General features: G+C 48.1%; 1 long non-coding RNA gene across 6 annotated transcripts; it reads left to right on the forward strand.

The window, feature by feature from the left end:
• Positions 1–4,891: 4,891 nt before the first annotated feature.
• On the forward strand, positions 4,892–44,476 carry LOC117233551. 6 transcript variants are annotated; one of them, XR_004493347.1, is made up of 6 exons: positions 4,892–6,311; positions 8,101–9,668; positions 9,739–9,876; positions 19,950–20,068; positions 39,540–40,918; positions 43,771–44,476. It is a non-coding gene; the product is annotated as an uncharacterized LOC117233551 (long non-coding RNA). The 6 variants fall into 6 exon arrangements; XR_004493343.1 differs by having other exon boundaries at positions 7,715–9,876; XR_004493342.1 differs by having other exon boundaries at positions 8,101–9,876.
• Positions 44,477–65,191: the final 20,715 nt, after the last annotated feature.

Genomic DNA, 65,191 nt, shown 5'->3' on the forward strand with positions numbered 1-65,191 from the left:
TACCGGACCAATGTATTTTACTGCCCCGAGGCTTAGCGCTATCGAAGCACGCAGTCACCCGCCATCACTCCGCGCACGAGTATGTAGTGACGGTAATAGTCACTATATCATTGGCTCTTGGTAATACCCTGGCTGCTGGCGGTGCTGCTGATGCTTCCCTTCGCTTCTCCCCCCCTCTCGTGGTACCATACTCCCCTACCACTTTTCGTTCCCCTTCGATCGCCATCCTCGCCTCCTCACCCTTCTACGCTACTCGCACGTAATGTTCGAAATGAAAATGAATGTATTTCGGATAGCGATAAATACCGCAGCGATTCGGTTGCGTCGCGCGCGATTCTCGCCCACCTTTGCACCACTTTCCTCCAAACGATGCTTTGCCTCCAACGTATCGTACACGTCGACTACCTACGAATACCTGGCTAGCCCCTGTCGAATCTTCCCTTTCAAGTACCAACTATTTTTTTCATTTTCTGCTTCGTCACGTTCAGTAAGAAATAGTAACAAGTAACAAATCGGAGCAACTTTCTTTGCCCAGTCATCTTCGCATAGACAGTTGGTATACGATATTGATCCGTTTAACTTGGATCGTTTCGATAATGAAAACGAAGCGAAAGGTAAAAAACGCGGTAGGGGCGAAATAGTCGACGAGGTAAGAAGTTGCGGGAAGAAAATGAGCGATGCTGCGTTGTCAAGGATTGGCGTCGACGTCGATGTCGGTCCGGCGAATTTCGGTCTCGACCTCGTCTTCAGTCGCGGCTTTGGATTCTGGATGGGGGAGATTGATCCAAGGTAGCATTACTTCTGGTTAGCCTCCGAGCGACACGCTGTTAGTCTTCATTCCTCTCTCTCTCTCTCTCTCTTTCTCGTAACCAGCCACAAACTCCGGCTCCTCGCTTGATTGCGTCTAGTTAGAGCCATGCCAGACCCATCAGTCGTCTGCCGTGCTCGTTCTACCACGATTATTTGTCTTTCCATTTTAAGAGTCTGGAAAGGTGTGAGTCACGATCGTGAACAGGGGATTACCGTGTTCTTAATCGGCCAAGTTTAAGAGTCGATGCAAGAAGGTGTACGCCCAGTGAAAATAAGAATGAAGAGGTGTAAATGCGGAAAGAAAGCTCTGTATAGCTGACTCGCGGTTCGGGCTATCGCGACTCTTATTACAATTCATGAAGGTTAAAAGTGCGTTAATAGAAGAAAGAAAAAGAAACGAGGTTCGCTTTCGATGTCTTTCATCTTCTTAATAAAAGTGAGAGGTGTGAGCGAATTCGCCGATCTTCGTACCGTAACAGCAGATTATCCTGTTCTTGACCAGCCAGGTTTAACTAGTCGACGGTGAAAAGATGTTGACTTCCGAAAAATAAGGCGAATCTCCTTAGGACAACGATCATTCGTATGATTTCGCGATGCCGTTAAACGGTAGGCTCGGGACAGGGGAAGCTCGCGAAGGAAAGCGGGACGACTGGGTTTTCTCCGTGTCGGAAAGTGAATACGCTTGTACGGTGTAAACGCAGGCTTGAACGTACATACGTATACGTCTGGTCTGGGTGTACGGCACGTGAAATCCGATCGTAATTTTAGCCGCACCGCGCCTGCCGTACCTGCTAATCCATTCATACGCTCTCCGAATCCTCTCCTCTCTTTCCCTCTCCCATTCTCATTCTCATTCTCGCATTCGCTATCTAGCGCTCCTGCCTCTACTCTTTCCCTCGCCATTGGTGCGGCGATGTACACACCAGGTCGGATATATCGGCCGGTATTTCAGCCGCCATGCGGAGGTAATGGATTCAGAAACGCGGCGGACACCGCGCGCCCCGTGTTAATAACAATCCATACTTATTGCCCGCATATTTTACCGATCCCCCCGCACCCTGCCGCTTGCTACCGACTATATTACAACATATGGAGAGCATAAACTTTTATGGCTACCCTTCTACCGCCGCCCTTCCTCCTCCACCAACACCTCCTCTTCTCCACCTCCTCCTCCGCTACCTCCTCCTCCACCTCCTTTTCCACCGACCACCTTTCGCGCTACCCATCTAACGACCGGCTGCCTGTTTCTATTCCCCTCCCCCACCAGCCGTCTCTGCCCCACACCATACCCCTCTTCTAACCATCACCCTCTGATTCACTCTCCCTTTTCTGTTCGCTTTTGCCACATCTCCCTCTCTTGCCACGGTCTACTCAGTTTTTCTACGTTCTAATTTCTTCTTCGTTTCGTATTCAGAAATGTACAAAGGAGGAGAGAGGCAGAGCGGAAGGGATAGGTTAACCCTCGTACGGTAAGCAAAATGTGGAGATTTTTCTGTGAAGTTTGATGCGAAAATGTCCAAAGAATGGAAATCAAGAGCGGTGTCGTAGTATTTTCACTAGGAAATAAAAATATTATTGGAAGAAATATAGAAACTGTAACTGGCTCGGTCACTAGGGTTAAACGTTACGCTCGTGGATGTCCAACGTGTAAACGATTGACTATAGGGACTAGCACTTACTGCACCTATGGTGAGTAGTGATATCAGGATTTGGTAATTGATAACATTCCGTCGTTATCGTTTCGCGAACCAAGAGACAGTCGGGTTAAATGTTCTTTTAAATGATGGCGGATATATTGTGCGAATCGAGCAGTACGTGTCCATTATGTCTGACAAAAATAACACGAATCTACTCCGCAGCTATTACTTCGTCCGGACACGTATCTCTTGCGTCTGACCATATACGTACTTATATCACTTAACGCGCTCCATCATCCATCATCGCGTGTTTCTTCTAATCTGTTCTCTTTTACCGAGTCAAAAATTAAATATAAATGTCTATAATCATGAAATTAAATGTTAATAAAGACGAATGAATCGCAAATGAATAGATCTATTTTAGTCTGTTAACCACGGTTGGCCAATCAATTCGTTAATTGGATCCTCGCTTACTTGGATATAATAATTTCTTTACTTGCGAATCTCTTATTTTTTAACCAGGCTTTTCGTTCCTGCTTGTATTTTCAATAATCGAAATTGATCTAACTACAATCCAAGAATATATATTTGAACTTTATCTTTGAAACGCGATAAGGTGTTTTATTACAAACGGACGTTCGCCACTGTAGGATAACCGGTACACCACTGGATTCAAGCGTATCCAACATCAACGAGAACTACCGGGAGACCGCAGCGGTCGTTCCGAGGCGTAATAGTTTCGTTTGACTCGGTTCTCGTCGATCGACAAAAGACGAGGTTAACGTCGTCAACGCAGCGCGATATTTCAAGCATAAAGCAACGAACAGCGTCTAACTGGCGTACCAACGATCGCGATAACAAATGGAATGCACTCATTGGTCAGCGATTTATAATCCCTCGCATAGAGTACAGAAGCGCGCACGTGGTCGCGCGCGAACGTGCCAGCTAGCCGACCGACCAGGCGTCGGCCAACTATCGTGCAACGAACGAACAAACGAACGAACGAGCGAGCCTGTCCTCTCGTTCTCGCCAGCGCATTGTCTGCCCCAACCTATCGGGATGTAGAGACGCTTCCGCCAACATCGACATTACATTCCACATTAACCAAATTATGATTTAAGGTCTCGTATTGTCGGCGTGCCGATTGTTCACATCCAAATAGTCCTTGCACAGAGGCACAGTTATAAATTATAATATGCGAGCAATTGCGTTGATCCGCATCATAGTAGCGAACATGCGAGTTGTTCATAGGCCGCGACGTTCGAAAGACTGCCGAGCACGGTAGGAAACGTGGATAAAATATCGTACAGTTATCACTGCGCGCAGGGAGAATAGAATAGAAGAACCCTTTACGATCGCAACGATCTTCTGTCTAACTCGAGCTTTTCGGGATTCATGTTAGAAAATTGTCGAGGTCAATGCATAATTATTCTAATTTACTATCTTACTGTAATTCTTTCAAGTAATTTTAGCAATCTTTCGCTTTGCATAAATACAGAATCTTGATCGTTTATTTACCGTTAATCAGATAGCATTTCGAATTAATTGTCACGTTTCGTATGAGAGCGGCAGGTGTCCCAATACTTACGAATGGCAGTGTACGTGTATGAGCGCGTGTATGATATTAGGCGCGTCGATGTCGACGGTGATATCCTTTTTGCGTTGCAACGATAGTAAGGGAATTGTAATACGGAGCGGATCGTGTTGCCACAGCATCGGACGTTGTCATAGACGAGCTCGAGCGTATAGCCAGAGATGATAATTATAAGTTAGAAACTTGCCAGGATCGGTGTTTCGTTGGTCAGAAAAGGGCTGATGGGGTCGACTGCGATAGTCAAGGTGGCGGACCGAATGCTGCGAGCGGTGGTTGCGGCTCGGTGAGCGGACACTATCGCGTTACTACGTTGCATTAATCCCCGAGCTAGTATCGACAGAGGACGGTCTACAATGGGTTAGGTTAGCGTTCCGCTTTCTTTCGGAGAGAGAATATTTCCGGTGCGTTCGATGTCGCAAAATGTCATACAAAGACAGGAGTTAACATGTATGACGTTTCACAAAAGTACTTGAACACCTACCATTGCCATAAAAATGTCTAACCTTCATTTTATTATATCTTTCTTATAATCTTTATCTTATAATCTTTATTAATACTGACGATGATAAACAGAGTTAAGTACCATTATTGTACATTAATATGAACGCAGAATGTTTACATAAAACGCAAGGACATATATGTATACGACAAACACATCGACTAATTTACAATGTTTTTCGACATTTTGACATTTAATTAACATTGTAATGAGACGCGACTGTCGCGACTACTTTACTTTTGTTATGTTCTATATCTTTACATATTTACATTGTTACGTATATAAATTTCATAGAAACGTATAAACATAAGCAATTTACTAACAATATTTTTCTCCGACTATGCAGATCCCCGATTTGGTGGTTCGCTTCGACTTTTGGAATAGTAGCTGATTACCGACTATCGACGAGCGTGTGTCGCCCGTATGCAACGTATTGCGAACCGAAAAGCTGACGGCGGATCCTCCAAAGGCTGGTTCGTTTCGCTTTGTTGCGGTAAAGGCTTGACAAATAGGGAATCTAGGCTTGGAGGCTATCGAGTGCCGTAATTACTCGACGCAACGCGTACTCGCCTATGCGTAGAGATGATAAGAAAGGTGATACGAAGCAACAAAAACGAGGAAACGATTTCTCGTCTTTGCGATTCTTTGGACGAAGCGTAAATTCAATTCGAGAAGGAACACGTATAAAAACAGCGTTAACGAGTTCGACGAAACGTACCGCGTTGTTCTTGTCTCGCTTGACCGCCTCTGTGCGTATACGGAACTTTTGAAATGGCGAAACGAGCGGACCTCGCCGCGCGGCGCATAGAGTTTCATCTCGGGAGATTACACGAATCGTGATCAAAGTAAACCGATGAAGAAACGAAGCTTGCTAACGACGAGAGGATCAGGGCGAGGAAAAGTGAAGCGAACGGATAGGGGAAGAAAATAGAAGAATGAGAGAGAAACGGCCGAGATGGGTGGCAATGGGAGAAGGAGAAAGGAGACGAGAGGAAGGGTGAAACGATCCGCGGCGGCGGCGGCGGCGGCGGCGGCGGCGACGGCAGCAGCAGTATTCCGGTTTTTTGATATCGGCTGGTTTTCGCGGTGGTAGCAGTATCGAGCTAACAATTAATTATTGGCGGCGCTTCAGAGGGCTGCCGGCAGCCGTAGTTAAACATTACGCGTTCCATATCTTACTGTGCTATCTAATCCCCACGGGGGCTCGAGCGCTACTGCAGTAATCTCGTTTAATTGCCGGCTGTAGACGCGAGAGTCCCGTTCAATTAGTTTTTCAAATAAACATTAGTTTCCTTAACACGCGGTGCCATAACGTGGCGGAGGATGAGGGCAAGGACGAGGACGAGAACGAGAACGAGAACGAGGGCGAGGATGAGGCTCTGCGGAGAGAGCAGAGAAACAGCCCGATAGCGGAAAGAAGATAGGAACGGTCAAATCGGTGGAGAAAGAGAGAACTGGTTGGTGAAAGGGACAGAAGAGAAGGAGAAGGAGGAGGTGGCAGCGATGGTAGTGGCAGTAGGGAACAAAGCGAGAAAGTAAGAGGGGCAAATCGAAGGTGGGAAAAGAGAAAGAGGCAAGCGCGGGGGGCTTTGGGAGGAAGAGGAGGATAGCGTGGTACACTCGGAAGGCAGGTCGGTAGAGGTGACGGGTCTATGGAACAGAAGGGTGACGGTGGAGGAGGCGGTGGTAGCGGACGTAGTGGAGGTTGGCGGAGACGGTTAGAGGGAGGAGAAATACCAGTGGAAGAGAAGGGTGGTGTCGCGGCCGCGGGGTAAGTAATTAACGACACATTTATACGATATCGCCCACGGGTGCGGCGTAGCGCGGTGTAGCGCGGCGTGGCGCGGCACGGTGCAGCGCGGAACGGTGAAGAGACACACAAACGTGGTGGTGAGAAGGACGAAGCGGGGAGCAGAAGCGAACCAAGCTAGAATCTCGTTCGTAGGAAATGCTTCGCTAATAGGAAGCTATGCGTTCGTCGATAGATATCTAACGTAGACCGACCAACCGATCGATTGACCGACCGACCGACCGATCCCCTCAACATCTGACCGTCTGGCCTTACGACTATCCTGATTCGTAAATGCGACTATCGTTTCGACGATCACGACCATTCAAACGATGGAAGATGCGGTTTTAGCGCTTGCGATCGAATTTAACGATCGCCTTTGTTCGTCAAACTCCTCGTATCCTTCTGATGCAACGATCGATCGTTCGATTCTATTTTTGTCGAATATCTTCGTCGATTATTGCTTTGCATTATTGTTATTGGTATCTGTCGTTAGCACAGCCCTAGCTGTATCCGACGTGGCCGATACGGGAACCGGCTAGAAATCGAGAAAGATCGACAAATCATGGAACAAAGCGGAATACGAGTTGGCAAACAAGCGAAAGGGGATCGACGCGACTTTTGCCTTTGCGCGAAACGTACTCGTTGCTCGCGCGGCTGGTTATGGTGATGCGGATTATTCACTAATATGATTTACGACGTATTACCCCGACGTGCTAGCGCGCGCGACTCACAATGCGCACATAATGTGAGGCATAATTTATTAATTTTACTAATGGCTCCTGCCCATTATTATTGATTTCGGACCGCGCCTCGTTCGGACGGGCGCTGATTTATCCCGGTCGTTATCGGCCCCATGTTAAATCGTCCGCGAACCAGGAGCCGCGAGAATACAATTCGACGACTCGTGTACTTTTCCTTTCCCATTGCGCGCCTGTTCTATAGCTGTCGATATAGCTATCGATGCGAGTGGATATCGGTAGTGCAAGCCGTCCAGTCTCCTCTCGTATTCGTTCGCAGGCTCGCGGCCTGTAAGAGAAAAAAGGAAAACTCTTTCATTTCGTATGTTTCGAGTCCAGCATGCCACAGATAGAAATCGTAAAGATAAAAATTGCTCGATCAAATCGTTGTACGAAATACTTGCTACTCGAGTGTCTCGACTTTACCCAATCCAATTCCAAACCTTTGCTACTGTGAACATTATTTAGCTGTTAGGCCATTCTGAAAATTTATCCCATTCGTGCTCGGCATACCTTAAACGTCGAAGATAAAAATGCAAAGAGATAAAGAGCTTTCTGAAAATTCCATCAATTTGGTGTATTTAATAGTTATTCTTCCTTTTTTTTTTCTCTTTTCGATTATTGCTTAATCGGTTAATTTTGCAGATTCGAAAGTTTGCGAGGGATTGTCCGAAAGGAAGATACGGGTAAAGGGTGATCGACGAAGGAAAATACACGAGGGAAGTGCATCGAGAACGATCCAGACACCACGTTGCGCGAATGGCCGCGCCGACACGATATTAAAACATTAAAATAACGTACGACCGTGCAAAAACGAAAGGCTACGGTTGACGCGATCCTTTCATCGCAATTCCGACCGTCCGGTACTCTATTCAAACACGATCATTCGTTTCGTTATTACGCGGCATTTTTCACCGATGGACAAGCGCGTATGGCTTACGCATCGCGCATTCGTCATTCGTCCCGACGATCCCGCGAATTTATCAATTTATCAATTTTTAAATGTTACACGTTTCCCGTTAATGGACTAGGACACTGCTGACATGACGAAGCGTAACAGATCGAGACGCGAGGAGCAAGACATCGAGGAAGGAGCGAGAAGAAAAGGGGACCGGATCAACACCGTATCTTCTCGACGTTCCGCAGCTACTGCTGCCATCTGGAACCACGAATGTTCGAACAAGTTGCGGACACGGCAGATCGCAGCGCGTGGACCTCGTCGAAGAGAAACAAAATGAAGGAAAAGGAGAAAGTTTCCTTCTTGGTACAGGGGGAGAGGATGAAGTCGATATCAGTTGTTTCTCCATCGTCTTCTCTCGGCCACCGCGTTTGGACGTATGCGTCAGTCTTCTCTTTTGGAAACGTTACTGGCCGAGACAAAGACGTAAACAAAAAATTAAATACAGTAGAATCTCAGTTATCCGATCCAGTCGAGAGACAAGAGCGTCCAGATGAGGGGATTTTCGGATGATAGAACAGTTACTTTTCCGATGTTTATCTTTGTGTATTTATTTCAAAAAAGAACGTAACTAATCGTAATAGCGATACAAATAACGTAAGCAGATACGATTCGATCGAAGATTTATGGATCTCAAGACCTTTTAGCCTGGTAAATCAGAAATATTGTTTAGCGGATTCAATTCGGCAAAGTTACATTCATTTTGTGCCTCCTCCCGTCTTAACTTTACTTCTAACGCCTCAAATGCTCTTAGTGTCATGGTCAATCGAGTAAATCCGTCACATTGAAACCATTCTATCGCGTCGCAGCGCTATCACAACCATCGAATCCCGGTATCGAATCAGTGCAGGAAGAGTTTCTTCTACATCTGTCGTAATATTATCGTCCACTTTTTCCCGTATGGTTTCATCGATGTAATTCACTGGTTTACTTCATGCTCTTTTCCGTGTCACACATTTAACGCCCAACCAAGCATATGTCACCATGTAACAGCAATGCGTTAAATTTAATTGCTCGTGAAGTTGTCGTATCACCTTTTCGCTAGTAGCGTCGTTGATCGTTAACAAAAATTCTCGTGGAAGATTGAACATTTTATACGCGAAACGTGTTCGCATAATGGAACGTTGGGATGACACAATGTTTGAATGATAGAGAATTCGAATAACAGAATTCGGATAATCGATGTTCCAGCGTACTCTGTAAAAGCTATTTCAAATAATTTGTTGCCGAAAAGGACGAAAAGATGTTTAAGAGAAGACCGGTAAAGTTATAGATTTTAAAAGCCTGATTTTAGTTAAATTCTTCTTAATTTTCGTACAACCTTATAGTATCGCGCGACAGTAATAAACGAGAGGAGCATTCCCTTCGTCGTTGTGTCGTCTCATGGGAATTCTTCCTAGCTGTGCAGCGTACTTTGACCAGGAACACGCATCGTGACTAAAACGTAGTTAAAATAAGCTGATTAAGAAAAAAACAACCACGATGTCACGCTTTCGTAGAAAAGGACAGGTCGTTTTTACGGTTGTCGTATCTTTCAGTTTCACGAACTCCAGTTGGAGCTGCGATACGGTCTAACGAGCTGTTCGAAAGCAAACAGTAGGCGATCTACCGAGATAGCGTGTTGTATAGATCAGATACACGGTAACGAAGGAATTATATTACTCTTAGCCGATGAACCTTTGATGATTCCGTTTGAAGTCGACGTTTCCAGGCACCGGAAGCAAAGCAGCAAGAGTGGAGGCAGAAGCAAAAGCAGAAGCGGGAGAAGCTGAAGCGTTAGCAAGCACGAGATACGGCGCACAACGCGTTAGGAGCACTGTCACCCTCGACTTGGCCGGCAGAGAGAAGGGTGAGCTTTCACAGAGAGATTACACGAACCCCTCGAGTACGGAACTGCAGGTACGTTAACCGCAAGCCGGACGGTCATTATTAGCAGGTACCTTGTGCACGGACCTCTAGTAAGCCGTACATCGTTGAATAATTAGAGTGCCACACGACTACTGCCAACCATCGCGTCTAAACACGTTCGTAACGCGCTATCTTCTTTCATCTTCATCCAACGATGTACGCACAGCGCGATTCTTCTACTCCTAATTTCAGGGTATCGTACAAATATTTATAAACCTCGCAAGAAGTATCTATATTTACTTGAAGAAAACGACTAACGTTTGCACGATCGAGCCTCCACTTTTTATCGAGTTGTCAATTACGCGTTATCCAGGTACGTATTTAGTATTCAACGTCTGAGAAAGGAAATCTTATTTTCATAAACTTGTTCGTCACAAGTTAACGATCCTATTTAACGTTTTCGTCTAATCGCTGACCAGTTTTACCGACCTCGCACCATCGGTTTCTTCCGGTATATCCCTTCCCTTTCGACTAGATAGCCTCGATCGTTCCTCGCCGACGACACTCAATCGATGGTATCAATTCGAAGCAACGATGAAAATAACGAGTCAATGACAGGAGTGGATAAAGCGGACAGAAACTGAATCATATCGTTGTCGGCGAACGCGATTACGTTATCTCAGCCGGAAGGCACGTTACTCCGATAGTTTGCTCATCTCTTTATTTCGTGATGGCGGCCCTCTTATTAATAGACGGCCGGGTATATCGAAACGCGGTATTCGAAAATCGGTTACGACTCGATATATAAATGGTCGCGCGCTCGGTTTTCTCTTTGATGTTACGAGGCGACAAAAAATGGCTGTTTCCTTGTGTCGGAGCGGTTCGCTTGCTTCCCTCTCTCTCGATGACCGATTCCTCTGCGGGGAAAAAATTCGATTAGACTGCCAATAACTAACGGCGTATGCCCTGTTACCAAGTTTGACGATTAATTATCGCGAACAACGCGTGTTTGATGTCGAAGGAAACGTTAACGTAGCCCGATTGATCGGTTAATTGAAAGGGACGGTAAGAAGGTGGCGAGGGGGTGTACGGGCTGGGAACGAGGGGGAACGACAGCCCGCGGGGCCCTCCGTTCGAGGGTAAAACGAGAATGGATGCTAGCAGAGCGGAGGCACGCTGCCGGGGAAGAACATGCTACGAACCAAAGCAGAGAGTAGTGGCTCTGTTTCGTGCCGTTCTCTTCTTTGCTCCCTTTCGTTCGCCTCGACGGACTCCGACAGCTCTTTCATCTACGGATGATTACCTACTACGCTGCGTCGCTCTAAACAGACCGGCGCTTCCTTTCCGTTTCCGATCCTTCCACCGCTACTCCCACCCCTTTTCCTCCAGCCCCGTCTCCACCCCTAACCTCGAGCCTTGAAATTAGCTAGACAAATGAAAAGCAATTAATGCTTGTATACGCTAAACGCGTCGAAACGAGACTAGAGCGATGTCGCGTTGCATCGAACGGACGTTCGATCTCTGTTTGAAAGGTATTTTGTTCGAAATTTTGACGTTTATATCGTTTGTATTGACAATTGTTATAATTTACTGTATGGATGTAACTCTTACGAATAGTTTTAGCAAATCTTTACTGTGCGCATTGAATCGCGCAATACGCGTGACATTCTGATTCTGATTGATCGTTTCCTTAACACGTTCGAGACCGATGACATTTGGAACAAATCTCCTCTGAACGATAGGAAACTTTTTTGCATTTGTAATGAAAAATACGTGAAAGTAATCAGTGCAGGAATAAAAAAAAGCACGTTTCAGAAAAATTTTATTTAAAAATACGTGATGACATACGCGGTATGTCATCGGACATTTGTAATAATTTTGATGTCGGATGACCAAGTGACATACCATGTATGTCATCCGAATAAAATAGCGTTTTAGTTAAAATTTCAGGAAAGATAAACACGTAAAAGGTAATAATATTTATTTCAAGAATGAGAAGGTTATATAAATGAAATATGAAGATATATTTATGTATATAGTTAAATGCAAAAATTGTTTCAAGTAATGTAAATAAATTATCCTTATGATAATTCCTGAAACAAGACATAAACCTGGATTATCTTTACAGCCACTGCAAAAATAATTAATACTCTCGACTTTTCTGATCGTTATCTGAGAATTGACTGAAAATACCGATGACATACACGATGGTGCTGTCGTCGGTCATTGCGGTGAGATACTGCATAACACGCATGCTATGTCATCGATCTCGAACGTGTTAATGATTGAAATTAATTATCATGTTTCGCGTGGAACTAGTACGTGTCCTAATATTTATCAACGGAGGTGTACACGTAGATTATTTTATGATCTCGCGTGTATAGTTGTAGCGAATTTCGCGTGTATTTAGATTTTGGCCCAAAGCAAGGAAACCAGGGCAACAGAAAAGAAAATGATTGCATGTCAACGTAACGAAAGATCGAGGATTCGCGTAACCAGCAAAGAGTGCTTTTGCTTGCCACCTGGGCCTCCCTTTAACCGTTTTGAACGTTTACGTCACGACATTTCTCGTTTCTCGTTTCTCGACCTAGTCACAATTATGCACCGGCGGAAATAACATTTACTTAGCAAAGTCGCGCTCGAGTATTGTGGACCTGACACATATCACTTGGTCGCGTGACTCGCTCCGTTCTTGGCTGCGTCGTCCCGCGACGGCGGCAGCTTAAACTCAACTCGAACTTTCCGTCGCGTAGCTGAGACGGCTGCAACGTGTTGCGCGACGTATCGAGCTTCTCGGCTAGGAACCGTCGTCGTTCTCGGAGCAGCGCGCCTAAAACACGTAGGAGACGCCGAAATTTCTCCCTCCTAAGCTTTTTTCGTTCTTGTTCGAAAATTAACCCGCGTTAGACTCTGACAAGGTTCGTGTAATCACTTGGAAATCTTAGCTACGAACTCCTGTAGATACTTTCTCATAAAGCTTGCTACGTATAGTACGGGCTATTTGGGTCAGCGAGGAAATATTATACAGGCTATTTTGAAAATAATATTTCACTATATGTACTTGGTGTTTTCCATGAAAATCGTCATGATGAATCTCTCGAGATTCGCGATAAGTTGCAGTATGTATCCACAACGAAAGAGATACGTAATCTCGAGTTTGCAAACGAGATAATAATCCCACAATTTTTAAAAAGTCCTTAATGATCTTTTTTGTACCATCTTGTTTTTTTATAAATGTCCTGATACTCACGAACGTAGATGATATACTGAAATTGATGGCCGCTTCTGTTTATCCTGTCAGCTTATTAGAACCATATTAAGCGTAAGTTTACACAGTTGCCACCAGGCTACTGTATGTAACATGATAAATAGAGCGGACCCTACCTTATCATCCTGAATAACTCGTTCCTTGCCACACAATCGAACTGTATCGTCATCGAGCGACCTTTTACCCCGCGACCGTACAAGAAACCAAAAGAATCGAAGAAATCAGAGAAACGAAAGAAGTGGAAGGAACCGAAGAAAGCGACGAAAACGACAGCTAAACGACTGGAAGGAGCGCGGGTGAATCGAACGAGCAGGACCTCGCAACGTTTCGCTGTAATTTACGATCGTCCGAGAGTATGGAATCCTCCGGGCACCGCGCGGAACACGGCCTCCTTACATAAAAATCGGGAAACCGCTCGCGGCCGAGACCGACCACAAATCATCGTCTGTCATCCGGTGAAACGAACGTTCCCGTGGAACGGCGATGTGTTCTTCTCCGTCGGGACATGTGCCGAGCACACGAAACGAGTCTACATCATGCTGTCTGGCCAATGGACCGAAAGATGCCCTTCTAACCTTCTAACCGAAGCTTTTGCAGGTATTTGCCGATCCACCGTGTCTCGATTCGGCAAGTCAGTGCTTCCAATGATCGAAATCAAACGAAATTTGGTTCTGGTCATTTATTTATTCGTTTATATATTTATTTATTTCGCGAGATAAATCCTTTGACACGTAACAGATAGCACGTAGTAGCAAGAGATATATCGTCATACGCAAATGAGTTTCTCGTCTATCCTGAAGAAGTGAACAGAAACTTCGTACTAACTAAAGCTTAACGCACTATCAAAATCACGATTGTACCGCGAGGAACATATACGTCATCCGATAGATATCGCGAAAGTGCAAAAATCGAAACAATTGAGAACATATTTTCGTTAACTTTAAACGCGACGACTTATATGTAAGAACCGATGTCGTCCGTACGCATCAATCGCGAAAGCTGACGTTTCGTTGTTCAGATCAACTATCTCTGTCCGCGAAACGCACGAAATTTCATCTCGATCAGGTGTCTTGCGGAAGTATAGCCCGAGAATTTAGACAGAGATCGGGTATTTGGTAGGCTAGAAGAGATCACGATGGAACGGGAGCCACGGGATTCACGAATCCTACGGTCGGCGCAAGTTTCCTCCTCAAATTAACCGGCTTGAGAGACGCTACGTAAACCGAGATTATTATAATCTCTCCGAGACTCGACTGCGGTAACATTAAACGAAGAGACGTGCCCTTTGTTTCGTAGTGTATATACCTATGTAGGTTTGCTGCTTGGTACGCGGGCCAAGAAGCGAACGAGGGAAAGAGTCGTTCAGGAAGATGGAAACGGAGCGTGAGTTCACCACCGACTTTCCGATGCATCTCCTCCATTAACGAAGCCTGAATGTGGATTAACTCGAAGGTTTGCGATGCTGCCGCATAGAAAGAGTACAAAAAAAAAAAAAAGAAGGGAAGATCGGCTGCCAAGAAGCGGCGAGAATTTACTTGGACACGAACAGAGAAGCACGCAAAAGTGGAATTTTCTATAAGCATCAGACCTGATCGTCTAGACGTATGTGTACACTACTTTTAATTAGACGCAACGTTTGTATCCAGACGAAAGCTCATTTTTATCAAATATTGGAATTACAATCGCCATGTTTTATTATTTTAGCGACGATTAACGAACTTTGGCTGAATAATAAATGTCACGCGTGGTATGTGCGATTATGATTTGCTTATTCAATTATAGATGGCTTCGCGTCATATCGGACGATGTAGGTGGATCATCAGGTGACGTGATAATAACGTATCGCCTGCGCGACTTCAAAGTCCAAACGCAAATTCACCGTGAACGGATTAAATGTAATTGCTTTCCGAATCGGTAATAGTGAAACGGCTTGCTGGTCTATCGCGTCTCATCAAACTTTTCGCGCCGTAAACGCGCGTAAATACACTGTCAGCTGTAAGTATTAGATCGCCTACTCGTCACATTTATTGGAAAACTCTACGAATGTTACTTTGTTCGGGATTTTACGTTGCGAGGCAAATGAAACGACGAACTCATAGCTAGGAATAACTAGGAAATAAAAGCGATCAATTTGCGTTAAATATCGTGGAAAGTATCGTTATACTTAAGACTAACGATGTGTATAAATACAAGGCTCGATCTCGATATTGATTTGTCACGTTTCTCTTTCATTTTTTAATCGTACTTTGTGTTTCGCGGTATATGTATATGGAATATATAAAACACTTAGGTAGAAGACAATTCGTCGTATCTCATAAACGATGATAGATAGAACATACGTTTATACGAACCTTTTTCACTGTTTTTAGGTGTACAATCAGCTGCCGAAGTGGGTCATACGTGTTCTGCTACACCCTGTATATATACACAACATTGAAACATGCGCTTTAAATGAGACCGTCCACTCTATTCACCACTGACCGGTACATGACGTTGCTGTTACACGACGGTGCCTGCCATATAATATAAATCGACCTTAAGTCAAATCGAAAGAGGCGCTGCGTGGCCCGTCGTTACAATCGGTAGTTAGAAAGGAAAAATCGCGGAAGGTCGACAGCCAGTGCGTTTGTTTCCGTAAAATGCACCGTTCGCGAGTACACCTCGCCTTGCCCCGTCTTGCTTAATCCCGGGGTATTTATTCGCATGATAATAATAGTAACGCCGTTGGAACGTTTTCAAGAATTATTGCTGTCCTTGCCGCCGACGATAAATGAGTCCGGAGGATTAGCTAAACAGTGGCTCAAAAATGTTATTATATAGCTGCATGAATATTCATCAACTCACGTGAGTACGCCGAGTTGCTTTTAAAAGGTTTTGCCTGTGGTTCTTCCGTTATTCCACGACCATGTCGGTTCGACGACGATACCGTAGATCGCGGTGGCCACGGGATTTCGCCTTCTCCCTGTCTCTAAACATTCCATCTCGGACGTGTCCCGTACATCGATCGCGCATCGAGGGATATTTTCACGGATAAATCCGCAGGAACGCGAAGATTGCTTAAGGCCGGTTTTGCTGGTTGGAAAACAGCGTCGCGTTAATTGGTAGACGAAATTTGGAACTGTCGTCGCGTCAGGAAGAATGGCCAATAAGGAAGAGCACGTAGAAGGCGTGGCCAATGTTCTTAGATCCGTCGTTACGGATTGATGCTTTACTACGGCCGCGTAATCCAGCGTTCCACTATATAGTCAGATAACTAGAAACGGGGAAAATAGTAAGGGGGGAACGATTGATCAAAGAGATTGAGCTTTTGTGCGTTGAGATCCCAAGGATTCGCTAATATTCCATGCTGACGTTTTGATAGATTTGTACGAACAATATGCGAATTTTACTAGACTGAAAGTATCTATGGAATCAACGGATATATGTGTATATAGGATCTTCATAACACTCGTGCTCGTGTACACAACCCCTCCACAAGTCAACTTGTGAAAAATCAAGCGCTTCCGGATAACGGTAGAACATCGATTAATTAAAAGGCACACTCGTTAACCGGTATTATACCTGCACGTGCGATTGATATTTTTGCCAGAACGTTTGGTAATCGCGTTGACGCGGCAACCAAATTTAATTTGCTCTCCGTTCGATGTACTCGTTGCTCGTCAGCGTGCGAATCGATTCGAACCAACGAATAACGAGCGGTCGGAATTTCGGGGACGCGACGCTAGGCTAATTAACGTCTAGATTGGCTACACGTCCAACCTTCTAGCTAGGTAACATCGCGTTCGGCCTTCCCACCACTTTTCGAACTTTCCATGTTTTCCAATTTTTTGTTCTCCCATTTTTCCTCTTTCCATTTTTCACGCAGTTTGCCATTCGTAGGCAACTAACGGGTGGAGATAGCCGCTAACTGATACGTGGGATTTGCAGAAAGATCTTCAGAGTGTGCTTGCTTGGAGATATGGTAAGAACGCAACGTGACGAAAAATGCAAAGGACGAGGGGGGAACCTTTGGACGAGGCTGAGGCGGCGAAGGTGGCAAAGGCGGTCCAAGCAGTTCGATAACGCGATAAGGCGAGGTTAAACCCATGTTTGGCGGGCAGGTTATAGGTTAAACGGTGAGCTAGGGGGTGCAACAGGTCGCGTGAACTTGGGTGAATTTTCTGTTCCAGGGCGCGCTGTCTGGCCCTCCTGCATTCCCCTCCCCCTGTTATTCCCTCTGACCCCTTCGCTCCTCTGTTCCCTCCCGCCATGGTCACAGCCACCCCTAACGTCGTTGTTCTCTTTCTCTCTTCCTCCTCTCACCCCCACATCCGTAGTATGCACCCCACGCCACCCCCTGTCTGTCTCTCTGTCTTTCTCCTCTTCCCTTCTATCTAGCCGTTACGCCGTCATTAGTCAACGTCGACGCCTATACCACGTGGAGTCCCGCAGAATGCACCAGCTGCTTGATATCCCTCTGTATCCGTAGCTACAAATTCGAGTTACGGATTTCCCGTCTTCGAGCCACGGTCGTGTTCTTTGCGCGCGCGGATTACCCCGCCACTTCTGCACTCTGCAGAGTTGGAACGACAGACGAAAGGTCTACGGGACCGATTGATCGCGATACATTAGATTCATCTTAATCTCGCGTGCAACGTATCATTGGCTGTTACGAGAATTAGAAACAGAGACGGGAACAACGTCATCGATCTAGACAGGGTCAAGATGAAGAAAGATCGATGTATATCGAGATGTCATCTACACTCTTCGTCTAGTCCTCTTGCAGTGGTAATCCTGTGTCGTAACGTAAGACGAAACGCAAAGCGTTTCCGCATTTTTGACCGTCTTCTACGATATATTAACATTAGCACATACGGTCACACATGCTACTTGTCGCCTGGTCGGTAGAATGATCGGTATATTCTACCTGTCTCTGTATCTTACCTGTCTCTGTCTCGCTGATCTTATTTTCAGCTTTGTATTATATCGACGAATAGGAGCTGTGGATACTCGGAGAATGCGTAAAATCAGTGACCTGGCTGCGCTTAAGTGGAAATCGGAGAGGGAAGGATGGCGCGAGCGAGCGCGGAATTTAACCAAACATTGCTCGCTCGAAGAACAAAGCTTGATTTATTGTAATGAGTTTGCAGGAGTTAAGAGGTACGCGCGTCTCCCCTGGCCGTTCGTCGTTCCCCGGCCGCTTAACTAGATATTGAGACCGGTGCGGTTTGACGGGGATCCTCGGATCAACCCCCGTCATAAACCCTTCTTAGCACCGGCCACCCTTGCGGCCCCCTCTGAAATATGCATGAAGTTTCTGCATACTGATTGCGTTATTTGTATCATCTACGAGAAGACAATAGGACAGGGTGCTCGTGTTCGCGACGAATACTTAAATCCTCTCTATCGACTTCGTTTCTTCCACTATAGCTTCGACGCTTGCGTCGCGTCGAGTTTCACGTCACTTTCACGTACAAGTCGCCGTTCGGCTATGTCTACTTTACTCTCTAAATTCCAGAAGAACGTTAATCCTTGAAAAGTGGATGGTTTTACTCTTCCCCCCCCCCCGTGTAAGATGGATCTTAGATTCAAGCGAACTCTTAGCGAAATTTCGTTCCTTACGTAGAGTCGAGTCAGAAATTTGATGTTTCGAAGAAGACAAGGCGTTTGATTTCGAACGAATGTTCACGGCTGAAGTAATCGGTACGCGACTAGGCCCGAACGAACCCGATACGAGTCGCGCGAGGATTAAAAATATCGAAGAGCAAAGGACAATATCGACGATCGGACGTTTTGTTGCTCGCACGAGCGAGCAAAGTTCGTTTCCAAGCTGGATTTCCTACCGAAAACGTTCGATTCATTGAGAACTGACGGGGGAGCCATAATTCCCGTCTCGGTTTGACGTTAATGCTTCCCCTACTTCGTAACCGGCAGATAGGCGAGGGGGTTAAGCTCGCTGCGACATATTTATGGAGAGGACGAGATGTTATCGGGCACGAGGACCCTGGGTTTGTCCGATCGCGCTGCGAAATCCGCCCTTCCTACAATCTACTTCGCAATTATCGCGCACGACGTTAATATTTGGCCCACACCCATCGCCTCCGCTCTACCTTCGATTTCGTGAAAGCCACGCGAGTTCCATTCCCCTTGCAGACGTACGGGCGCATCGGGAATTAGTGCTACGCGATCCTTCTTATCCAACTTGTCTCTTAATCGTACAAATGACGATTTTCTTTAAATAAGAAGAACGAAATAAAGGAGAGATATGTGATATGGGAAGAGAAAGGATACCGATGCAATGACGTTAACGTTATGGCTGCACAATGAGGCAAACATTCAATCTAGGAGTCCGATTGCTGATAAAATTAATTATGCTTTCTTCAAATCTTCGCTAAAAGAAAGAAATTCGAAAATGAATTTTTCATTGGAAATAATATCGAAACTTGTAGATTGACAAATAATATTTAATTGCGAAGATAAGTATAAATTTTCGGCTACTAAGAACCTTCTCAATGTACTGGCGTTTCTCGTTCATTGGGAATTAAAATGCCGAACACTGTTTCCTATGTCTTCAAAAGTTGCTCTTTTATCAGTGTCTCTTACATTACAATATTTTCTCCTTAATGACAATTTAAAGCACACGAGTACGAGAAACCTATCGTTCAGTGAAAGAAAAGCAGATTCACAGTAACCCTTCTTCGCAAAGCATGAAGTACCGTTAACTTACTTGTATCGTACTCGAGGAAGTCCTAACGCGTGTCCTAATTCTACCAAACTCCGTACCAGTAACCATAGCCAAATATAATTCTGACTTTTTACTGTTGCAGGTCTAGATGGTGAGTTTGGCCGACGGTGCGGGTTTGGTAACAACGGTGGCGACGACGACGAGGAAGACGACAGCGACGACTACGACGACGACGATGTCGGTGGGGTGTAGTAGGTCGAGGTGCGTGTAAATTAAAGGCGTCATAGATTTTCGCGGTAGCCCGCAGGATCAGGGCCTTAGATTTGCGTCCGGCAGATTACCCCGGGGGTGAAATGGGACAATGGGCGTTAGTCTGGGCCGACGGCGTATAAATAAGGATCCCCAGGAAGCTTCTGGGGGTAAGGGGACAGCAGGCAGAGGAGATCCTCGCTCGGTAGCGACGTGGTAGCCGAGTAGAAAGCCCGGCTAGTGCTGAGACCGGTCGGCCGTCCATCTTGGCCGTCGCCGTGGCGGTCCTTATCTGCACTCACAGCTCCGCTGCTAGACGTCCGGTGATCTAGGGCACTTCTCTAGCTCTCTCTCTGCTTCTCTAGTTCGTGCAAGACACCGTGTACCCGTACATACACGCACATATACACTTACATTCTCTGCACCTGTCCCTCCCCTTGTATCTGCTCCCTTCGTCCATCTTATCATGTATTCTCCCTCCCTCTCTCTCTCTCTCTCTCGTCTTCTCTGAGAAGAGTAGAATTACTCTGCAGCGTCACTTCGCATTCACTAGCTCCCGAGTCTTTGTACTTACTTTTTCTTCCTCGTAGGTATGCGGAAAGTTTACGTCGATGCTCAAGCGACTACAGGCGACTTTTCGTCCAGAATTTTAATCGGAACACGTCAGTTTGAAATAATACGATGCCACTGGACGGAGCTCTGTAGTCCATCGATTAGATTCTCCTTTTTACGCGTATGTTGTGTACAGTGAAATTTTTAACGCGAATCTTCTTTGGAACATCTTTTACACTTATCGTTTGGATATCACGTGTTTCGACTTAAACGAGCCAAGTGCGAGGATTTTACGACTGAATTAACCTGAGAAATAAACGCACACAGTTTGATAGAACGTAACTTAAAAAACGCAAAGTATCTGCACGAGTCAGAAGTGACGCAGTGTTCGTCGTTCTCGGCGAGGGTTAATGTCACGTACTATAACAATAAAACTCACGTACGGTAAAGGTGTAAATTGTAAGAGTAACGAGTACAATGCTTTAAGGTCGAGCAGTCGGATACACGATGGTTTGCGGTAGCCTCCTAATACGCGACGAGACGACAAACTTCCTTTCGAGCGGAGAGTGTAACCAAGTCCCGTCACACGGCTGTTTGTGCATATCGAATGAACGACACTTTCCAGGATCTCGGTTGGTTCTCGTGAAATCTTAATCGCGGTAGCACGTACTTATCGCGCGTCGCCGACACGTAGACACGTTCTATACCGTTTGTCGTGTCTGGGTGCTCTGTAGTATCCGTTCGAAGAGGAGCAGAGCATTAAATATTGGAAGTATCCTGTTGGAATTATACAAGAGAAGGTTCGCGCGTGGACCGTCTAAAGCCAGGCCGTGTGCACCGCTAGAACGAAGCTAAAGAGATAGAAGCCGAGGGTGGTGGCGGTGGTAGGTGGTTTAGAACGAGTACAGGGGAAACCAGAGGGGGAAGAGGGATCTTAGGAAAGGCGGCACAAGATACCTTGGAGGTTACCCGGAGTTGGATAGGGAAGAAGCTGCCGCGATGTTCGCTAGATGGGCGATACGGCTCGGCTCTGTACGGAGCCTTGCCCTACGTATACACCAGACAATTGAACTTCTCCCGTTTATTGCTTCTAATTAAACGACCGAGATATTTCTGCTACGTTTCATTAGCGTACAACCGAACTCCAGTCGGACGGTTCGGGTAATACATTTGCCGCAGTCGTGTTTTGTTGCTCTATGGCTGAGAAAATCTCATACTTGCCCTCGTACTTTTGTCTTTTTTTACCGCGCGATTTTTCTTCGTCGTCTTTTAACCACACGACGACATCGAAAACGGTAAGGACTAGGCGAATACAATTACGAGTCAAAGATTGGACGATTATATGGCAAGCGTCGATGTTGCTCTTCCAATCTGAAAACGCTCGTCTCGTCTTAAACGAACCTTGTCCACAGACGCGCGAGTGATTAATTATTGTAGCACCTCGGTGTTACGATCTCTGCACTAGTACCTTAATGGAAATAACTAAGTATTGTTTGGGCGCATGCCTTCCGTACGGAAATGATCCATCATGGTCCGGATAATTAGCACAACCGTGGTTGCGCGTGTAATCATCACTCGGAATAGCAACGACGACCAGCTATCCCTTTCCCTCTCGTCTTCTCGCGCTTGTTCCTTGTACTCGTTCTTTCTACTTTTTATTTCGTTATATCTATCTGCTTGTATGGAAATCTCACCGGCGCCCTTCTTTTTATTCAATTTTATTTCATTTCGTCGGATGGCTGCTTGCGTTTCTTGCTGAAAATTTTGACAAAGACCTACCGAGGCAACTACGTATCCTACTTTAAATGTGGCGATTAACCGATATTTTTTCGAACTTGAATGTATCGTAATCATACGTTGTAAATGATAGTCGGACAACTTACGAAATTTAGTTTTAAGACGTTTTCCGTAGGAAGGCGAGAGCACGACGCGAGGTCGAGTCGCAACACGAAAAGTAGGTAATTTAGGACGGAAATCCGCTGGGTTGAAATCAACGGGCATCTTTATCGATGGCGGAGGTCGGTCGTGGAACGGTTGGAAACTTTGGAAAAATCAATCCCAGCCAAGGTTCACGTAACGTCGGTGTCGGTGCAATTCATTTGCATGGGAATTGCACGCGACGGAGACGGCTGCAGCCTGGTATCGATTTTAAGTGGACCGGCTGTCCCGTCAGCTTGCTGTCTCGTCTTCCCTTGGACAGAAGCAACTCGAAGTCGCGCAAGCGCTCCTATGAAAACTTCTCTCTTATAGCGAATCTGCGGAACGTCCGAAGTCCGAAGCGAAAGATACCTAAGAAGAACGAACAAACGCGGTTTGCTTGCAAAACCCGCAACGAAACGATTGATTAATACGTTGAAATACACCGATATATCGTGAAAGTCAAAGTGTGGCCCGTGAATCTGTCAAGACGAATTAACTCTTTATTCGGATAATAATTTCTTTATCTAGAGATTTCCTATATTTCTGCGTTACAAATAATCCTACTTTCGTACATACTTACCTTTTCAAGGATTGGCAATCTAATTGAGGTTGATTTATCCGCAACATTTTTGATTTTATTGTTTAGTATATTTAGAAGTTTCGAGATTACTGAAATTATTATTTAGAAATATTGAAATTGACATTCAGCGGACTGCTAGTCTCAGACACGTTTTAAACAATTTTAAACAGGCAACAGCGGTCAATAGAGTTTTGAACGTAAAGGCATCACGAGAATTGATCGTATTAGCTTCTCAGAGACTTAAATAATGAAATTACCATATCTTGGAGATTGGGAATCCGAGTGACAAGTTTACGCATCCTTCTCGGTTAACAGATTAAGCGAGAACCCTATTATCTTGCGACTCTGCATAGCAGGCGATGTGCTGCGTCACGTCTTGTCTTTCGCGATCGTATAGATAGCATTAAAAAGCAAGCACGCGTTTCGCGATGCACGAGTTGCAAACTGTATACGAGTTTGAAAGTACTTACCTTTGAGGCAAAAGTCAGCAGCGTTAGGTAGGGGATCGGCGGTAACACGGGGTTGGCAAGATAGGTTAGACGCGAGTCGGATATCCCCCGTGGCCAGTACGTAAGGACAATAAGCCAAAAAGTTGGTAAGGCAAGCATGGCGGAGCCGTTAGCCGTTATGAAGCTCAAGGGTGAAGTCAAGATTGTAATTAGCTGGCGCTAAGTTTCGAGGTTTCCCTTGTATTTGCATGCGATCTCAGTCCGGCTGACTGCCTACGACTACCTGCGACTACCTATCTGTCTACTTGCCTTCGATCGTTTCTCAGCTACCCCTTTGGTCCACCTGTACGCTCACCTCTGCCACGTGATTTTCTTCGAGCAACGTGTTCAAGTTCTCGACCAGTAAAATTAAAGTCGTTGATTTTTGTACTTTTATCAGAAGGTAATCGACTGATATTAACTGACATTTTTAAAATAGTCGGAGAAATTGAGGTGGAATCCTTCGGATTGTTAAAAAAGGAAATGTCTAAAATCACGCACAGAAGGGGATAAAGCGAGGGAAAAATCGGAGGCCACGGGACAGGGATTACCTTGCTATGAGATCTTTACGTGGGCCTCGTTCGTGCGATAGGGTGCAGAAATCATGTGCGATCATTGGAAGCCACGTGACAAAACTAGTGGCTCGCGACAAGCAGTGAACGCGTTCCGCTTCGGCCATTCTGCAACCACGCGTTCGAAAATTCTGAAACGCTAATTCCAATCGTACTGGAATAACGCGGAAGATTTCGTTGCATGAGAAAACGCAGGTATACGCGCGCACGCGACACGATTTCGCGATAGAAGGTACGAACAAGGAGAAGCTCCTCGAAACACGTACGGCAATTACAACGACCATTCTGGAAAATAGAGGGTTTCCATCCCACGATTGTTATCTACACGTGTTGTTTATCGATTGTTTCGTTGTCTGCAGGGAACCGGCAACGTACGCGTTGTCGGGGCCGAAAGCACGGCTGCTGGTAATTGCCGGCTGCTACGAGAAATCTAACGTAAATAGCGATACGTTTTGCCGTTGATCCCGAAGAAGTACATCTCGAACGAGAAACCTAGAGTGCCGGAGACGATCGGAGAAGGGACGTTCCAGCAGAATCTCGCTATGTATGGTTGAAACTTTTCGAGAGTGGAAACGAGACTGATATCGGTCTCGTCGAAATTTTCACATCCAATTTTCCTTGCATGATCTCGCGATGAACGACTGGAATCGCGAGTATCCTTCGAGGATGCAGGAGTATCGACGTATCCGCGAATTCCTCGGAGAAATCTTGGAACCGGTTGCGTATCGGTCATATCGCACTCTCGATAAATTTGTTTCGCATCCTGCCATAACACGTGCAGTAACAGGCGGATCTATGCTGTGCCATTCATCGTAGACAACGGGTAAAAAATTGGCAAAATACGGGGTGTCTGAGAAATACGTTCGCAAGTATGAAACAGCTTCGGAAACTTATTAAGCAATTCTGAGAAATCATTGGGAAATTGTCAAGACGTTTAACAATTATTATCTCGTTTGAAACGTCGGATCGTAAACTTTATCAATCTGGTTTAACAAAATTTGATCTTTTTCTCTCTCGTCTCGGCAGTTTTGACTTTTGTCTAGCCTGCTACTCATCCTTACAACGCATCTTCTGCGATATTTGAGTAAAGCGAACGATTATCCATAATGTATGCGTGTAATATTTTTGATTTGAGGGTAACCTACCACCTACGCTGGTAAAATTATTCAGTTTCCTTTTGGAACGAAGAACTAATCCTTACAGGAGAGTGGAACGCGCCAGTAAAGTTTGCCACCTACGTATTTCTGAAACACCCCGTGAACGTAGCCCATGCAAGTTGATGTACCACGAGGGTAGATGACGAAAGAGACAGGAACCCCTTGGACGTCGATTTCGCGATAAACGTACGGAAGCGTGGTGGATAGAAGAGCAACGCGAGGAAAAAAAACGAGGAAGAACGGAAACAGAGGATGAGGTGTGAAAAGAAATTTGATAGAGGGGTCGACCGATTGGTAATTGGCCGGAAAGATAACGAAAACGGTGGTATTCGCGTTAACGATGGAAAACGGGAGAGAGAGAGAGAAAGAGAGAAAGAGAGAGGATTATCGCGGGGTTGGCGTTTCGATGGAAAGTGGCGGCAGACGAGGATAGAGAGGGATCGCGTGTTGCCGAGAACGCGAGGATGCGGTGTACGATGAACGGGGCGAGCTCGTATTGGTATCGTTGGTACGCGCGCAGTACGGTACACTCCGTTAACGCGCTGCCATTTTCGATAAGAGACGTTGCAAGGACGACGATGATCGCGCGCGACGCGTAGGCAAGCTGCTCGTAAAGTGTTTAGCCAAAGGGAAGGCAGGTGGAGAGGAGGACTCGTCGGAATGGAGTAGATGAGTTAAACTACACGAGGTCTGACGGTAGTAATTGAGTGCCGCTCTGTCTAGTTAGCACCTCGTGCCACCGGCTGACTGCCGTCACTTTATCGGCTAAACGACAGCGATGCGTGACAAATCCATCTTGCCTTAACCGCGGCGACGCCTAGACGGGCTACGTTGATTATCGGCGTACCTCGTTCCGCTCGTTTCGGCCTTCCGTTCGTCATAGAAGAGACAGGAACGATCGACGCGATCGAAGCTAACGTCGACAGAGCCTTCACCGGAATCTTCGTTCACGACCGTGGCATCGATCTTTTTCCGTTGCATGCGCGCCACCGGACGCCCGTTAATTACTCTCCGCCGTAAATCAGCCGAATCGTGTTCCCTCGGGTAAAAAACGCGCGTGAAGAAGCTGTCGCGGAAAGAGTAGCGGGGAAGGAAGCGAACAGAGGTGGCGAGCGCAACGATGCGTCGCGAGAAAAGAGAACGTCGACGTCTAGCTCGCGTTTATCTGTCCGGCGGCTTGTCGGAGCAATCCTTGCTTCTTGCGATTAAGCACCATCGAAGATTTACGTGCCACGCTAGAAGAAGATTCGAACTTGCTTCACGGTGTATCTTCTTTCTCGTTCTTCCTCGGTTCGTTCGCGCGCCGAATCGGACTTTGATCCGAGAGTAGGTTGAAAATGAGCTGGAAGGATCGCGCCTGTAAGTTAACACCGGATGCGACCGAGGCGGCCAAACGGACGGTAGTCGGCCAAGATTCGGCAAGTTTGGCTTTCGAGCGAATAATTAAATTACGCGAGCGAGAGATCTCGCGATGGGAGGAGGCAGGAACGAGGCAGTTGCGGAAGAAAGAAACACAGGAGGGAAACGAAGCGATGGAAGGGGGAAAATAGGGACGAGGAGAAGCAGAAGAAAGAGGCAGATAGAAAAAGGACGAGAGATAGGAGGGGAGCGTGAGCGAGAACGAAAGAAGGACGCTGGGGTGGAAGATGGAAGGAAACTGAAAGGTGGATGGGAAGAGAAGGCTCAAAGTTGAAATTTCACGCGCCATTGTTCGATTCCGGCAAAGGAATAGGAGTTAGAAGCATTTAGGGAGCGGCAAGCAAGCGCAGGGAGGTGAATTACGGTCGAAGATACGCCGAGACACGGCGAAGAAGCGGAGGGATGCCGTGGAAGAACGGCCGAGGGTGAAGGAGGCCAGGGACAAACCGAGGGGCTGCTACCGGCACTGAGACTTTAATTCCGAGCTACATCGGCCGGCTAACGGAGCAACGATTCTTCGCCGTAAACGGCTCTTCGATTTCGACTCTGCGTGGCGAAGCGAGATTAATCGTCGGTCGCCTGCTTCGTCGTTGTCTCTTCGCGTTACTTACGTGGTTCGTCCTCCTTCTCTTCTCGAAGTTCGACGCGGCTGTTCCGCACGCGTCGTGTACGTTGCGCGTACTCGAATCGAGGAAGATCGCGGGGACAATCGCGAGGAAGATCGCGAGGACAATATCGCGATCGAGTAGAACTATAAGGAAGCTGTACGACACTGTAAGGCGAAGTAACCGAAGAAACCGAGGCGAAATGGGTCGAGACGAAAGGATTTAAATGTCGCCCTCGACGTTGACGAAGAAAACGGCGGAGGGGTGCACAGGGGAGAGAGATGGCGAGACAGAGACAGAGATTAGGAGAAAGGAAGAGAGTAAAAGTCCGGTGAAATGAGCACGCGAGGAAGAAGAAGAAAGAGAACGACAAGAAGAGTCGGCGTCGAGGGAGGAGAGGAGGAGCCCGCATTCTCGGAGATTATCGTGCTCGCCATCAGCGTATCACAGCGTCACAGGACAAGATTTATATGTAGAGTTTATTGTCGCTGAGTCCGCCCTACTGCGTTTTATGGATGTTTTTCGAAGGAGCGCTGCCGTCCGTGTGATCTATCGCAGCGCCCTCACCCTTCCACCTCGCTCCTACTCTCCTCTCTCCTTTTCTCTCTTTGGCTCTCTCTCTCTCTCTCTTTCTCTCTCTTTCTCTTACATACCCACCCTCCCCTCTTTACACCCCCCGTTCGCTCTTTCTTGCCTTTTCTGTCTCTACCGCTCTAACTCTTCTTCCAGATCTCTCAGCGCTCTGTACTTTGCTCCGATTCGGCAGACGGGGGTGGCGGACCGAAGGGAGTCGGAGGGATCCCTAATGAACGCCACGACGAAGTCTCTCTTTTCTTCTGTATACCGTTCTCGCTTTTCCCTACCAATCTTTCTTCTCCGACTCGTTCCCGTAGCCAACGGCGTGTCGCTCGTTCCACGCATTAACGCGAGATTTATACCGTGGACTCCTTGGACGATATCGCATTTACATTTTTGTCGCATCGCTATAAACCACCTACGTACCCACCGACCTACCGGCGTACATTCCACCAACCCCTATCGCCCTTTATCGCGACTCGCGTTTTAATCGTCGAACGATTCATTCCTCGTTGTATAATTTCCCTTTCCGTGACGGAAATCGTCGAGCGCGCGACTCCTTTCGCTTCGAAACTCTTTTATTTTTTCGTCGAAAAGCTCGATAGCAACGGAGCCGAAAAAAGTCGATCGAACGTATCGCGTCGTGTCGACGCGTCGCAATTGCTATTGTTTTCGATTCCACGCGCATAAACGTGGTATAAACGGAGAGAAGGGAGACTAGAGGGAGAAAGTGGGAGAGATACATGGCGGCAGTATGTTACACGTGTTACCGGCCGGCACGTACGGGTTACGTCCGGCAGTCAATCGCTCTAATACTCGCACTTGGCGCGCCACGTTGCGTACTGGTGACTGTGCGCGTTGCCGTTGGCTCGCCCGCTTCCTCACCCTGTCTCTTGTTCCTTTGTCGTCACCGATTTTTCTTCTTTCAACCGCTGATTATTTACGAAAATACGTGCTTCCAGACTTCAAACTCTTACACCGTGGTCGCGGTACACGCGTGTTCTCACGAACCTCGGACAAATATAACAAAGCATACAAATACAGAATTTTTCGGGTCATTCACGCCTCGACATCGTTCAATCCAATGAGACTGATAGGAGCGAACGTTTCACATACGATCGAAGATTTCTTGGACGTACGAGACATTATCTGCCTGAGAAAAGGAACGAATTTATTAATTTTGGACGTATCTGATAATTTTCTTTAGCATCCAATTAAGAGCGTTACATCTGTTCGAACATTCTCTTATTTGACAGAAATTCATCGTAAGAATGCTACGAATTTTTCGAACATCTTCGCATACAGATTCTTATGAGACGTTTCACGCATCGTCCGATTATCAACGACTCTGCTTGTAATCTGGTACGATAGGTTTCGGTTTGGGTTTAGTACATAGTCGCCTACTCATTTTTACATCGACGGACGACTACTACTCAAGACGTAACCCGAGATACAGGTTGACCGACAGAGTCTGCTACGCCGTAGTATCGCAATCGCTTTACCGAGGCGTACATCACGGACGTCCAGGGCGCTCTGCCCTGAGTTATGCTCGACAATTATACGTATCTACCTGCGCGGTGGGCGTTATTATCATATTATACCGCGTTACCCCTCGTCCACGAACGTCTGCGAGACACGCATGCACATGAATCCAACTCCAGCTGACATTGCAGAGCATCGAGGTCGAAGGTTCGCGGTCCGCAACGCGACGATAAACGGTCCTGACGCTCCTCCTTTGTCCCTCCTCTTCTTGTCCTCCGCAAGGAGGCACTACTCGAGGAAATCCGAATTGTGGCGTTATCAGGCTTTACTTCTGACCTACGGCGTCTAATTATTTCTAGTATAACGAAAATTAGTCCCTGCGCGATGAAAGTTGCCTCGAGGCATCTCTCTAGATAAAGTCTCTGGCGCTGGCTGAATTAGGTATCGTGTCACCTAGTCGCGATCAGCGGCTTTGAAGCGACGAAATATCGTTTCGACGATTGTTCACTGTAGCGATAGAAGAGAAGCGAGTATCGTACGAAGGAAGAAAACGGTTAAAAGATCGACCGATTACCAGAAATGTAGGTGTCCATGCAGAGGTGTTCATTTTCCTTGTGAATTCATTGCAATTTGTTCGTACAATTAACACGCGTGTACAGGAATTACGAGCTTGAGTCGACCTATCGATGAAATAGCCGCGGTAACTCACATTGCACTGCGTGAAAGTTGCCGATTGCGATATGGTATCGCGATACGGAATCTCGCGTGAGACCTCGTCTGGAGGTAAGCCTCGTTGTACAGTGCGTAGCGTAAAAGACAGGTGAAAGACCATTGACGAAAGGAGAAGGCTGCGAAGCTGTTATCGGTGTGACGCATCGATCGAAGGGTCTCGAAGAAACTGAGTGAAACGGAAGTTGGAAGGCAGAGGTAGCTTGCGACTCGACGGGCATCGATCGGCGTATGTCCCCCTCGGCGGGTGACCGGGCCTCGAGCCAAAGCTCGTGCGCTCTGTGGGACGGCTGTGAAAAATCCCTGAATTATGATAATGGTGCCGACATAATGCGATCCAATGAGGCAATCAAGGGGTGGCAGTGGCGTCGGCGGCGGTGGCGGCGGTGGTGTTGCAACGGACGTTGGTTGACGATATCGATGGTCGATGCCGACGTCTATGTCTACGTCTATGTCTATGTTTATGTCAATGTCTATGTCTATGTCTATGTCTATGTCTATGTCTATGTCTATGTCTATGTCGATGTCTATGTCGATGTCGATGTCGATGCGATGTCGATGTAGATTGGTGTTGGTGTTGGTGTTGGTATCGGTGTCGGTAGCAGTGTCGATGCCGATGCTAGTGTCGATGCCGATACCGACGTTGCGGGGTGACGCGAGTTACGCATCCCGGAATCGTATTAACGTTGCTGGCCACCGAGCCGAGCCGATCCGAACGAGCTCGGCGATCTATGTGTCGGGAACGATACAATACGTGTAGCAGGTATAATTGCCGTCGGTGGGTAGCAGTTGCTCTAGGAGGAGCCGTTCCCATCAATCAGCACCGCTAAACAGTCAAGCGCGAATCACACGCGATCCTACTGTTCGATACTCTAATTGCTCGAACGCGATTTTATATACGTTTTCCGGCCATCTCTGCGCGCCCGCTCATCGACTGAACGTTCTCGTTCTGTACGCAGTTGAAAAAACCCAATATCAGTTTCGACGTATATACGTACACGCGTGACTGCATCTTTTTTTCGAAAAACGAGGGACAACACGCTGGTAAACCAATGTGATAATACGGGGAAAAGAGGAGTCGCGAAAGAAGCCCGCGACTTATTCGAACGTACCACTCGATAGAGATATGCGCATGCACGCACACGGGCGCGTAGAACGCGCGCGACGCGTACAACACCTACGGTGACGCTCGTTGATGGAACGGGACGCCATGCGGTAGTTATGGGACCACGAGGATGTTAATGACCATAAACAAGCAATCACGGTAATCCGCCATGAGTCACTCGGACTGTCCGGCTGACTACGTTGAGATACGACGTGCCATATGCCCGGCGAAACGGGTTGCAGTTGAATATGCACTACAGCCGTCGGATGTACCATGCCAAATCTCTGATATTTCCGTATAAACCGACCAACGTGGAAATAACGAACTTTTCCGCGCGTTCGTTCGTCTTCCCTTCGTCCCCTTGCGATTCGATCGGACGACCGAAACGAAGAAAACTGTCTTTCCTAAGAAAATATAGAAAAGCGTAGCTGTCTGCATTCTCGTTCATTCGCGTTTCCTTTGCTTCTGATTTTCGTTTGTTTCGTCGTTCGTCGATCGTAGATCACCGTCCGGTCTCCTTGCGTTCAAGAGGAGAAAGGCAAAAATGGCAACAACCAAAGTCAAGACTGTCGAGTTAGTCACGAGTGATCGAGCGTATGTGCAGCTATACGGACGAAGAGGGGATAAGCGAGCGAGCAAGTAAGCAAGCAGACAGGCAGGCAGGCAGGCAGGCAGGCAAGCAAGCTAGCGAGGAAGACCGCGAAAAGTTGGCGATGACGGCGGATGTTATTGGCAGCGAGGCCATTCGTCGCGATGATGGATGCTTGACAGGCGCTCGCTCGCTCGCCAGGCAGTTATAATAAGTAATGGGCTCACTTCCGCTGCCGTCGCTGCCTGAATGCCCGACTGCCTTGCCCGGTTATGCCTCCGATGCCCTGTGAAACCTTCGTGCCTTCGTGCCTTCGTGCTATCGCGTCGTCTCATTCTCTTCCACCTCTTGCTCTTTCTTCGCGATCGTTCGCCGTCCTCTTCTGCGAACGGCCACGCTCCTTTTTCCTCTTTCTTCGTTTCGTGCCGCCCTTCCGTCCGTCCGTCCAGCGTGTTCTCTCTTTCGCCTTTTCATTCCCTGGGGCTGTGAGTGAGGAGTCCCGGCCACTCGTCTTCCTACTCTTTCCATCCGACCTCCGCCTCCTCCTCGTAATAACTACAAATCTGTCACGCATTAATTCTCCGTCCGGCATAAATTCGAGCACGGTACAAGCGGAGAAGGAAAAAGTTATCGCGCGGGGGAGGAGGGCTGGGACGGGAAACCCGACTCACCCCGTTTCGTCTTCACCCCGTGCTCTTACTTTCTCTCGCGCGTCAGGAATTCGAGTCGCTACCCTTTCGCCATCGAGCAAGATGAAAGGGACAGAGGAATCGAGAGCAGATAGGAAACCGAGAAATTGTATGAAACTTGAAAGAAACGCGACTTCACGGTCGCAACTAAAGGAAATACGGTCAAAATCTTGAAATCTCTTTAATTTCGTGATGAATTTTAGCCTTCTATCAATTATTTTTAATCGAATCGTGCTTTTCATCGTACCAAAGTTTCTGTAGTATCCGCTACTTGTAGAATATCGTTGGTGTAATATTCTTATTATTATTAAATATTATTATTATTATTATTTAGTGACGAGCACTAGCCTTATAATCGAACAGAGAAAAGTACATATAGGGGTTACAGAGCCACGAAGATTAAGCGACGAACGAAACGGAGCAAAATGGGAGTACGTCGCTAAACACAGATGTGAAACAAATACGTTGCGTTATAAATAATTAGACGATATACGTATATCGCGAAGACCGAGCGTTTAAAGTCGTGAAAGGATACAGAAGAGAGTTGAACTCGATCAGATAATGCGTTAGCATGTGTACATAGCCTGGTAATATCGGGTCGCTGTTTCTGATATCGGTCGCAAGGAAATTAACCCGGAAAACAATGGCATTACGCAAAGGCAGCTAGACGCGCGTTAAAATTTACAAGTTGGACAAGCCGAGGGCAATCAACGAAATTACGTAAAACCTTAAACAAGAAAAGAACATCGGCAATTTTCCTTCTGTTTTCAAACGTGACTACGTTCGATCTACGAAGTACGGAATCGTAATTACGGTCGCGGCTATGCACAAGACCACCGAGGGAGCGAGAGTCGAAACGCAAAAATTTTCGACGATGATATTTTTAAAGATCGAAAGTCCCCTCCTCGGTTCAAACTGGAACGAGGTTAGGAAGCAGAAAATTCCAGCAGGGGTTTAGGTACACGTTTAAATTTGAATTGTGTCCCGACTACTTCTCCGCTTCCAGATTTTTCACCATCTTTCTCCGAAAGAAGAAACGCACGGACGCGTCGGAAGAAATCCACGAACGTGAGATGGAATCATCCGCCTAATGGGCGCGTTACAAATAGCGGTACGGTTAGGTTAAGCAACGAAACCGCTGGCGCCGACGAAAAGGGTAACGAGAGAAAGAGAGAGAGAGAGACAGGGAGGAGGAGGAGGAGGAGGAGGAGAGGGCAGAAGGAATAGGGAAGACGATGGTGTTTGCAAACAGTGGAGGCGAAGCGATAGAAGCGAATGAGACGAAGAGGGTTGCATCAACGGCCGTGACAAATAACTCTCCTTCAACGGGGGTCTGCGTCATTTAATTTTCCTTAGCCCCAGCGTCGAAATCGATGATCTCCTCTCTCGACTATCTCACCGAAGACGAATGAGATGACTTAGACGGCGTTTCACCACCTTGCCGGAAGGATGCAGGGTACCCTGGCAAATCGATCGATCGGATACCAATTATTCGTGGAAAATTAACCTTCCGCGCTGGATGCGATCCATCGTTGGCGAGTTAACGTTCGCGGCTATAGAAAGGAGCAGCGCGCGATACGAAATGACGCGTGTCATCGTAGCGGACGTCGTCCTCGTTTCGTGGATCGAGGGATCGTCGAGAGCAAAGTCGAAAATAACGATGGACGTGAAAGTTGGAAAAGCGCTAAACCGGGAAAGAAAAGTCCAATTTGGGGACGATTGTGAATGAATACGCAGGACTATCGGTACCGTTCGGACGATTCTCTCGACATTTACAGCCTTCAATTCGCCCTTCCGAGAAGGCGGCGATGGTGGGCGAGCCAGGAATGTTAATTAAAGCCGTTCGCTCCACGATCTCGCGCTTCGACTAATTAGTCGCGCACAATGCCATCGTGAACGGCGATAGAAGAGAGGCCGTGTAAACGAGCAGGAGCGAGACACGGCCGAGGGAAGGTCGTAGCCGGTCACGGAAAGGCGCGGTAAGTGGCGGAGGGCGGCGTCGAAAGGTGGGAGGATGAGAGCGGAGAAACGGGCAACGTGCAACGGGCAACGGGCAACGGGCAACGGGGTAACGGGCAACAGGGAAGAGAGAAAGAAAGGGGATGACGTTGGTGGTGGCGTGGCCGTGGCGATGGTACGGAGGCGCGGATGAAGGGGGATGCAAGGCTGAAGGTAACGAGGCAGGGTGGAGGGAACTGTGTCGGTGGCAGCCGGAGATCACTTCACTCGGAAGCGATGTCCAGGATCTCTCGTTCAAAGAAGCCCGGCGAATGTCAAACCAGTCCCGCTCTCGCATTCACCGTCGTTCCGTTCCGAAAGAAGAATGCCAATTTGCCGAAAGCCCTCTTCGCGGTGGCGAACGTCGTGCGTCGGAATGGAAATTCTGAAGCGAGCGGCTGGAATTCCGGCGAGGGACGGTACTCCGCAAACGATCGATGCTTCCGACATGTTCGACGAAGCTTTCCGACTCGTTCGTTAAGAAGGACCGGTCCCAATCAGTCCTTCCTTTTTCTCCTACCCCCCCCTCCCCCTGCCTCTACTATTCTAGCTCACGTCAAGGGAAATTTCATCGTCATCGCGGTATCGACGCGTTCCGCTCTAGATATCCGCTTCGAATCCCTCTTTCTCTTTCCCACTTTCTCTCTGTCGCAGTTTACAACGTCCCAGAGGTTTGGTCCGCGGATTACGAGCCCGCACCACCGACGAGCAGAGACCGCAAAGGACGTCCGACGCCGGAGTTAAGACGATCGTAACCGACAGCGAGGATCCCCTCTTTCCCCACCGACAGACTTTCCCTCGAAATCCGGCGGAAACGATGCTCGTAGGAAAATTCGTATATCGGGGCGACACGAGGCCAGGCGACGCGACGGAACGCGACGGGACTCGCGGATACTACGCGGGCGAGGGGATAATACGGTTAAAGAGGAAGAAGGAAAGAGGAAGAAGCATTCGTAGCGGGGGACCTCATCCAAAGTTACGAATCGCAATTCTTCCATGGCCGTGGTTCCGATTCTGTAAAGTTATGTTATGGCGCAAAGTAAGCGGGATTTATCAAGAAAGTTGGTATAACTTCGCTACGACTATTGATGCAATGAAACGATTGGCTCCGCCTCATTTACCACCCTCAACCCAACCGCTCTCCTTTTCCCCGCGAATTCTCTTCGGCTCGGGCAAAGGTAATCCTTGTTGTCGTTACCCCTTTACCTTGGAGATTCGAACCACTTCGTACTTTCGTCGATTCGTATTCTATTCGACGAAGAGCCAAGCATGTCTAAACGTTCTAATGTCGAACGATCGCCGGTCAGGCTCGTCTTAATTGTTCTTACTTATTTCATATACGGAGGAAAGATATTTCTTCAATTCGTAGCGCACAAGAGGCCTATGTGCATTTCACATTTTTCTGAAATTATAGAAATATAGTTACGATAGTTGTATCTCAGTGAACAGTACTAATAAAATTTCAAAATGTCTCAAGTAATACAGACGATATAGTCGTAAATAGTAATTGCTTTAGATATTTTCACGAGTCGCTGTATTACTTTTCTGCTAATTCGAAGAAATTCTCTGCAGTTATGAAACTTGGAAGAAAGAGAGACAGAGAGACAGAGAGAGAGAGGCGAGACGCGAACACAGCTTGGTGCGCTTATCAAAGGCAAAGCGGATACGGAGGAGAAATCGGGCAGAGGAGGGCAGGAGAGAAATCGTAGGTTTATCTGAAAATATTATGACCGTGTCGTCCCTGTTCTCGGTGCAAGGTGGCCGCCGGTTTTGATACGTCCCTAGCGTAGCGTAGACTCGTGTACGGTCGTATAGCCAAAGATATATGAACAGGATTGCAATCATGTCCGTGTTACCCGGGAGTGTCCTGTTGGGATAATATAAATATTGTACACTCGTCGTCGTCGACGTCGTAGTTCTCGGTGGTAGAGGCTAACCCGAGAGATAGATCGAGGGTCGAACGAGAACGTCGAACAGGTAGACAAAATGGTTATAAAGAGCTGAAGACGAAGAAGAAGAAGAAGAGGTAAACAAAAAAAAAAAAAACAGGATCTTGGACGCACAGGAACGTACTAAGATATAGAAACAAAATGGATTCACCTGTGGGACGAGTGGCGATCCTACGTCTCTTGGAATATTAGTCGATATCCTTGGTCATTGGGCGCCATATTTACAAGGACAGCGTTCCTGAAGAGTTGGTCTTAAGAAAGGGAAAACTTTCGTCTGGCTCGAAGCTCGGTCGATCGGTGTCGCGACGAAACGAATCGAACGTGAAACCGAGATCGCCAACTAATCCTCGAGAGCAACAGCGAGGGTCGGAGAAGCAGAGGATGAAAAGTCGCGAGAAGGAGAGCGGATAGATGGGGAGAGAGGAAAGTATAGCGGTTGGTATCTGGTGTAGATGGTACGCGGCAGGGAACGGGAAAACCGTACTGGTCAGATAAGATTGCGAAACCAGTGTTCCGGTCCCTAGTGTCCTTTAGCTCCTGGCTTCGGTAAGGAAGATAGCGTTAGCCGACTCCGGAAACGGATTCGGACCCGGTAAACGGAGTTACGTAGCGGCCGTGCTCGTTTCTTCTGATTTTTAGTCAACGATCGCGATAGGTTCGTCTTAGATTCCAGCGTATACGCTGTACGTCCGCTCGTACTTGCAGCGAAATGGGTCGCGTGCGTTGCGTAACTGTGTGTCCGCTGTGTGCGCACGCGTGTGTATGTTTGTGTGTGTGTATGGGTCAAAAGAAATAAAAGAATCGACGCAGAAGGGGTAAGACGGAGCGAGCGCGAGTAAGCCAGCTAAGCAAGCTCCGTGATGTACTGGCAGGAAAAACTTTCCTAATACCGTCGTCCGTACGGGATTACGCCGGAGATTGAAACGTATATATGTATTTACGAACGTAACCATGCCTCCCGAGAGTACGACAAGCTCACTCGAATCCGTTTCCCTTCCCCCTTTTTCCTCCTCTTCCTTTTTCCTTTCGCTCGTGTGTCTCACGCACTCGGCCGCTTACGCTGTACCCCTCTTCTTCTGCCTCCTTGTCTCGTTTCGGAGTGTCCTTTCGTTTTTAACCCTTTCGTTGTTTCTTCCCCTCTTTCGCCTCTATATCTCCTTCCTCCTTCTATTTACAGGATGTTCGGGAAAGTTTCTGCGAAACTTCGCCAGCACGTAGCGTTCGTCAAAATAGACAAAAATATCTTAATAAACGCGCGTCCAAATATGATTAACTTTGAAGTTGTAAGACGTTTTCAACTGTGAGCCTGTTTTAGGGATAAGAGGCTTTATTTCCCGTCTGTCTACGATTCATCGGACAAAATGAAGCAAACATCGCACGGATTAACGAGCGTAATTTACCAAAGACGTTCAAACGTACTCGTCATATTTTTCCAAAAATTATTGGAAAATCGACGTTTCGCTCTCGGACGAGGTACTCGAAACGGCGTTCCGCGATACTCGGAATTCCTGAGAGATGTCTTACCGCGACTCGAAGCACTTCCTCCCTCGAAAGCAGCCCTCGGTCGAATCGTCGGTTTCGCGGCACCCTCCGAGTCGCTTACTTTACCCTTCTGCCTTCTCCTACCTACGTTCGTCGCTCGGGCCGCGTTACAAGGGGCCAGTATTTATGCACATTGTTGACTGGCACGTGGATTTATGTACGTCCGTTGTATTATGCGTTCTGTCGTCCACCGTGTAAAACCGGTATGCCTGGTACCGTCGTCTCGACTACGCACGCAACACGTATTTCGGATTAACGTCTCCGCGTTTACCCAGAGACGGCGAAAATTCGGTTGATTTTCGGGAGAAGCTCGGGTTAGTCACGGTACACGTTCTGGCCTCGCGATTCGCGGATTCACCGTGCAAACGTTTAACGTTTAGCGTATGGTCCGGAGGGTTGGACATCCCGGTTAGATACGCGGCCGAAACGTCGACGAGACGGCGCGGTTGTTTGCGAGTCCTCCTTAGAACATAGCACGGTACAAAGCTAACTGCCGACCGGTATTCTCCGGCTGACGTGACCCCCGGCAGCGCGAGCATTGTGCCGGTGTTTTCGACCACCGGCTCCGCCGCAAACATCGTCTTACCTCGTCCCACTCGACTCGTCCCACCGCGTGGAATCGACCTCGACCGCGTGGACGGGACAGCGAGGAAACCTTCTTGCTCGTTGCCTGGTTCCTTCGAGCCGAGGCAACCTAACCCCTTCGGGCTACCCTCCCAGCTAACCTCCCCGGCAACGTCCAACGTTTCTGTCACTCGAGAGCGTCCGTCTTGCGTTTTCCCAGCTCCGTCATCACCGGCCCGCGCTCCTCGTGCAACACAAAGAGAAAAATCTCGCTACGGTTGCGTTGTTTCGCGTCGCCAAGATTTAATTTTAATTGTATGGAATTGCATATATATTAGATCGTTCCAAAAGTTTCTTTCGTTTCACAAGGAAATCATAGACGCGCAACGTCTTTTGTTTTGTATCATTTTATTGAATTACGCGCGATCGATCTCGTTCTATCAAGATAAAGACCACGACAGACTAGATTTCGTGCTTGTATAAAGATGCTTTGTTGTAAAAGACACGTTCGCAGAAAAAAGACGCTTTTAGGACAACCTGATACTTCGTCCATTTCGATAGTCTTGAAATACACTGGCTCGCGAAAGTACTTCTCGTGTTTAAAGTCCGTTAGTAAGAATAAACCGTATGACGGTACGGTTATGTACCGTAGGAATACAAAACCAAAGATCGATAACGATTATGCGAATTGAAGTTACCGCGGACAGACCCTCGAAGGATTTGCGTAATTGCCACCCTTCGAAGGTGATAAAGGCGCAGTTGGCGAGGGGAGAAATTTTGCTAAAGCAATTTGCTCTTTATATATACCTAACCGAGAAGAAGGTTATCATAAAAACCTATTCGTTGAAACTGAAAACCCGGAGTACTTGGATTTTCTAAACTCCGCCATACCTTGCTACCCTTATATGGTATTCGTGCTGTAAGAAAGAGGAATATCTTTGATCTTTGGACAAAATTATCCTTTCAGAAGTCAATGAGCAGTGGCACGATCGGAGGATCTGGACGCGAAGAAGAGCGGAAAGATCGTGGATGGTGGTGGAAAGGCTGAAGCCGATGCAGTGACGGTAGTAGCAACGATGGCGGTATATCGGTTGGCGGGACGGTGTTACCATCGGAGGGATTTTAGTGTCTCGGGGAGTAATAACGTCTCGGGGTGTAGATTATACGGTGTCCGGCCAGGAACGGGCGAGTGCCCAGTTGGGTCCTCCGATGATGCAAGGTCCCCCGGTGCCACCCCCGTCCGGACATATATTAGCATTCTAACCAACCATTATTATATGCCTGGTGAGCCGCGTTGGGCCGAGAGTACCACCAACGCCCATGTTGCGTACTTGGACCAAGTTTACCAACAATTCACCGGGGCTCGCGCTCTATAATGGCCCCACGGCTGCTTAATTTATCGCGGTCGTAATTAATAGCTTTGTAATTTTCATACAGGCGTACACGGGCCGCGTCGCGGAATTTATGGATACGTTTTCGCTCGCGATTATCGATTCCGTGCGGTGCTCGACGATAGTCGCGCCGCGCGCTAATCTCCGATGTATTCTTCCGTAACGCGACGCGATATTTCTGCGCGCCGCTTCTCCGTCCAGTCGGCCGACTTCGCGTTTGCGCTTGCTGTTCCGGTGCCGGTTTCGTTCAACGGCTTCGCGTTCGCGCTCTTCGTGTCTGCCGATTGGCCGAATTTTTTTACCTCGCTCGTTGTTTCGCTGGAGCTGCGTCGAATCGCATGCTCGTCAAACGTTTACGCGTCATCATTTGCCGCACGAGCGGACGATATCAATTATTAAATATCCCTTTCGTCTTGTAAGTAGTTCCTTCTTTACGACGCTTAAATATAAAATAAGTAGACGGGTGCAACGGTAAGGTGCTCGCCACGATACCTGGCTGACTTGTGGCTCCATTAGCGCCCCCGGCTGCTAACGTATAGCATAATAAGAGTTTATGTGTCAGGTTGATGCGCCAGAAGTCTACCAGACAAACTCCGCCCGCGCGGCATAGAAACCGTTATATTTTCATTAGACCGCCGAGCCCGTAACGAAGGGTACCTTCGATGAACTCGAAAGAATAGCCAACCGCTTCTAAGTCTTCCAGCAAGACTAACCAGCTACGTTTCAGCCTCTTCTCTTTTTTCTCGTTGGACGTCGCAGAAGAGAAGGTGCGATACGAACTCTCGCGTGTACTTGTATGTTCGTATAGAAGAAATCGAAGGTTCGTTCGTGTGGCAGAACCAGAAAGCTCGACGAGAACCGAAAGGCTGTAAACGCGTAGGGTGTGGGCGTTGTACGAGAGACAGAAGGAAGGAGGAGAAGAGATAGAGAAAGAAGGGAACAAGGACAAGGGATAGTAAGTGTAACGCGGCATACTCGTCCATACGCAGTCGAGCGGGCGAAGCATTATGCAATCTTGGGGTAAACTTGGCACTTAAAGGGGACGGGGAGTTAATGCAAGGTTGTCAGGCGAGGCAAAGTGTGTGGCGAGGCGAGGCGAGGCGAGGCGAGGCGAGGCGAGGCGAGGCAAGGCAAGCAGAAAGACGATGGCAGGATGCGATGGGCGGTGGACTACGGTTCGAACTCCCTTGGTCGGGTGGTGGCGGGTGGGTGGCTAGTTCGGGCTTGTAAACGTCCAGATGGCCGGTACGAGGGCGAGTTCACAGCCCTCCTTCCGCGATCCCTGCATTTCCCTCCTCGTTCGACTGCTTTAGGTTCGGAGGTACGCGAACGCGCCACGATAGCCCCTTCACTATAGACACCATAGTTGCGGCTGGTTGGCCGTCACCTCTGCGTCGACGCTCCCTTGTCTCTTCGACTGATTCAATTTGCCTGCCGCGTGGCTGTTTAATTACTGGCCGGAGAGTGGACCATGGTCGCGAGCAGGAGGGAACATCGGTGGAAAGGAGACGAGTGCGCTCGCGCGCGAAACAGTATTCCGAGCGAACGAGCGAGCGAGCGAGCGAGCTCGGTGTGGAAACGAGAGCGAGCAAGAGGCGTAGAAACGCGAGGCGAACGCCACAGCACCGAAGAAGAGAGACGGCAAGACGGAGAAGCGGAATATCCGCTCGAAACCGACACACCATCGGCATCCCCGTTTATCGTTGTGTTGGTGCCGGCGGTTCCGTTGCCACTAAGACACTAACGGAATAACGGCGCTCGCCGGTGGAGATTGTTGTTGATGCTAAAGTAACGGGCAGCCCTGAGGGGTCGCCGCAACAGAGCACACGGGGAGAAAGAGCCGGATACACGACGAGAAAGCTGACCAGTGGGGGATCGAGAAGAGGCTGGGTCAACCCTGCGACGTGTCTTGCAAACCGAACAACTGTCCTGCACCCTTTCACCCTTTCGGCTCTCGCGCCACTCTTGCACCACTTTTCCCACCTTTCTCCGGCATTCCTATATCTCGCCCTCCTACCTTCTTCTTCCTATCCTTGTGCCCGATACTACTCCCTTTACCACGTACGTACGTGCACGTACACACACGCACACGACCTCCGATCATCCCTGCCGCCCTCAGTTTGCATTCGTATTCGTATTCGTATTCGTATTCGTATTCGCATTCGCATTCGCATCCACGCTCTCTTCTTTCGTGTTCCTCCAGTCGACGATGTCCACCGGCTTTACGCTCGGTTTGGAATACGATTTTACTGCTATCCGATAAAGAAACGGTCGTGGATTCGCTGGAACGTCGTGATCGGTTCGCCATAGGAGTAGATCGAACGGACGAGCAAGACTCGTCTTTTACGGTTACGTGTCTCTGCGCGTTTTCTCTTTGCTTTTTACACGAGCTGTCGTTTCTTCTTCTTGTTTACTCCTTTCATTTCGACTCGAAAGGATGAAAAGTAGATGTTAGGGAAATGATAAGGTGGAATTCACCTCGTGAATCGGAGGGCGATCAAGGGTGCGCGACCGAGGCAGGTGTATCGACAAAAACGAAAAATTCTCGTTGCTCTAGGTGGCTCGTTGGTTGTCGCGTGGTACGACGCGGAGAATACGGTTGCGGTTGCATCGTCGACACGTATACGAACACCGGGTTTATAAGGTAGTGCGCGCACGTGTAGCCGCCGGTGATGACGAAGGTGCGGTAGTGTTGGTTGTTTGCAAGGGGGAGCTGCTTCGTTCGCTGCTCGACACTCGACTCTCGACGCTCGGCAATAAAGTGTGCCTCGACGAGCAAGCTCACGTGTTCGCGTTTAGCATTTATCGAAACTCCGTGCGCGGGAGATCGTAACTCGAAAGTGCAGGCCTGCCTGCGTGTCATGCAGATAGGTTTAAAAGCAGAACGTGCCGTATTTACAAATGCGAGTTTCGCTTTCTTCCTCTTCATCCCCTTCATTCGCGTGGCTCTCCTCGTCGCACTCGAACGGTAACAGGAAAGATACGAGCGAGAAGGAATCGAGTCGGCTTTCGCGGCGATACCGTTGTTCGCCAATTCGGCAAGATTGCTTTTTCCACGACGGCTCTTCTCTCGTTTCACACACGTAAAATGCGAACGATCGTTCGCACGAACGAAAGAAACCGCGCGAGACTCGTGGCTCGTATGTACCGCCACGTTCCACGACGAAGGGTGGGTCAGTGTTGGTTTGCAGATCGGATACATCGATCCCGCCGGTGCACGGTAGGTCAGAGTCGAAATTTCGTAGCTCAGCTTCTCGAATGGCCACGATAGTTAAAAATTCGCTAATAAATTTCAGTATGTCGAAGATAAACAAGGAGGGAAGAAAAGTAACTATTCTAGCCTGTTATTTGCAATAATTTCTAACAAAAAAAAAAAAAAAAAAAAGACAGTAACTCGCTATAAAAAGATTACAAGTTAGAATTACGTTGTCAGTCTTAATAAAGTTTCGTTCATTCGAGTAACAAGTTTGGTAATGGAACGTGGAATCCACGAGTGAACTTTAAAGAATATACAGTTCCTACAAAAGGTGTGTACGCACGATTGTATTATATTATGACGTTGGCATACTAATCGATTAATTTTCAAGTACGTTGAATTTCGTCGATATCGTCATGGTAGTAGGTACTTTGGCGTAAGCGGAAAAATTTCGTACCGCCGAAGATATGTCGTTCGGCATCTGGTACGACAAATCGTGATAGATAATAATCGAAGATTTTACTTTCGTTTGGTCGCAACGTTTCCCGCGATTTCCTAGGGAGGGAAGTTTCCAACTTGTCACCCCTGACCTGTTCATTCTTTTGTTTTAGGAGCTGGATGTCGTTAGTAGTCGGAGGAGCAGGAGAATGGGGAAGACGGCGCGCGGAGAACGGCAAATAAGAAAGAAGAAAGAAAGGGAATAAAGACAGAGGAGGAAGACCGCAAGAGCGGCCTCTCGTCTACGTCAGCGAGAGTTCTGGCTGCCTTAATGGAGACACGTTCACGCGAGCTGCCTCTTACGGCGGCAAAGCCGATTTATCTGCGCCCACGATCCCTTCTCCCTTCACCCTTCTCGGTTCACAGTTCTCCTCTCGGTTGCCTCTCGGTTGCCTCTCGGCCCTCCGCACGCTGCTCTTCCTCCAGCATCTTTCTTCGTTCGGCCCTCGCGCATTTGTTATTCCCTTCTCGCTTGGACGCGTTCCGGCGGCCCTCCAACCCGTTTACAAAGAGGATCGTGTCTTACACGGGGATATTTCACTTTCCCCTGTTCTGCGGGGCGGAGAAGTCGAAGAGTCGCCGGTACGCGCGCGTTCCGTGAGCAACAGAGGGTTGACGAGAGAAGGGTGAGACGCGCGTGAACAGCAACTCGGGGAAAAACTGGAAAAAAGTATCCAGGAACCTCCGCAGTGCCGGAAGTGACGCGTTCTCAGCTTCTTATCGCGATCGGTACGCGCTAGCGGCTCTGGCGCAGCGTACACTCGCGACGATTAATTTTTGGTCTGGAGATTGGGTCGCCGGGAAGAGAAAGACGAGGGATGCCGGGGAGGGGGTGGAACACGAGAGAAAAAAAGTGAGATATCTCGCGGCTCGAAGAGTGGCCGAGGCTGGAGCGTAAAGAAGGTTCCGGCTCCAGATAAGACCGAACGATATATCGAATCGAAATCGGATCGTAGATCACGAGGGATTCTCCATCGAGCTAGGACGAGGGTGGTGGACGACATCGGCGAACTTTCGAGGGCGCGACGTTGACCGTCTCTTACAGTCGAATCTATATAGCTCGGAGAATGGTGCGCGAGGAGAAATTGGAAAGGAGCGCGGAAGTAGGGTCGCCGCCAGGAGACGTTGGCGGCGGAAGGAGGGACGCGCGTTCTTCTCGCGAGATACGTACGAGCCGCAAGGGGCAAAAGCGGTCGAAGAGGAGAAGGGTGACGGAGGGAAGGGTGGTTGGAAAAAGAAGAAGAGAACGAAAGAGGTGAAGAGGAGAAGAAGTAGAAGAAGACGAAGAAGAAGAAGAAGAAGAAGAAGAAGAAGAAGAAGAAGAAGGGAGTGACGAATGCGGTAAACCGTAGAACCGGAACGGCGGAGTTTGCCCAGGAGGCAATGAAGCACGTCAAGGGGATGATGGACGTCTCCGCATAAACCTGACGAGTGACTCGTGGCGCCTTCAGGAACGACTCTGAGGAGCCCCCTACATCACTTTTATTACGGCCGTCCTCATTTTCATATCTCGTAAAACCTCCGGGGCTCTGCTCTTCTCGTCCGCGGACGTGCTTGATATACGTATAATCCACGATCCGACTCGCGTGGCGAAATTATCAGTCTCCCCACTTGTTCCGCCCTTCCGGCCCGACGATCTCGCCCACCACGGGAAACTCTTTTCTTCGAGAACGCGAAGCAATGGAGACGAATCGTCGGTTTCGACGACCGCGACCGCGTCTCTGCGTCTCCTGGCGTTCTATTCTCGGCCACGTCGTCCGAAACTTTAGCCATCGGCTAAACGCGTTCGTCCGTCTTTTCCACGCTCTTATTCGTACGTCCTGAGCACGGCAAGGGGTTTCTCTCAGTCACCGGCAACAGGACTGTGTCGTGAGTGCCGGTACGCTGCCGGCGACAGTGAATGACTGCGCTGCACGTGACACGAGACTGACAGGTTTATGCGAGCGCGTGTGTGGGAACATAAAAGGGAACACGTAGCTAGCTGCATGCCTGCCTGGTTGCCTGGCTGCTTGCTTGCTTGCTTGCTTGCTTGCTTGCCCGCCTGCCCGCCTGCCGGTTTGCCCGTGATGTACGTCTGTTTGTGTAAGTGACACGAAGCGAGTGAGTGACGTGTCTCTCTCCGTGGCAGGGCCTTGCCTGTCCCCTTTCCATCGCCCTTCATCCCCCAATGTATGTATGTCCTTGTCCTTTCGATTTCGCCCGGTTACGTCTCCAGAATCGTCGCCGCGACTCTCCGTTACCCTCGATTATCCATTTTTCGCGCGCGTTCGATCTATTCTCTCTCTCTCTCTCGTTCCCGGTTCGAGAGCGATAAATTAACGCGAAAAAGCAAAGGATAGGGAGACGGACAGGGAGGGTGAGAGAGAAAGAGAGAGAGAGAGAGAGGAAACGAGATATTTCAAGGGTCTGAAATTTACGCTACAGCAACCAGCGACCTTTCCTTTACTTCCATCTAATTCAAAACTATAAATCGAGGGCGTCTGTTGTATGTATGATGGCGGGCTGGCGCAAACCTGCGAGCTCGTGGAACGAACGAGTGGCAGGGGAAAAGAGAGGGCGAAGAGATTCGTGGAAAGATGAAACGAGAACACACGCGAAAGAGAAGGTCCGAGAGGCAGAGGGGAGAGGGAAAGAGAAGGAGCTAGAGCAAGTGGGGTAGAGGGTAAAGGAGGGTGGATGGAGGGAGACTGCAGAGCCAGAGTAACGTAACAGATGCTGCACAATAAACACCTCCCGTCACTTCGCTCCATAAATCGCGCGGCGGGCTCCTAGAAGAAACATTCAACCTCCATCTACTCCTCATCCTCTTTTCGAACTCAGCCACCATACCAACGCTTCTCGTGGAACGCGCCAGCGCGTCGTGAAGTGTCCGTCTACGGACGACGCAAGGCCGTCGCGCGTTGATCTTTTCCAGGATCGGGCGGTAATCGAGTTTGCGACGCGCTCACGCGTCTACCGTTTATCGTAGCACGATCGTCGCGCGTACACACGCGACACGGTCCGAAGCAGTTCGGAAGGAGCCGTGAAAGCGAATCGGATTCGAATCTCCTGTCGTTCGAAGAGAATCGACACGAGGAGACGATACTAGGCGGTGGCGGTTCGTCCGAGTCAAATGGAATCGCGTCCCCTGTTTCGCGCGATTATTCGGACTGTTGGAGAAGGTGGACGAGCAACGCGTCGTGCGAGGCATCGTGGTCGGCGAAAGGCCAGAGTGTCCGAGGGGGCGGCAGACATGGGATGGGGTGGTATGGTGGACGAGGGCACGAGAAGTGGAAGGAGGAGGTGGATAGGAGACGGAGGTTAGGGGCAACCGTGGCCGCGCGCGGCCGTATTGATCTTATCCCCCGACATGAGAAATGCCCGCCGGTTTAATAAACTCCCGGGACTTATGAAGCACGTCAGGGTGATTCACGGCCGCCTCATTGAGTCGTATTTATACAACCGCGACTGATAGATTTATGGAGGACAGCGCAGCGTGGTCCCTCCTGCCCCCTGCCATCCTGCCCCACTACCCGCTCCACTCCACCCCCTCCCCGAGCCGTCTATGTAACAGTCTGTCCATCGGCACCGTCGTTTTCTCCGATTGCCTCCTCCGCCACCACCCACCGTTGCCCCTGTCTCGTTCGACTTCTTCGCGGTTTCTTTGTCCAGCTGGCCGATACCGTATTCCGCGGGAAACACGTAATCGCCATCTCAACGACGATTCGCGTCTCGTACGTACGATCGGATACGTTGGATTCGTTAAATACGTTAGTCATAGCTGTGTACGTACATAGTCGCGCTATATAGTCCACTAGGATGTCGAGAAGCAGAAGAACGCGAAGTAAGAGAGGAAGCACGAAAGGAAGGAAGGAAGGAAGGAAGGAAGGAAGGAAGGAAGGAAGGAAGAAAGGTAGGAAGGAAAGGTTCTGGACGGGAGCAGAAGCAGAAGGAGCGGAAGGAGATAGAGAAGGGGCGGGTGGTCGTTCGACGGGCATGGTGGACCATCCATGGATGTCAGGAGGGGTCCATGGCGTCACACACGCACCTCGACTCGCCATCGGCCAAGAGCAAGCAGCCTTATAAAGTAGCCGGGCTACGATTTAATCCGAAATTTATTTCCTCCATTAGTAAGAGCTTGTCTCGGAGCCTCGAGCGTGAGCGAGAGGCTGACGAGGACGACGATGCCTTTCCATCTCTCCACCGTCCTTTTCGCTTCTTACCTGTCTCTCCTCTCCTCTCCTCCTCTCCCTTGTCCCATCTTTCTTTTTCTCCCTTCGTCGTTTCTCACTCTCGGCCTTTCCGCTCTCCCATCTCGCGGGGCCATCGGAATGTTCGTTGGTGCATCGGTGCATCTTAAGTATACCACTACATTATGACTCCTATATCGCCATCTTTATTATATCCGCGATTCACCGGTGTTGGCGCGATCGCGGTTCGACCCAAGTTTCTTCCTCTCGCGCCTTCTCTTCCCTCCTCCTTCTCCATTTCCTCCGATTCGCTTTGTCTTTGTTCTATTCTCCGTCGTCGACGTGGCTTCCTCTCGCTCGCCCCGAATATACAAGGCCCTCGATCGTGTCGGGTGGTCTCGCGATTCGTACGTTCGACGGCACCGTGGCGTTGATCGTAGAGAACGACGCGATTCGCTCGATGTGGGCCGCGGTCCTTCCCAACAAATCGCCTTTCTTCTTCTTCTTCTTCTTCTTCTTCTTCTCTTTCCTTCAACGTCGTCGGTAAGACGGCTATGGTAGGTAGAGAGGTTACGCGACCAGATCTCGAAGGGTGGGAGGTTGACGTCTCAGTCAGCGAGAAAGGCACAGATGGTGAACCCGTGTGCGTTGATAGCCACGTAAGATTTCTCGTTCCATGCCGACGCGAGCATTCGAAAATTTCAACGTTAGTCGGCCCTAGCCTCTATCGGATCGATCAAGTTGCTTGAATTTAAACGTCCAGCGAGGCTATGGTTACCGTGGATGCTTGTTCTCGCCAAGTATCATTCCGACCAACTCGATTCGAATTCTTACGAGCGTACGCATTTTGGTCCCCGGATGATTCAATCGGCAGTTCGTCGAAACGCGCATCCGCCTTAAACTGGATCTAACAAGAAGAAAGTGTGGAGACCGAGAAGCGTATTTCGAGCGAAGTAAATGACGGATTCATAACGGTACCGGTGGTCTCGGTTTTCGTCAATTCCAGTCGCTTGACTTGGCGTTACTCGAGTAATCCGAACGAGCTTTTTGGATCTCGAGAATGGGCCGCTATAAATGCAAAAGAAAAATGTACGGGCAACAAGTGGGTGGTGATCGGAGGACCTTATTTCGCGCGAAGTCCGTGGAACGATGCGCGCGTGGTAATAGAACTTTGTCGACGCGAATGCGTCCCGTACGAAAGTAATATGCGCCACTAACGTGGCATCGAGCGTCCAAAAGCGTCCAGAAAGATCTTCGGATAAGATTCGGAATCGCGTTATTTTTCGTTGCAGACGGTGGAACGAAAGCTGTAACGATGATCGAGATTCTAATCGAGATCCCTTCGTCGCCAGGCTGCATTCTCTCGCTCGTGAAAATCGTATACCGCGCGCCAGCGGCGAATGCCATTTCCACTCTCGAACGATTGCGAAGGACTCTTATAGTTGCTTCTCGAGCCAACAGATGGCGCGGACGGTGTCAAGGTGACCGGTCGAGAGCTATGAAAAACGAAATTCAAACGAATTTTTACGGAGAAACGACAGACTCGGGTACCTCCAACGATTCGAAGCAACGGAATATCGAAGTAGCGTGTTGGCTGATTTACCTCGTTGTCTGACCAACGATACGATTCTTTATCCAGATGGATTTAGATTTCTTCGTAAGATATAACTTTCGAGCTGGGAGTTTAAGTATATCGTAATTCGTCGTCGTTAAGCAGCCCAAGAACGAAACGAACTAATAACAACGTATAGTACGAATTGCTCTTAGTCGACATGTAAAACTTGCATTATCGGAAGATCTAGAACAAATTTGATATCGATATAAGATAAAAAGAAGATAATTTAGAATTCATATAACAAACCACGTAAAAATTGTAACGAAATGAAAAATTTCAATCGCTCGTAACGATTACGCAAAATAAAGATCGTACGTATCCCGATCTAACGCAATTACTTGTAACTTCTAAAAATCGCGTTTCATAAGGAAAGTTGGATGAAGTTTGGATGAAATTTCTTCCAAATTTCGCAACATTTGCTGGTCTGAAAGACTGCGAACCTTAGACGTCCTCGACCAGCGTCCCCCGAGACAAAGATTTCTCTTTAGTTGGAATTTTCACGTCTCGTCCATCGCGTTCGATCGCCTATCCCTGTGTCTGACCGCTCTGCATATCCCGGTAAACGAGCGGAGCGGTGTGCAGGAAATCTAGCTCCCGTGTGTTACACTTACGGCACCCTGTGGACTCTGTTCCCCGTGCCCGCGACTATGGACTACCGTTCGGGAATCTACGCGTCTACGCGAGTCTGCGAATACGCTCGTACGCGATCTATGGTCGCGCGTATAGCTACGTACGCAGCTACGTATACTAAGCGTTGGAATAGTGTGCGCGCGATGGTCACTTGCCATAAATCAGATTCCCGTGAGATAGCAGGCTAGCTGCTTCACTCCGTTGAGTTTTATCGGGCGTACCGGCGCCGCGTGCTAATTAAACTGACGTGAAATAATCGCGGCTGTTTCACGATTGATCGTTGATCGAGGTCGTCCAAGTATCGACGAACATGCTCCTTCTCCCATACGTCGTTGGGAAACAAAACGTGCTTGATCGCTTGTTCGCGTTTCCTTCTTTCTCTTACTCCTTTCACCTCGTTCGACGCGATGCTGGGACGAGTCTATGATTTTGGAACAGTACAGACTCGTCTGTCCGCGTTTCCTAAATAAGAACGAACGAACTCGTAGCCGAGTCTCCGTCGAGGCTATAGTTACGGCGAACGTGTATCTCGACGAAGAGTTGCCGCAACAGAGAGACAGCATCAATTTCTAGCAACTGGTTCGTAAACCGACAAACATTAGCTCGAAATCGGTAAAATCAAATGGCTTTTGGAAAGAAATTCGTAGCGACATAATATTCGTAGGAAGGAACTTTTACTTTTTTTTCGATATGAAATCATTTCTCTCGCGATTTACAATTTAAATAACGCAACTTTACGTTCCTTCTTATTACAATGGCCGTGTCAGCTGTCGTTCTCGTATTCGGACAAATTTTAATTAAATGTTTAAGTACCTTTGTGCGCCACTGTATATAATGGCAAGCGGACGTAATTGCGGAGTGAACAAGATGGATGTGTAATTCGTGGGACGCGAACCGCGGCGCACGATTCGTGCTTGGGACGCATTCCTCGGTCGTACGTCCACCCACGAGACCGACTCGCGTTTTACGTTTAGCGCGAGCTGTTGGTTAAGTAGCGTGGACCGAGGTCGCGGGGTTTGGACGTTCGCCGCGTCGTCGATTGCTCGGAGACGCGCTTTTGCAAAAAGTCGCGAACGAAAAGAATAAAAAGAGTTGCGCGTTTGTCGCGAAAGCAAACGCCGACTAGTTTTTTCCCATCGTGTTGCAAAATAGTTTACGCGCCAGTCGTCGGCCAGAAAGACTAAACAGGTTTTCGAGGACGCCGGTAGCAATAAAGACCGATACCAAAGTAGCGTCTAACTTTGTCGAGATATATCCGAGGCGGACGCGGGTTATCTGCTCGCGATGGGCGAATCTCGTATCTAAACTGCGCACAAACATCCCTCGACTTTAAAATATGAAGTGTCCTCGCGATCTTTAGCTCGCGATCAAGGACGTCCCGTGTCTCCTCGCGGTTCATCGTACGCCGCGCTCGAACACGGCCTCTTATCGAATTCGACGCCACCGGCAGCATCGCAATTTACGCGAATCTGTTTTACCAGCGACCTATTAGCTCGCGTTTATAGCGGATGCGTTTTTTGGCGAAAAATCCACTACGTTAAAGTACGAGTCACTTAAGCTTCAATATCTCAAAATTTAATCTCCTACTTTGCATAAAACGGTTAAACTTGTTGTTCATTACGAGACCATTGGTCCTTAATACGATATCGAATGGTGTGGCGAGGAACAATACCAAAATCGAGAAAGTCACGAGACCAAACCTACGGTAGAGTTACACGAGTCATCGCGGGGGGATATCGATACGAGAACCGATAAAATAACTTGCACGAGTATAGTAATACGCGCGCATTGTCGACGATCAAGACCGGAGGAAATTACCATCGAAGAAATTTCTTCGCTTTTGACGAATAGAAGCGAAATGTTCTCGCGAAAGCCCGCCAACCTAGATACACGAAGTATTTCACCGCACTTTAGAACGCTATCGTAACTCCCGTGATATAACGCGTTTCATCGCCCGTAGTCCTATCTCGTCACGATGGAACAAAGTCGCACGCGTCAGCCAACGTTGTAAGTACGAGTTGCCTGAAGTTCGGATCAGCCAGTCAAGTCTAAGTTTTACGCCAGCGAAAGATCGAAGACGCGAGTTGCGCGTCGGACGTACGAATCGCATCGCTTCGCACCACGGAAGACTACAGGCGAGGAAAGATGCTGCGCGGTAATTAATGGCGCAGCGAGTCCGTCGCAAATCATGTGGCCCGTCCTATAATTCACGGAGCTGACGCACGTTTAAATAGAGCCCGATAGAAGAGCCGGAGAGACCGTTCGTTCTCGTCTCGCCTTTAGCCTCTCTCTCTCTCTCTCTTTCTCTCTCTCTTTTTCTCTCTATCTCCCTATCTCTTTATCTATCTATCTATCTCTCTTCCCTCTCGACGAAAAATCAACGTTTTCGGCTAAGAAATTTGTCTACCGAACTCGATGGACGTTGGAACAGGCGTGAATGTACGGAATTACGATGATCGTCTTAGCGGGGGCAGATTGCGATCTACAGATAGGCCGTCGAAGCGTTCGAGCGATTTCCGGGGAGACGAGCAGTGGTCTACGAAGAGGGAGCTTGGCCGGACGCGAAATCCGGAGCCACGATCCTGGCGAGCATCGTACACGACGAACCATGGCATCCTCATCCTCCGCTATCGAAAAGCTAGTATTTATAGCTCCATTAAGGCCGGGACTAAATCATCGGTGCAGCCACAACTTTGTTGTATCCAGCCCGGTACTGCCCATCCAATACCTTCCCAGCCGTGCGGACCTCTTGTCTAATATTTCGTTGCTATGGCGTGGTCTACTACGCGCACGCCTGTATATTTCAAGTACCGATATCGGGAGGTTGGAGGATGAAAATTTTACCGGCGAAAGCAGAAACGGCTGAACAGAGAGGCGAAAAGACGGGGAGAAGAAGGAGGAACTGGGCTGCTGTCGCGTCGCTTTCGCTCGAAACGAATCCCCTTTCTCGTTCCAGCGCCCGCACGGTAAACGTTCCGTCCACCTTTGTCGTACCTTGAAATCGCCTTCGAGAAATAGAAGGGCCGATTCCTTCCATACCGTTGCATACGCTGGCTCACCAGAGCATTCGAACGCTGTTAGAAACCTTTTACGAATATATTATATGCGTTACAGGGAGGAACGTTTCGCGATTTCATTAGCAGCGTAATGTAACGCTACAGCAGCGATTGTATGGATAAGGTTTGAAAGAAATGTAAAAATACGCGTAGGAGCTAAGTGCGAGGTAGTATTAGCTCGCGACGTTCATTTTTCGCGTTATCTAGACGCTTTCAGCTTTCCTTTCGTTTACAGTTTCTTCTTTTTAAATATCAATGGACCATTGATCTCGAAATCTTGGAGATTTTAAACGCTACTACGTCGATAAAGCTTCTGTTTCGTTCGATAGATCGTCAACTTTTGCCCATGTCTGTTTAAGATGGTCGTAAAGAACGCGACCGATCTTGAAGATCGAAATTCTTTCTCGAAACCTGTCGACCTATTTGTCGAACGATAAAACATCTACCCCCTGACCTGTCAACAACGAGGACGAATATTATTTATAACAATTGTCATTATATCCCTCTCGTGAAACTTGTACAACACGAGCCGCGGGAAATTGCATGGTCTCTGCGAAGAATATGCTTGAAACGGATATCTCGTGATACTTCTATATACATTTTCAGATTGGCTCGTGTCTCATTACAGTCTTAATGAAATATCCAAACGCTACACATACTGGGCTTGGACGAAATAATGCAAACACCTCTTATACGTCATATACGTATATACACCCCCGTGTGTATGTATTCGCACACCGACGCATTCGCGGATTTCGCATAAACATCTTGCGAATTTAGCTTCTTTCACGAGCTTAATACGTCGCTCTACAATTTTAACGTTGTTCTTGGACGATATAAGTAATATCTATTAACGAATGAAATTGGACAAATATTAAGATACTGTTCATACTGATCGAGTTATTATTGTTATTAAGTTATGGCCAAGCCTGCTTTCATGTTTGTCAATCTTCAGTGCTTGATATCCGCTCGAAGCTCTAGACCACACCAGATTCTACAAGAAACGAACGTATTAAATAAATTGCGCCGTAGAAAAAGACAAACAGGCGGTAAAATCATCTGAAACGTTTTGCTTATCGTTTTGATATCGTCTTCATTTCACCTCTACACGTACGTTCTGGTTTGCCTATCTTTGTATTACGTGTTAACGAAATATTAGCAAACAGGACAATACGCAAATCCATAAACGAAACTGAAGCGGGATATTCGTGAGATATCCGCAACTACGTAAGTGTCCGGATACCCATGAAAAGCGGTGTATGTATATATGTATGTATGTGTAATATGCACGTGGTACATACAAAGATGTTCCCATTATCTCGTACAAGTCCATTACGTTTGAAAATTTTATATCAAAGTACTTTCGTGAAACACTACGTTCAATTACGTGAATTCCACCTACGAATACGAATACTTTGCGTCGCGTGGAGAACTGTTGGTAGCGGATGGGTCGAAGATGGTTGAAATTCAGCCGATTCCTGGCGGAACAGCGACCGGGAAACCGGCGTTTCATATCGATTCGCGAACGCGGCGAATCGTCGGGAATCGCAAATTCGCGGCTCGATCGCGTTCCTGCGACAACCGCACGAATTCGATCGTGTTCGCTGCACTTGCTACGCTTCGATCCGGTCCGATCCGATCGTGACGCACAGGTAAATCTGTCTCGATGACACGCCGATGCGATGGCGGCGGGATATCGCGGCCCATCGGCTCGTTTAGTATCGTGGAGGGCGTCGAACGTCGAATGTCGAGCATAGAGGATGAGAAGGAGGAGGTGGGAGGCATCGCGTCAACGGCATACATTACGAGTCACATTTACTCGAAGCTGTACACAGCAAACTCCTCGGCAACGAACAAGCAGCGGAATATCCACTGGTATGAGCACCCTCTGCCGTTGACGATACGTTTCACGCTGGACCGATGAAAGTTTATTCTGCCTTTTTTGACAATCTGTTGAAAAACGCCACGTGCAACGTTTGGTCGTATTCGTCGATTCGAGGAAAATTTATTTTAATTTGATTTCATTTCATTTATTCGTTCGTACGGCTAAAGATCCATTTTTTTTTCTTTTTTACAAGAATATGATATACGATGGGAGCAAAAAAAAACAAGTGTCGGGGTGATATGCTAGGGGAAACGCGTGTACAAATAGGCTGAACTTGAAACTATCGTAGCGCACGTCGCTCGAGTTACCTAAGACTACGTAGACCTTCTTCCTGAGATCTCTTGTTTCTCTCTTTCTCTCCCGTTAAGGTGGGGAGAAAGTTAATACTATTGCATAAAGTGTGGCCTAACTCGCGTATACGGGCTGTAATATTTGTGTGGCCAAATGTGCAGGAGAAGGACAGAGAGTGGTATAAGAAGACCTAGAGAAATAGGATGCTGTATGGAAGTTGATAACGTTAAGAAGCTGTGGACAGTCGACAAATCCATTTAAGATTTTAAGTAGAAAAATAGCCTCGTCAGCCAATCGCCTGGTAGCAAGTGGATAATATTTTGCCGCGATAGGAGTGTAGTCGTGGTCACGAACATTCATCGGACAGCCGGATTTATAAGCAGGGAACCTTAGAAAAAAGTGCTGGATCCACTCTGGCTGGTTTCTTTGTCTGGTCGTACTGGGGTTGCCAGATGACTGAAGTATAGTCGCTGTGAAGGAACACAAGGCAGGAGGGAGAAAATGGTGAAACGATCCTCTCTCTCAATTCTTAGTCGTCTTCGCGCAAACGGTAATGAAATTTTCACTGCAATTTCTGAAAAATCGTATAACGCTATTAAGAAAAACACTTACCTGTTCGCAAGTATCGTTCACAACCTAATTTGACCCGTGCTTTTGACAGCTACTCTACTATATATCAGTACAGTAAAAAAAGCTCAAAATTAAATTAATCCAAACAAAATCTTCGTCAAAAATTTGAAAAAAAAAATACATATGCAACAATTACTTTGATTGCGAATGGACAATTTCTCACGCTTTAGTATTTTATTCCGTATATGAAATAAGATTTCGTGGTATGGACACTTGAGACGCTTCTACGCCTATGCGATCGAAGAGGAGTCGGTCGATCGGTCGATCGGTCGATCGGTCTATCGGTCGATCCTCGTTGCGGTTCGTAGCGGCGTTGTACCACGGTCTGGTCGGCCGCTATCCAAGAGCGGCCCTTGTAACATAAAATGCTGATTTTATTTAAACGCCAGCTCCCCTTTCCTCTTCGTTCTCGTCCAGTTTCGTAGCCACCGGTGTATTTATCGCGGGGCATTCCGGCCGGACGTAAGTATGTCGGTCCCTGGTACGCCCGTTAATAATGTCCTTAATCCTCGAGCTCGGGCTCGAGCCCGAACTCTGCGGCGATCCTCCCACCCTTTGCCCGAGCTTTTTTGCATATATCGCGACCGAACGTACACCGAGAACCGACCGAATTCTCGTTTTTCGAGAAGCTTTTTCGACGATACGCGACCTCTACTTTACGACCGTTTCGATCGTCCCGACGTCGCGACCCCCGTCGCCCCTCCGCGCCGCGAAACTCCCGCAGCCACCAACAAACAGTCGTGCAGATCGCCACGCGTCCAGATTACCATCGGCCGCGATGATATACATACGTTGACGCACAAACGGGAAAAACATCCGTTCGAATTATCGAATATACGCGATATATGACGGGGTGAAAAAAGGTATGGCGTCTGTCGCGCTTCGATCGGCGGAAACACGCTCGAATTTCGGCGCCCTGTGAGCGAGCGGGCGACGCTTAATGCACGAGCGAGTTTTGTCCAAGAGCTCGTCGTTCGGAAGCTATTAGATACGTTTGTGCGTGCTTATCCAAATATCGGTTAAAACTCTTTTACGCGTCGCTTTTAAAACTCCAACTGCGAAAAGTGAGAAATCGATCCTTGCAGATACTTTGTCACGCTGTTGTGCATTCACACGTAGCTGCGGAATTGTCACGCATCTAAGAACGACCTATTGCAACGCTACGTATGCTCCATCCTCGATAGCGTTGCGTATACGTCTCAACGACGTATCCAAAGGCAAATCGTTCGTTTACGTGGAGAGAATTTACGGAGAATCATCGGCCGACAGATGGAAGGCGACTATCTCGGAAAGAGATATGTTCGGTGAGAATTCCAGTGGACAGAGGTAGAACGGGATGGAGGAAAGTGGATAGAGAGGAATACGCAACGAAGATCGTATACAAATTAATTAAAAGACTGTGCAAAACGAACCGGCTCGTCTAATTACCAAGGTGGGCGAGTAGCCTCGTTTGGTGCAACTACGAAAGTTGGGGAGAGCAAGATAGGGGGTTGAGGGCGGTGATGGTGTTGGCTTCCGCGGAACTGAGAAACGCTCGAGTCTCGGGTAACGGTAAGAAGGAGGTTGCGGAGAAGAGAATTTCAGGCCACATCGAGACAACCGGGGCTAAACAGCCATCTAAATGCATCCGAGGTGGCGCTCGCTGCCATTACGGCTGATGGACGCTTATTGACGCGCGCCCTGCCAGCAACCGAGTTGGAGCCTCCAGGCAAGCCCTCCTGGATCCCTCGATGTAGAATATCTCTCTCTTTCTCCGTTCTACGTTTCCTCTCTTTGTTCTTACCGTTGGCCACTGCTTTACCTTCGTACCGGTACAAACCCTGTTTTACACCCCTGCCCCGAGCGCGAAAACACGTCACGGAGGGGACCATCTTCGTCCCTCCCGGGTAATGTCGGAAAAACGTCGCGTGGCTTTAAAACGTATCCAGTGTTGCACTCTGCAACCTTGTCACGAATTCGCCCGCTATCGACGAACCGTTTCCACGACGAATTCTGACGCGTACTGGGGGCGAGCGTGTCGCTGGAAGCCAGAAAGCTGCGCCGCGGCCACTTCTCACGAATCCTTGTACTTTCGTCGCCGCGACGGGATTATCGCGTTATTTATGCGGTAATAATAACGAGTTAGTATAGCGCGCGGGATGTGCTTTATGTTCTTGCGAGCCATTAGGGTTAATATAGCGCCGGGATCTTTCTCCGCGGTCTCCACGGCTACCGTCCCCGCGGTTCCTCCATATCCTTCCTTCGTTTCCACGCGAATTCCGGCTTACGAATCGCTCGAGACACGAGGTTGCTTCGTATTTCCCGTCGATGCCCCTTAAATTCGATGTAAGACCTGCGTGCGGACGAACAACGGCGCGACGCGATGACGTTGCGATTTTTCAGCATCGTCGTACGATTCGGCGGCATGACGTTTTCTTACGACGTACGACGCGACGCGCTCTACCCTGCTTCTAGCGCTCCGATATCAGAGACGACGAAGGGGAGAAAAGGCGTGGGCCGTGAAACGGTAATAATAGCGCGTCGTTCATCTGCACCGAATCTAAAGCGTGAAGCGATACGTTAAAGGACTTGAAACGGTGACCGACTAAAACACCATTGAGCACGGCAGAACGGTTGGGGCCTATGGCTATCTATGGATCGAGGAGGCAAGATGCCGCCCGGGCGTAAAGAACTCGACGAGGAACCTGCTGAGTCCGGCGAGAGAAAGATCGGCTCGGTTGGTCATCGGAAAAGACACGGAGAACCGGCGGCGTCGGTTGATTGGCTGCATCGATCCGCCGTGCTGGGGCAATAGATCAACGGAGACACTGACGCCATACTGGTCTCGGCTCCTCTCCTTTTGTCTCTATCTCGCTCTTTCCCATTCTTGCCTCGTTCGCTCCCCCTGCTTTTGTCTCTGTCTGGATCGGTGGCGCGCGCTCGCGAGCAAAAACGACAGAGGGACTGGGACGTCCGAGACACCGAGCCGAACTGAGGACGGGGAGGTGCGTGAAAGCGGCACGAAGGAAGGAGGAGGCGGTCGTGGAAAAACGAGGCGAGGGATAGACGAGAGAGCGTACGGTACGTAGGTGTTGCGACGTCGCATCGGGATCGAACGCGAGGCAGAACGCGAAGGGAGACGCGAAGAAAACGAACGAAGCAGAAAGGAAAAGGGGCAGACGAAGAGGGGAGGGGCCGCGAGCGAAAGAAAGCAAATGGCCGGGGAGAGACTGGGATCAGCAGCGAAGGGAAACGGGCGAAGAGAGAAGGCAGAGCCAGAGAGCGAGCTCGCGGCCTTCGCGGCGAGTTCGTTGTTCGATCTGGGCCGCACGGTTGCGGAGAATACGAACGGCCGAATTATGAAATGGTCCTGTGTGACGCGGCAAACTGTTCTTGCTCGAGAGATAGTTTCCAGCAATAAACATACCACCCTCGCCAACCCCGTGACTCGCCTTCGATCCTCCGACGACTCGAGTCGCTTACGAACTACACCGGGAACAGGGGGATGAGAGAGACGCGAGTTTCACCGATTCCCTTGCTCGATAAACTCGATGGAAACCCGCAACACGGACCAACCGTTTCTTCGTTTTCTCGTTTCTCGAATCTTCAACTATCACGAAGAAAAACTCGTATAGCGTCCGCTCGCAAAACACGAGACCGGTCATCGACGGTTTCGGGTTGCGGGAACGCAACGACCTATTGCCCTAAAAGCTGCTCGATACGGGGCACGATTTATCCCGGTATTCAGCTCGTAAATTTCCATTTGGACCACTGTTCTTGGCGAATCGCCGCCGAGGGTCGAGAGCGCGGATTCGACGAATTCTATCTCGCCAGTGTGCACCCGAACGTACGAACGAAAACCCTCGTGTCTCTACGAAAAGTTCCAACGGCCACACCCGTTGATTCTCGTGTGCCGAGGTCTTCCAGCGTTTTCCAGATCGATCGGTGTCGAAGCGGCAAAGAGCAGAGAGTATTCGCGGTAACGAGACCAGATCGCGATATCGATGGACGCGCACGGTATAAAAGAAACACCGATCGTGATTTTTCCTACCTTTCGCACCCTTGCTTTTCCTCTCCTCTTCTCTCTCTCTCTCTCTCTCTCCCGCTCCCTATTTCTCTCTCTTTCTTCCAACCGCTCTCTCGTCGTAAATCTTTTCCAGTTGACCTTGATGGACAGGCTTCATACGCTAATTGCCAATTTTTTTGTCTTTTTTATTTTCGGACGACGAGCCGGCTCTGGCCAGTGGTTCAACAGGTGTCGTGGCGGTGGGTCACGGGAAACTTTATTTGAGCGCACGAGCGAGCGAGGGAACCCGTGAGAGAAATAGGTGAGGGAGCGAGAAAGCGGAGAGGAAGGGGTGGAGAAGGAGGGCGAAAGAGGAACTAGAAAGGAGGGTGAGAGGGGGCAGGGGGGGTGTACGCCGAGTTGAGCGAGCGAACGAGCGAGCGGGAGTCTATTAGTTCACCCCGGAAAAACGCGACCCCACCGGATCCCTCTCTCTACGTTGACTCGACCCCGTTGTTTGGTATCGCTGATTTTTTTTTCTTTCTTTCCCCTCTTTTTTTCCATTGAAACGCGTCGACCACCGTAATCGCTCTGTCGAAGCAATCCCTCACTCGGTCCGATCTCACGACAGAAGGTCCGATAATCCTGCGCGTTGTCCGCGCGGACGAGTTTTTCCAACTTTTCCATCGCACACCGTACCGTTACGAGCGCGCGCACGTCGTTAATATTTTCCCTCTTTTATCGAATCCATCCGCGACGTATGCGCGATTGATCTTGTTACCGCGGATCAACCGTGTCTCTTTATCCGGTTTTCTCGCGCTCACACCGTTTCTTTCTCTTTCGCTTCGTCCTCTTTCCCACCCCCTGTTTTCCCTCCCGTTCTTCGTCTCGCGTCGCGGGCTTGAAAATAATTTGCAACAATACCAAACTGGCGAACCCGGACAGAAGAGACGAAGGAGTCGATCGTGACCGTAGAACGGCTCATTGTCATCGAGGACATTGGAGATGGTCCGTGCACGATCATTCTCAACGATCATTCTCGACGATCGATCCGTTTGTCGCGGCGGCAACGCTCCAGCCTCGACCGACTATTCGAAAGGAGTATCCGTTTTCTTTTATTTCTACTGCTTCCTTCCAATCACTCCTTTTCTTTTCTCTTTCTCTTTTTGTCCTTTCTTTGACAATCTTCCGACCTCGTCCGATCCCATCTCGTCTCGTCTCATCTTGTCTCGTCTCGTCTTGTCTCGGCGTTCGTACCTATTATAAATCTTTCTCCACGAAAGTCATCGAGTCACGGTTACTGCTTGCGCATATAAACGTGATAACGCGTAAAGTCGTTGATGGTCGAGTGGTAGTAGAAACGGCCGTACTCTGACCAAATAAAGGAGCTCCCAATAAAAGTAATCCTTGTCCCTGCTGATATATAGATAGTTTCTAAATAATTTAGTAGTCTGTATAGTTCCACTACCATTTAACGTATTCTGCTCTTTTTGCGCACAATTTATTCTAAAAAGAAGAAATATCCGAAGAGATAGAAGCTCGAAGAAACAGCGAGGAGAACAACCGTTGTTCGTCGACTGTCGTGTTGTATTAGTTTCATTTGCAATCCTTATCGTCAAAAGTAATACAATACTCGATGGAAAAAATCCAGCATAAATTTTTAAGCTTCGTTTCTCATAAAGACACGAGCCAACCCCGAAAACTTGCCATGATTAGGACACAATTTTAAGTTCGCTCTAGTTTCAAGTTTAAGTTTCCTACCCTTCAACCACCTGAACTTACATCTCACTTATCGTCTATTTTTTAATAATCTACACTATCGGTTTAGTTCAGCTTGATGCCTCGCTTCATCTGTAGTATGTTACTTACGTATGTTACGTAGTCTTGAAAAATTATCGTTTCAGTCTGTGTAAATTTCTGTAACGTTATACGTTACGTGTAAGCTTTGTGCGTAATATATCTACTTCAACTGATCATTTTCAGATTCTCATCTTTCTACACCGATGCAAGCTTTTCCCCGTTTATAATAATTAACAGTAGTAGTAATAACAATAGTAATAATAATAATAATAGTAACAAACAAATATTCCTGTAAGCGTGACAATACCTACGAATTCCTGCTCGTCTGAAACCAAACATCACCGGCGATGTTTCGACGTTTTCGAAGACGGTCACAGGAAGAAACGGATCGAAACGCGCGCCACAGCACCACCAGAGAGAATGGCAATGAGGTCGCATAGCTGGCACGCCGAATGTAACAGGCCAGCGCTCTTATCTCTTTGCTATTATCTCCGCTCGGCTCGCGTTGCATCGGCCTGTTATGGCCGCGTTACCCTAGCCAGCTGCTTGCAAAGTATTATGCGATATTCGAGGTATCTGCCTAGCTATCGCCGCCCGGGAAGAAACAGCGCGAAGAATCTGACAGGAACACCATCGCGTAACAATGCAAGCTCGAATACGTTCCGTCATCTTGAAACACCCGCAATCGGCACGCTTCGCGGGTCACCATCCACCCGTCGTCCCCTCGAATCGCGTATTCCTCATCTTTTCCATTTTTTAAAGTTCTCTCCTCCATCCTCGAATCTCCTCTGATCGTGTATTTACATTGACAGCACTATGGTCACGGTCTTTTACGAGGATATAAATTCTACTCGTAAAAAGGGAAGAAGGAAGATCGTTCGACGTTGATATCCTGTTGATGTTGATGTTGAATAATTATCGTAGCTTATTTTTTTTTTATTCCCGGAATTTATCTTCTTCGTGGCGTTTCCGTTTGTATTTTCTTGCCGTTATATAAAATACGTTCTCGTTACTTCGTTATTGCATCAAAGACATCTGAAAGGTGTCTCGTGACATACGACAAGTGCGTCGTCTCTTTTCTACGAAGTTCGAGGCAGAATTTGGAGATGTTGATGCTCGGTTGACCAGAATAAAATCCTATCTTACCTCGACGCAATGTGCACATTAATCCACCTTGACGAACGTTCCAATTGAAATTCGTAAAACGTATTCTAATAGACAAGTTTCGAGGCAATCCAATTAATTAATCGAAGAATTTTGAAGGAGCGCGTTGTATCGCGCGATCGCTACCGGTGCACCGGGGTCTCCGCGGGCTGAAAACGGCAACCGATCGCGTATAACATCAGCGGAAACCTATACACGACCGTGAGATTTAAAAAATGATTCTGCCGGACGATATTCCGGCCGCGATCGACGCGCAAACATAATATATACACAAATTACAATTCCGCGCTTAAATCCCGTTTAGTCTATCTTTATGCGTCTATGTCGAATCAATATTACGAATACATATTTACGAGCAAATTCACCTCGAAACCACCAATAGCCGCGGCCTCGTATACATTTCCCGAAGTGCAATCTGCGTTGCCGATGCATTCGAGGTTTTGATTGCTGGACGTTCTTTGTTCATTTATTTGTTTTTCCCTTTTTACCGAAAAATCTGTCGATTTACGAGGGGCACCGTTTCCATCGCATCGACATTACCGCGCGTATCTGGTTACGCGCTTTCATTCGTTTATTTATCGCACGGAAATTTCGCTGATTAGTATCGTGCGGACTGCACTAATGCGTTGTCTCGTAATTCATCGATTTTAACGGGGCTGACCACGCCGGTCCATTGAATCCGCTTGGTCGCTCGGTCGCTCGCTGACATTTGCGTATCGTGACGAACTTTCAAAAAATTGCGGATAATCTCGCTACGTTTTCCCACTTTCCACCGTTTTCCAACCAGCAGCTCGTCCTTCTCCGTTAAAACGTTTCGTTTGCTATTGCGAAACCGAAGAAAATTAAAGTTCCATCATTTCCTTTTTCGTATCGTTTTCATTTCCTTTAAATCAATTTAATACATTCGGTCGTTGTTTCGCAACAACTTGCGCGGTATCATTTTACTCGAAAAGTGATAGAACGAAATCTTTAAATATCTTTTCCTATATCTTTTTGAGATTCGTGATTTCTCTGGTGCATGCGTGCGCGCGCTTATCCTTCGACGCGGTGCCATTCTACGGAGTCGCTCGCAAAATTTCGTCGTGTTGGTCGAGATAAGACGGTTGGTTAGAATACTCTGGACTGGAATGGAAATGGACAAAGTTCTAGCGTGGCTTTTAACCGAGCTCCGCTCCATTTGAATCGACTCGACTCGACTCGACTCGAGTCTCCCTCTTCCGCAACGCTTTTATGAATCCGCGCTATACTTTTCGCGCGCCTCTGATCGAATTATCGAAACTCGTCACGAGATGGGATGATACGAGCGGTAGACAAAGATACACGAATGAAATTCGATCTTTACGACTAGGTTTACCGTATATTATTACACGCCCGGGAAGCGCAGAAATTAATTTTCCATCGAATTATAAACTCTATCGCGAACTAATATAATAATCTTAACGTTCGTGGAACGCGTCAGAAATTGCCCAAACAACGACACGACTTCGGATATATTGATAAATACGACGAGATTCGCGTTAAGCATTCCATGTACTCTTTTCGTTCCCGTTAAAGGGAATTATCGTCATAGCCTCGGGGAAGATTTATGAAAATGTAACCCGGCGCTTAAAGGATCAAAATGTCAGCAGACGTGTTTCTAGCTCTGGAATGACGGAATCGAGCCACGTGTGTGGAAAAGTAACACGTGGAGCGCGTTACCATTCGCGCAAAGCAATAAGAGTGCGCTACAAAGGTTTAAGACGACGAAATAAACGGTAACATAGCGAAAACCGCTAACGAAACGGAACGAACCTTTCCTCACGGTGGAAAATTTCGTTGAAAACCAGTGGGACGATGTGGCGATTTTTAAGCGAGTGGCAGACCCGCAGTCTGGCGAAAGCCGGCTTCGAGCCGAGAGGTGGATCGGAAATGAGACAAACCTATGGAACTCGAAATCTCTGGCTAAAACGGCGCGGCGGATAGAGGCGAGCGGTGCTTACCTCGATAGTCGTCGTTATCCAACGATGAATCTACTCTACGATATTCTCTTCCTTCGACCCGAATCTCTTTCTCTTTCTCGCTCCTACGCTTCGTTCGTTATCGTCGCGCCTCTCGCTTCACGACGCGTTCCGACGACTATCCAACTTTACCGCCAAAATTATGGGATCAGGCTGGAGGATCCAGCGTCACGGCCGGAAGGAGCGTTGTTGCGCGGTCACGTTCTCTCGATAGAAATTCCCGCGAGATCCAAGACCGGGCAAAACCCGTATGACGATCAAACGCTGCAGAGTAGCTCGTCGTATGTAAATACGTAGGTCTGTCGATAAGTA

This window comes from Bombus vosnesenskii, unplaced genomic scaffold (genome assembly GCF_011952255.1).
Source record: "Bombus vosnesenskii isolate JDL3184/JDL3185 unplaced genomic scaffold, Bvos_JDL3184-5_v1.1 scf7180000013297, whole genome shotgun sequence".
Taxonomy (NCBI): domain Eukaryota; kingdom Metazoa; phylum Arthropoda; class Insecta; order Hymenoptera; family Apidae; genus Bombus; species Bombus vosnesenskii.